Source organism: Vicia villosa, unplaced genomic scaffold (genome assembly GCF_029867415.1).
Source record: "Vicia villosa cultivar HV-30 ecotype Madison, WI unplaced genomic scaffold, Vvil1.0 ctg.000795F_1_1_3, whole genome shotgun sequence".
Taxonomy (NCBI): domain Eukaryota; kingdom Viridiplantae; phylum Streptophyta; class Magnoliopsida; order Fabales; family Fabaceae; genus Vicia; species Vicia villosa.
In genome coordinates this window covers 67,635-139,723 of record NW_026705353.1, presented here as the reverse complement: position 1 = coordinate 139,723, position 72,089 = coordinate 67,635, and the positions used below count along the sequence as shown (strand labels likewise).

General features: G+C 38.3%; 1 protein-coding gene and 1 non-coding gene across 2 annotated transcripts; one reads left to right on the top strand and one right to left on the bottom strand.

Annotated features, from left to right (window-relative positions):
- Window positions 1-36,557: 36,557 nt before the first annotated feature.
- Window positions 36,558-42,904, bottom strand: LOC131631263 (uncharacterized). The gene is made up of 5 exons (XM_058902057.1): window positions 42,714-42,904; window positions 38,361-38,454; window positions 37,226-37,613; window positions 37,017-37,114; window positions 36,558-36,914 (listed from the first exon to the last, which is right to left on the bottom strand). The coding sequence occupies exons 1-5, from the start codon at window positions 42,902-42,904 to the stop codon at window positions 36,558-36,560; spliced, it is 1,128 nt and encodes a 375-aa protein (XP_058758040.1).
- A 16,994-nt stretch (window positions 42,905-59,898) lies between these two features.
- On the top strand, window positions 59,899-60,005 carry LOC131631264 (small nucleolar RNA R71). Its single transcript, XR_009292642.1, has one exon. It is a non-coding gene; the product is annotated as a small nucleolar RNA R71 (small nucleolar RNA).
- Window positions 60,006-72,089: the final 12,084 nt, after the last annotated feature.

Below are 72,089 nucleotides of genomic sequence, written 5' to 3'. Positions count from 1 at the left end.
ATATTTTTTGAATTTCGCCTTAAGGAAATCGATTTCCCCAGGAGTGAAATCGATTTCATGCTGTCCAGAATGTGATTTTGTTGAAGATTGCTGAAGGGAAATCGATTTACCCAATAGGGAGATCGATTTCATCAGTCAAAAATTTGAAAAATGCCTTGTTTATTGCATGTCTTGGCTTGGTACCTACAAAACAAAAGCCTACAAAGAAACAAAGCAATGTTTTTGGTATTTGGGTTAGAATAATATGCATACAAGATAAACAATCATTGGTGCTTGATGGTCCCTCTTATTGATGAGGTGAGTGCAACACCACAAACAAAACTTCCAAGTGAAGCTCTTGATTAATGATTGGGATATGAATGATACAGGATCTTAGGGTCAAAAATTGGGGTATGACACTCTCGATGAAAAGGAATGGCTACGCCCGACTGATTATGTAGCAGTGAAATTGGTGAGACTAGAGTCATGGGAAGACTTAGCTCATTTTAAACAGAGTCGCCACCGCGCTTTATTGTTTCCAAAAAGGAATGGGTGAAAGAGCGAATAAAACCCACAAAAGTTTTTAATATCAAAACTAATAAACTTATCAGAGTTCTGGCTACGGAGGGTTTGTTATACAAGGGGGAGGTTTTAAGCACCCCTTATATCCATGGTACTCTATGGGAACCTCTTTGTTTTATGTTATTATCTTTTGTTTATAAATACCCTTTTTTGTAAAAATCCTATGTGAAAAACTTTTTTGAAATAGAGGGTGGGGATGGGAACAGAAGTTTTTGAAAGTGAGCTCGATAAGATATCGCATCTTAGGCCTACATACCCCTAAAGTGAAATAGGGAAGTCATAGCTTTTGTAGTTCCCCTTAAAAGGAAAAATAAAAGGGGGCCAAAGTGGCCAAAATCTTTTTGGGTGTGAGCTTTAAAATACTCACAAGTTTTTTTAAAAGAGGGTTAAGCTTTAATATACTTAACAAGTTTAAAAGAAGATTAGGCTTTAAAATACCTAATAAGTTTAAAAGGTTAAGATTTAAAATACTTAACAATTTAAAAAAAAAAAATCAAAGAAGGACCAAGCTTTAAAATACAAAGTCAATGGGTTAGGAGAAGTTTCACCAGGAATAATTCATCTCTTAACACCAAGGTTTAAAAATAAAATCAATGGATCAAGAATAGTTTCACCGGAAATAATTCTATTCTTAATACCAAGGTTTCAAAACAAAAGGGTTTGGTTAAGCTTTAACAATACTAAACCATAAACAAGTGAAAAGCTTTAAAATACTTTGCACAAACATAAAAGAGATTGGAAAATAAATTAAGTACCTTGACAATTTATCCATTATGATTCCCATCCTTTGGATAAAACATCAAGCTTAAACAATTAACAATAAATACCTCATGTATGTACAAGAACAAACAAGTGAGTATTAACAAGCAAGATGGATGTATCTAAACCCTTGGATTCAAATCATGTATGAATGATGAATGATTAATGTGATGATTAAATATTGGGTTAGATAAACAAAATATAATAATAAGTACAAATCACATGGATATAATGTCAACAAGTATATGTACAAGACAAGGTTTAACATTTAAGTACAAAGCATGGATTAAAATCAACAAGTATGTACAAGCACAAATAAACATGGATAAACAAAGATCAACATGTTGCAAATTTTTTGGTTAGGGTTTTAAACCTAAAGATTTTCAAATTAGGGTTTTAGAAATTAGGGTTTTGAAACATACATCTAGACCTAATTAATTTTAATTGTTAAATACCAATTTCTTTAAGAGAAATTGTCTAAGGGTACATAGATAAGTGAAAGACACTCTAACCTAACCCTAAACAAGTATTTACGAAAATATACAAAGTCACTTTAGAAAAGTATTTAAAGGGAAACATATTTTTGTTGATTTTTCATATATTAAAAGACTTGTTTTTTGATTAATTTTAAAATGATGATAAAATCAATATTTTGTGATTTTTTTAACATGGTATGAAAATACTCAAAGTAAATAAAACACTCAAAAAAGAAGGGATTAAAAATAATAATTTTTCTATTTTTAAATGATTTTTGAAGTTTAGTTAAAACCAAAATAAACAAGAAATAAAAAAATTAGGGAATGTGGTCACAAGGGTTTGAACCCACGCCTTTGGACTTAGTGCATAAAACCTGGACCAGCTCTGCTAGGCATGTGTGGTGACATAACAATGCAAACAGTTCAACAAATATCAAACTTAGTTAACATAGAAAAAATACCAAAATAAAACAAAAGTCTGGGGAGAGGGGGATTCGAACCCCAGACTTTGAGCATACTTTTCACACAAACGTGCTTAACCAACTGGGCTGGATATGATGTAGTCATAAGTAAATGGCTACCATTCATTATATTTTAAAATGCGTCCCAAATGGAATTCAAAATTCCCACCAAAACTTCATCTTTTTCGTGAAGATGAACACCATGAACAACAATGGAGATTTTCCAACTTGGTCAAATCTCATTTATTTTTAACAAAGTAAAACAGTAATTTGATCAAAATTTCACAACAAATACAACCACATGATTAACATAAACTAAAACATGATCAAACTTGAGAATTTATGGGATTAAGCTATGAACCCTAAAAATGAATTTTAAAATTAAACTCTTAGTTCAAACAATCAATGTCCAGAACCTTAGGGCTATCAATCAACACATGGATTGAGCTCTTTTTGAGAGAGCTTGAAGTTGAGTCACATACCGCTGAAAATGGAGGTCTAAAGAGTGATTGAGAGGACTTGGGAATGTATCAAGGACTCAGAAAGCTTCAGCAACCCACCAGGAAGCTATTGCAATGCTTAGATTTGCTTGAAAGTCCCTGCAACTCAAAATTCGATTTCACCTTAATCCTGAAAAAGTTATGGTGAGTTACCTATGGAAATGATGTTCCAGATGCAAAATAGAAGTTTAGATAGCTTCTATATGATGTTTAGAAGCTATCTAAACCAGAAAGCCTCAAAACGCACGAGTGGAATTGGTTTTTGCAAGTTTGAGTTCAAAGGTTCTTTAATGGAGTTTTGAAATGGTGATTTCTGGTTCAAGGCTTTTGGTTGGTTTTTGGGTGTTATGGAAATTTTCTTTATGTGATATAGAAGCTATGTGAAAGGTTATTTGAGTGGCTAAATGTTTGGTTTGAGTTTTGGCTGGTAATGAGCTTAAAGAAAGCTTTAATGGAGGTTAAAAAGTGATTTTTGGTTTGGAAGTGTTTGGAAGGCTAAGGAAGGTATAGAAACCTTCTAAATGATCTTTAGAAGTTGTCTAAACCATTAGTTGACACCCAGAACTCTTAGAACGAGAATTCACTATAAAAGTGAAAAGATGGAAAAATGGAGAATTCCAAGTGAGGTATGACTTGGAGAATTATGGTGTAATTGATGCAATGTGCAATACCCTCTATTTATAGACAAGAATTAGGGTTTTTGGATGGCAAAAGTTCATAGTTTTAAGTTCACATGTGACTTGTGTACCATCTTGCTTGTTTGTGAAGAAATGAGAAAGTTATGGTTTCAATGGTGAGGTACAAAGCTTTAAGCATGCTTGCAAAGTTTTGATTTGATCTTAGAGGCCTGTTTGTGATTTTTATCTTGCTTTTGAGGCAGAAGAGACATTGTAATGGCTCAAGGAGTGGACTTTGTGCATAAAGCTAACTTTACTATAATGGAAGGTTTAACTTTGTGCCATTAATGGAATGATCAATTAGATAATGGCTTAAACACTTGGATTATAGCTCAAAAGCAAGTGTAATCTTCTGGTTATGGTGCTTTGAACAAGTTATATGAGCTGCAAGAAAGGAATGTTTCAAATTTGAACAAGTTTGGTTCATAACTTCTTCACTTTCTTCATGTTCATCTTCATTTTCAAGTGTTCATGGTGGCATGTTGACAAAATCATATCTCCTTGCTCAAGCCATGAAATTTCATGCTACTTAACTCTTTGGAAAGCCCTTGCTACATACTTCAAATGAGTAGTTACAATTTTCCTCAAACTCATTTTGGATCATTGAGAAAAATGACCATAAAGTTAAGAAAAAAGCCAAGTAAAACACTTGAAAATTTTTCCAAGTCTTTGAAAATTATCTTCTTAATTCCATATCTCTCAAAATAATCACTTTTTAAAAAAAGTTCCAATGTGATAAGTTGTTTGTTTTTCCAAGATCTACAACTTTAATGTTGGGAGATTTTTGAATGTGTAAGAAAAATTTGGAGATCCATGAATTAGGTCAAAATGCACTTAAAAACCCTAGTTTGACTTTTTGTTGACTTTTTTATTCTTGATGAATTCTTTGAATTTTCTTTGACCAAATGTCTTCAATATCCATATTATGATGATTTGGATCCTTAAAAGTCCATAGTTTACTATTTTTCTCAAAAGTCAAAGGTTGACTTGCACATTTGACTTTTTCCAAATGAACTGCAGTTTTGTGATTTCTGAATGAATCAAGATCTCCTTTTCAAATGAATGATATGGATGGGATATAATGTTGATTTTGATGCCCTTAAATCATATTTTGAGTCTTGGAACCATCTCCTGATTAAAAGCCAACCTTCCATAAAAATTAGGTCAAAAACCCTAATTGGAGCTCCTAATGAACTTGAAGGTGGTTGATCTTGCATTGACCTATCCTTGGGTTTTGATTTTGATTTAAGAACTCTTTGATTCATAGAAGAATGTTTAATTTCTTTGTGGGCCTCAAAACCCTAGTTTGCTCAATTTATTCTTGATAAGTCTCTTGTCTTAGGATACAAGCAACAAACAACAATTTTTTTGTATTTTTGGTTAGCACATGATAAATGCATGATGATTATGATGACAATGATGATACTACTGTTTAAGCTATAGTGGGATCTCAATGGTCAAAAATTGGGGTGCAACAGATGCCCCTATTTAAGTTCCTGATACCTGAGGAGGGGAAGATGGAGTCTTCGTCTCAGCACGGTAGGAGGGACTTAAATATAACAAATAGCACAATTTTGGACTCTGAGAGCCCACATGCATGATATGAAAACAACATATTTTTTTGATTTTTATATGGAATAAACAAACAACATCCTTCCTTTAAAATGGGAGAAGGAGACAGATCTACTACGGACATAGGGTGAACAGTTCCTGACACTTGGAAAATGAGCGACGCAACAACTTTGGTAAACTCAAGATTTTTATAGAACAAGATTTAATCTTCTCCACAGTGTCATACCCTAATTTTTGACCCCCCTGAGATGACATATCTTCAGGATTTTCATCAAGTCAAAGCAAGTACCAAAAGCAGCCTGACATTCAATCGAGGGTATTCAAAGACAAGAAAACTCAGGCAAAGGATCAATCAATAGAGGGATTAGTCTCTAATACAATCATAAGACTCAAAAGCCTCATTATTACACCTATGATTGATTAAGACACCCAGTCATCTAAGCACAGGATTACTCAGATCAACAGACTAGGGTTTGGAGCCTATCAAGGACTAAAATCAGGGATCACTTTTGGGAAACCCTAAAAAGCCCCAGGGAACCATTCAAAGACATCAATCATCTTCAAATAACTCATATGACAAGATCCACAAGACATTACATCTCAGTTCAAAGTCTACAGTCATCATTGTCCTCTGGTCGACAATTAGGGTTTTTGACCTAATTCACCAAGATAGTTGACTTTTAATCAGGGCATGAATCCAAAACTCAAGACATGATTCAAAAATCTCTACTACCTCAATATAATCCATTTACATCATTCATTTGAGGAGAAGATCTTGTTTCTACACAAAAGCCCAAAAATTCACTTTGTCAGGGAAAAGTCAACTGTGAAAGATCATCATTGACTTTTAAGGTTTTTGGTCAAAAAATGACTTTCAAAGATCAATATCATCAATATATGGATATTAAAGTCATTTGACCAAAGAAATTCAAAGAAATTCATCAAGGAGCAAAAAGTCGGGAATTAGGGTTTTTGAGGGCATAGTGAGAACTCAAAATTTCACCTACACAACTCAAAAAACTTCCAACATGAAAGTTGTAGATCTTGCAAAATAAAACAACATCTTACAAAGGAACTTTTTTCAAAAAGATCAACCATTTATGAAGTTTTGGAAATTTTGAAGTTTAGGTCATAAACACTTAGAAATTTTTCTAAGTGTTTTAACCTAGTTTTCATCCAACTTTGGGCTCATTTTTCACAAATTTCCCAAATGATTCTGAAGAAGACATAAACTAATGATTTAAAGTAGATGTTTAGGGCTTTCCAAATTGTGTTCAACCTTCTCCAAATTCAATTTGAGCTAAGAGTTATGCTTGTTCAAAGTTGGCCTCATGAAGTAAAATTATAGGTCATGGACACTTTTGGACTTTGCAAATTTTGTGCAAATAACCTCTCTTATGGATGCTACACGACCCATAACACATCTGAAACCATGCCATGCATTCATTTTCACCATGCCATAATAATTGAAGAAGATTCTAAAAAACAAGAACATGTGATTATGTAATGATTACATTTGTGAATTTATGGCAAATTGATGAATCACCCAAGGAATCTTCTCACCAACCAATTAGAGCTCATTTCTGGCTCAGAATTGTCCCCTAAGATTAAACAAAATCGAGGGCTAGGGGATTGATCAAATGGAATCAAAATTCTCATCATTGCATAAGAGATACTTGCAAACTTCCTTCATGGCTAAGAAAGCAAATCAACTTCACTAAGGAAGCTCACTCCTCTGCAGCTATACTGATCCATTTGCCTATAAATACAGATGCATTCCTCATTCAAAAACACACCAAAGCAACCATATTCCTTGCTTTCTCTTTCTCTTCTCATGTTCATTGTTTTTCAAAGTTCTTTGGCAAGAAGAATCGATTTCTTCAAACCAGAGCTCATATTTGGGAAGTGAACATTCTAACATCTCAAGGGAGGTCATTTGAGGTGATCCAAGCACCTGGATCACTTCTGTAAGTGGAGGAACACCATTGTTGCTCTCACTTTGGAGCATTTGCAGTTGGAGGTCCATGGAGTAATTCAGGAGGTTCTGAGCCAAGCCAATCATCCAGGCACACTCCTCAGGTCATAGTGAAGCTAACCAGATGGCTGCAGCTCATCTGTAACTCAAGAATCAACACCCTCCATGTTCACTTGAAGCTGAAATCGAGGGAGGTCCATAGAACAATTCAGAAGGATTCAGGCTGTAATAAGCATTCAGTTAGCATCATTGAGTCTCAGGGAAGCTATTGAGATCATTTATTCAAGCCCAGGTGCTCTCCATCATCCTCACGACCTCCATTTTCAGAGGTAAGTTTCTGAACTCCACCTCTTTAATTTAAGTACTCTTAGTGGTAAAGCTCGATTCTATCTTGTTCAGCATCATCAGAGGATTGAAAACCCTCTATCATCATTCATTTATTCATCTTGTGCATCATTTAATTTTAAAATTAGGGTTTATGTGTTCTTCGTGTTCATAATGAAATTCGTTAGTAACACTTAGAATAAATGAATTCTGAGCCCATAATCATGTTCCTTGTCCAAAAACGAGTGAGATTGATGTTTACATCATGCCATTTAGTTGAGAAACCAGAGAGTTAGGAATTTGAAAATCTGAAGCTCGAGGAAGAAGATGAACATGGCGCGCGTAAAATTTGAATTTCCTGGCTTATCTGAAAATATAATATATTGAGGGTATATAGTTAACAAGCTGCGCGCGCAGCTCAGTTGGTTAAGTTTTGAAATGTGATCATGAAGGGCGTGGGTTCGAACCTCTCTAGGGCCAAACCAATTTTTTAGCATCCATTTTTATTCTTTTTTTTATACAAACTTCACACAATTAATAAACTTATCAAATTAAATCATTTTCACTTCATTTTTCACACACTTGCTATTTAATATACCTACTTTGTGAATAATCAAAAAAATCATAAAAAATATTATTTATTTCATGTATTTTAATTAGGTTTAAAATAGTATGTTTTAAATGTTTTCTTAAATACTTTAAAATATATATATTCATTTTGTTTAAACCTAATTACTTTGTGAAGAATTTTATGATAAAACCCTAATTATTTAGGTCTTAATTGGGTATAGATTTCATCTTTGCCTTAATTAAGTTGACTTTTGTCAATATTCAAAATTGTTTTCAATCTCTGATTAAACGGATGATTAGGGTTTTCAAACAACAAAACCTTGCATCATTCCAAATCATTTTTTTCAAATTGCTTTTACACCAGTACTGTAAAGTACTGGGCCTCTAATAGAGTGTAAGTCCCAAAAACCTTCTCTTCTTAGCTTGTTTTCAAAACTGTATTTTCAAAATCTTCTTTCTGTTTTCAAAACATTCTTCTGGTATTTGAAGGGCATTATTCCCGGTGAAACTCTTCAGATACCTATGTGACCTTTGTCCATCTTCACTTCTTCTGTTTTCAAAAACCATTAACTGTTTATCATATATATATTCAACTGTTATCAACAAAACAACAAAAATTACTGTTGAGGCTCTGTACATACTTCTTCAATGGCCTCCACTCCATCCAGGTTAGGCTTTACAAGCTTTCAATTTACAGTCTTTATTTAAATTACTGTCAAACATAAAGTGTGCATATATATTTAGTTTAGAACTACGTTTGAGTATAAACCTTAGGACAGTTAAACTATATATATATATATATGATAGGAATGTGACCTAGGATTGAGAATGTCTTCCCGGTGAAGGCTCTTTCCTAATTAGAGATCTGTAGTTCAAACCCCCAAGATGAATTATTCCCGGTGAAACATCTTGGCAAAAACCTTAGAATCCAAATAAATAGGACACATCCACCCAAAGAGGAATTATTCCCGGTGAAACCTCTTACCCATTTGCTTAGAGCCAAAATAAGTTCAAAACTACATAGCTTTCTCTTGTGCTATAACAAGGACCCTCGATTAGCCTCCTCTTGGGCTTTGTACAAGGACCCACAGGCTTCTTAAAAGCATTTACAGCTTCCTCTTGAGCTTGTATACAAGGACCCATCAGGTTTCTTATAAACATAGGAACAGGTCTTTAGTCACCTTTTAGCCTACCCTAGTGAGTTTCTTCCAATTTAAACCAGACTTTAAACAAGCTAAGTTTTGTCTCAATTTTGCATTGAGTACACCTTTTGGAATGAGAGACATGGACAGTCTCTGTCACCCTTATCTTCATCAATCTTCCTTAGCAGAGTCTAGGATCCATGCTTTGGGTCATCCTCAGCATTGAGTCAGCCTCCATCTTGAGCTTTAAACAAGAAGTCTCCATTAGATAATCTTTCTGCCATTCATTTCCAACAAAACCCCTGGAAAGGGTTAGCCTCCAAAGTCAATTAAAATCAACCTCCATTTCAAAATCCCTGGAAAGGGTTAGCTTCCACACATTCTTTCATTTTCAATAAAATCCCTGGAAAGGGTTAGCCTCCAAAGTCAATTATTAAATGTCAAATAAATAAAGATTCATTTCTCTTAGGAGATAATTACCCCAAAAGAGTCAAAACCCCTGGAAAGGGTCAGCCTCCAAAAAAACATGATAAAGTCAGTCTTTTACCAAACAATTTCTCCAGCTGAGTCAAAATCCCTGGAAAGGGTTAGCTTCCAAAGAAAAACAATCTTTCAATAAATAAAATCTCCTCAGTAGAGTCAAAACCAACAAAAACAGTTAGCCTCAACCTTGGGCTTCATACAAGGCACCAAACAATAAAACTCCCCTGTCAAGAGTCAGCCTCAACCTTGGGCATTGTACAAGGCAGATAATAGAGTCTCCCCAGTGAGTTCTTTATCACTCAGTAGCCACAACCTTGGGCTTTGTACAAGGCAGATAAACCATACTTTCATGTGTCAAAGATTCCTAACACATAGGATCTTTTCCCTATAGAGTCATCCATACTCAGTTTATTCAAGAGTCCGCCACAACCTTGGGCTTTGTACAAGGCAGAAAATAATATTTACCCTAGCTAGAGTCAGCCACAACCTTGGGCTTTGTACAAGGCACACAAAATAGAGTCATTCATAGTCTTAAAAAATTCAATTATCCTCAACAGTTAGCCACAACCTTGGGCTTTGTACAAGGCACACAAATAGAGTCTCCCTAAGTAGAGTCAGCCTCAATTCTGGGCTTTGTACAGAACACAAAAATACCCTGTAATTAATCCCCAGTGGAGTCATCTCCCAGAGTCAATAACAATTAATTAATCAATCAAAAAGCCTCAAGCTTGGGCCTCATACAAGCCAGCTAAAGTCAAATCTTTCATACAGTAGATAGACATAGCTTATCTCTATAGAGAGATATTTTTACTACTCTACCACATTCAAACAAACAAACATTTCAATTTCAATTTCAATCAAAGTCTCCCATTTAGGACTCTGAAAGACATGCTCTGGCACATCCCCAGACTTGTACACTTTCCCTAATTTGGACGAGCATCTTTCTTTCATTTTAGAGGCACAATGGCTGTCATACTTGATCAACCAAGTAGACTCCCCTCTTGAATGAAATGAATCCAGTTATTCTGTCACTTTTAAATGTTTGTGGTAGAATAGTACAAATACCTCTCTGTAGAGATGATTTCATGTCTCTTTACTGTAAACAGAGATTTAATTCCAAGCTTCAACCTTGAGCTTCAAGCAAGGCACCAAAAACAATTAATTTCCCTAGTTAGTTCCCCGAACTACATTAAGCTCTGACTTCCACTAGGGATATGTAGGCATGAGGTTCACAAGGAACCTCAGCGAGCTAATAAAATACCAAAAATAGTCTGTCTGTCTGTCTGTCTTTCTTTAAATCAAATCAATTCCTTCTCCTAACACAAAGGAGAAACTTTCCCAATCATTAGCAGCAAACACAATCACAAATGACACAGAGAAGGTTCCTGTAGAGTACTACAGATATGTAGGGTGTTTAAACACTTCCCTATATATAACCGACCCCCCGGACTCCAGAATTTCTAGTCTAGGTGAAATCCCCCCACTTAGCAAACTCCTAGGGTTTAGTTGAGATCTTTTTTCCCCTTTCCTACTCGTAGGACAAATAAGAAAGTTCGTGTGATATCGTAGGAAGAAGTGAAATAAAATTCATCCCACCACGGGCGCATTCTCCTTCCAAATTTCGCGTGAAGGGTCTAGCGTGCCGTCCTCCCAAGTGAAACGGGGAGGTAAAGAAAACGACACCACACACAGGCTGCATTCTCATGCTGGGGAAGGAAATCAATGGGCTTTCTTAATGAACTGTCTCATACGATGGGGAGAATCACCATTCATAAATAACTTCAACATGAACTGTCTCGACGCTGGAGAGACTAACCATTCATAACTTCAACATGAATTGTCTCGACGCTGGAGAGACTAACCATTTATAACTTCAACATGAGCTGTCTCGACGCTGGAGAGACTAACCATTCATAAATAACTTTACGTTCTTCGATAGATTGTTTTCATCATCTATCGTGAATCTTCTACCGTGAACTGTCTTCTTACCAAGAGACTAATCGTTCACACAAATAGGTTCTTCAACAGACTGTCTTCATCATCTTGAGAAGGCCAACCATCTATTGTGAAACTTCTATCATTCCCAAACTTCTTTGCTAGAAATATTTTCTTGCTCCGTAGAGACTGTCATCTTCTTTCAAGAAGGAAATTGGGGACACACAAGCTGCCCAAATAAAGAGACCATTACTTGTCGTCAAGTAATAACTGCAATAGTAATTGCTGGGGATATAAATCCTACTTTCTGGGGAACCACAAACAGATTCATGTTTGAAAACATCAAGTCTTCAACCGTGCAAAATAAATACACTATGAGAATCCAGGATTCGCTGATCCAAATAATCGTATCTGCTGGAGACAAAGTTCAATCCAAGGCGGATTTGGAATGAAACACCAAACAAGATACTTCCCATCGAGGAATAGGCTCAAAAATGGGGGATCCATCCTATCTACAGACAGGTGAATAAGTTGAAACAAAATCTTCCTACGAGGAACAAACTCTCTAGGGAAACATAAAAATTATGGGTCTTTATGCCTAAAGCTGACGCTTAAACGGAAGAAGTAAAGACATTGCTTGGGGAATAATAAGCTTATCATATCAACAAGATGCAAATAATGTGAATGAATATATGATGCATGAATGCATGAGTGCATAAGTAAGTGTTATGTTCATACTGACAAAACAAACATATAATAAGATAACCACATTAGGGAATGACAACATCGGGGTATATACTCGCTTGATTGTCGATAACATCTTCTGTTGGGGTGCAGTTCCTGCTGGGGAAGAGAATACTCTTCAAATAAATCTTCAATATCAAAGGATTCATTCTGAGAAGAAAACCCGTTGAAAAGGGAAACATATTTCGAGATAACTTGTGTCAAGACCTTGCTGCTCTGTGGGATAAAATTTGCCGGCGCTTTCGCTTCTTGTTTCGAGAACCAACTCTCTAGGGGATTTTAGGTCAACTTTTACCTCTGTATTCAAGATTTTTAAGAAAATGTTCTATCCCTTTTTATTTTGAAAAACAACTTTTGACTTTGTTTCAAATCCGTTAATTAAAAAACAAAATCTTGCAAGATAGAATAAAAAATAAGAATTCCAAGAAATGAGATAAGGCTCAAATTTTCATTAATGGAATAGTAGTCTGCGAACGGCAAGACTCCATGGATTACAAAGTTTGAAAATGGTAACTTTTTCAGAAAAAGGGTACATTGAAATACAATGATCACTAGTCTCCCTATCAACTTTGAATATGACGCGTACACTGACGTCGGTTGAGAGTCTTCATAAAATCATCAGGATGGTAAGGTGATACCGGATGTGGTTACTTGCCATATTCCCTAATTTTTGCATGAATTACCTTTGCAGGTTTTCAATTCATCGGGATGTTTTCCTTTTTTATTGTCTCTAAATTTTTCTTGGACCGCCCTTTCGGGTTTTCAGTCCACCGAGACGCTCATTTTTGCCTAAGTCGCCCTTTCAGTTTTCAACTATGCGAGCTTCTTTCTTTTTCTTTCTTTAGGCGAAGTATTTCTTGACCATATCGGTATTCCCGGGACGTGGGAATTCTTCACCATCCATAGTTTTAAGATTCAAAGCACCACCTGAGAAGGTTCTTTTGACAATGTATGGGCCATCATAATTGGGAGTCCATTTTCCCCTGGGATGTGGTTGAAGAGGTAATATTTTCTTGAGCACGAGATCGCCTTCCTTGAATCTTCGAGGTCTGACTTTCTTGTCAAAAGCTCTCTTCATTCTTTCTTAGTAAAGTTGACCATGGCATAATGCGGTCATTCTTTTCCTTTCAATAAGATTTAGCCGATCGTATCTAGCTTGGCACCATTCAGCTTCTGATAACTTAGCTTCCATTAGGATCCTTAAGGAGGGAATCTTAACCTCTATCGGGAGTACGACTTCCATGCCATATACCAAGGAGAAAGTTGTTTCCCCGGTCAAAGTGCGAACTGTAGTACGGTACCCATGCAGAGCAAGAGGGAGCATTTCATGCCAATCTTTGTAAGTCACAACCATTCTTTGGACAATCTTTTTGATATTCTTGTTAGCTGATTCCACCGCTCCATTCATCTTAGGACGGTAGGGAGAGGAATTGTGATGCTCAATTTTGAACTCACCACAAAACTCTTTCATCATTTTGTTGTTTAGATTGAAACCATTATCAGTAATGATTATGTTAGGTATGCCGTAGGGACAGATGAGATTGTTCTTGATAAATATTACTACCACTTGTCGAGTAACATTGGCGTAAGAGGCAGCTTCAACCCATTTGGTGAAGTAATCATTGGCGACCAGGATGAAACGATGTCCATTTGAAGCCTTAAGTTCAATCATTCCAATCATATCAATTCCCCACATAGAGAAAGGCCATGGAGAGGAGATAACGTTGAGAAGCGTCGGAGGCACGTGGATCTTATAAGCATAGATCTGGTATTTGTGGTACTTCTTCACATATCTGTAACAGTCAGATTCCATTGTCATCCAATCATAACCTACTCTCAGTATCTTTCTTGTCATTGCATGTCCGTTGGCATGAGTACCAAAAGATCCTTCATAAACTTCTCGCATTAATTGATTTGCTTCATGTCTATCCCCACATCTGAGAAAAACCATATCAAAATTCCTTTTGTAGATCACATCTCCAGTTAGGAAGAAATTACCAGACAATCTTCTCAAAGTTCTTTTGTCTTTGCTAGATGCCCCGGGTGGGTACTCTTGTTTCTGTAAGAAGATTTTGATGTCATAAAACCACGACTTGTCATCTGTGACAACTTCAGCAGTGAATACATGAGTCGGCCTGTCCAGGCGCACGATTGTAATTTGAGGAGATTCATTTGGAAACTTCACTTGATACATGGAAGCTAGAGTAGCCAATGCACCTGCCATTTAATTTTCCTCACAAAGTATGTGTTGGAATTCAACTTTGTTGAAGAAGGTTAGCAGTCTTCGGGCATAATCTATGTAAGGAATTAAACCAGGATGACGGGTTTCCCATTCTCATTTGATCTGATTAAAGATTATAGTGGAATCTCCATATACATCCAGAACCTTGATTCTAAGATCAATGGCTTCTTCTAGTCCCATGATACATGCTTCGCACTCTGGCATATTGTTGGTGCAATCGAACATCAGTTTTGTAGTGAACAGTACATGAGAACCTTGTGGAATAACAATGATTGCCCCAATTCCTCTACCATAAGCATTAACAGCTCCATCAAAGATCAAACCCCATCGGGATTCGGGATCAGGTCCTTCTCCATGTAAAGGTTCCTCATAATCTTTTAATTTTAAATATATGATCTCTTCGTCCGGGAAATCATCTTGTAAATATTGATCATCATCAATAGGTTGGGAGGCCAAGTGATCAGCTAAAACACTTCCTTTGATGGCTTTTTGGGCACGATATTGGATGTCGTACACCAATAATAACATCTGCTAGCGGCCAATTCCTCCAGTCAACGCAGGCTTTTCAAAAACACATTTGATTGGATCCATTTTGGATATGAGATATGTAGTATGAGTCAACATGTACTGGCTTAGCCGGCAAGCAGCCCATACAAGAAGGCAACAAGTTTTCTCGAGCATTGAATATCTTGTTTCATAGTCGGTATACTTTTTGCTCAAGTAATAACTGGCATACTCTTTTCGACCAAAGTCGTCTTGCTGACCCAGGACACATCCCATAGAATCCTCAAGTACGGTCAAATACATGATCAAAGGTCTTCCTTCCACTGGAGGGCTTAAGATTGGAGGTTCCAGCAGGTATTCTTTGATATCCTCAAAAGCTTTTTGAAATTCTTCTGTCCATTTACATTATTGGTCCTTGCAGAGAAGCTTAAAGATCGGTCCACAAGTTGCGCTCATGTGAGATATAAATCTGGAGATGTAATTCAATCGTCCAAGAAATCCTCTGACTTGTTTTTCTATTTTTGGAGGAGGCATTTCTTGAATGGCTTTGACTTTGTCGGGGTCAACCTCAATACCTTTTTGGCTGACGATAAAACCTAGCATCTTTCTAGAGCGGACACCAAATGTGCACTTACTTGGATTCAGACGCAGCTTGTATTTTCTCAAATGTTGGAACAACTTCAGTAGGTGCCCCACATGTTCTTCTTCTGATGCAGACTTGGCAATCATGTCATCCACATAAACTTCAATTTCTTTGTGAATCATGTCATGGAAGAGAGTCGTCATGGCTCTTTGATAAGTTTCTCCAGCATTCTTTAGACCAAATGGCATTAAGCGGTAACAAAACGTGCCCCAGGGTGTGATAAAAGCTGTTTTCTCCATATCTTCAGGTGCCATCATGATTTGATTGTAACCTGAAAATCTATCCATAAATGAGAAGACTTTAAACTTAGTAGTGCTATCTACCAGCATGTCAATATGGGGTAGCGGGAAATCATCTTTTGGACTTGCTCTGTTTAAATCTCTCTAATCAACACACATTCTGACTTTTCCATCCTTCTTGGGAACGGGAAGTATGTTGGCCAACCATTAAGGATATTCTGATGTGACGAGGAAACCAGCGTTGATTTGCTTTTGTACCTTTTCTTTGATCTTGTCTGCCATATCTGGGTGAGTTCTTCTCAACTTTTGCTTAACAGGCGGACATTCTGGCTTTAACGGTAATCTGTGCTCTACAATAGTGGTATCCAACCCAGGCATATCTTGATAGCTCCAAGCAAAGACATCCACATATTCTCTCAACAAATCAACCATTTCCTCTTTGACGCTTGTTTCTAACAATGCCCCAATTTGCACTTCTCTTTTCTCTTCTTCAGTACCTAAATTGATTACTTCCAAAGGCTCTTTGTGTGGCTCAATGATCTTCTCCTCGTGCTCAAGTAGACGGGTGATCTCTTCAGGGATCTCTTCACTACTCTCTTCTTCAGCTTCGTACACAGGGTATTCAAAGTTTGGAGAGGGCCTATGATCATTGTTTTCAGCGGATTTATCAAGAGATAATCTGCACATGATTTATGTTTTGCTTTTTAGGAACAAATAAAAGAAAAGGTGTATGTGCAAATTTGAAAAACAATTTTGATTAATTTTATGGGTTTTTTAGATGTTACCATTTTCAGAAAAGATAAACGATAAACAAAAGGGAAGCAAAAATTGCTTTTTATTAATGATTTGAAACAAAGCCCTACATAAGCTCACTTTTGTCTTGGGAAGAACAAAAGGAATTATTTTTAACAGTCCGACACATTACTTTTTCGCCTTGGGCAGAGCGAAAGGTTTTTTTAAAAGACAGAAAATTACTTAGACTCGTGAACAACAGAAGAGATGCTAACGGAAGTCCAGTTGGAATTGTCCTCTCCACGTGTCATGAAGCTTGAACATTCTGGAACATCTTCAATGATAGCAGCTATGTCTTGTTTATCTGGGTTGATGTAGCCAACACTCTGAAAATGTCTCATGCAGAGTCTTGTTGCAGCTTCCATACTTAGATTCTTTTCCTTTTAACTTCTGGGATGTGAATCCTAGACCACTTTTGTTCTTGTTGGTGGGAAGTTCAATAACTTGCCCCCAGCCTTCATAAGATCCTTGGGAAACCACTTGTTGGGCATCTTTCCAGGATGAAATAGATGCACCAGCTTTCTTTCCATATTCAGGATTAACGATTTCCAAAGCCTGGAATTGAGCTTCAAATTCTTCAATATTGGGGATAGAAGAAAACTGATTCACGAACATAGTTTGTTTCCATAAACAGTTTTTAATTTGTCTCTCACATCAAACTTTAGCATCTGGTGGAGAGTGGAGGTAACAGCTCCAGCACTATGGATCCAGGGTCTTCCCAACAAACAGCTTTAAGCGGGGTAGATGTCCATTATCTGAAAAGTAATTTCAAAATCACGAGGTCCGATGCGGATAGTAAGATCAATCTCTCCAATCACAGTGCGCTTTGAACCATCAAAACCTTTCACAACAATCCCATTCAGCCTTATGGTTGCCCCTTGATAGGACAGTCTTTCTAAGGTGCTTATGGGCATGACATTCAAGGATGAACCAGTATCAACTAGCACCTATGTCAGGGTATCTTCTCCACATTTTATGGAGATGTATAGGGCATGATTGTGCTCCAGTCCTTCCAGTGGAAGTTCTTCTTTACTAAAGCTCAATACATTGTTGACGGTGATGTTGGAAACAACATTATCAAATTGCTTAAGGGTTGCATCTTTTTCAATGTAGGCTTGCTTCATATTTTTCATTAGTGCATTCCGGTGAGCTTTTGAGGGTACCAATAAGGCCAACAGGGATATCATTGATTGTGTCTGAAGGAGTTGGTCAACCACCTTGTAGTCACTCTTCTTGATTAGGTTCATAAATTCTTACGTATCATCATCTTTAGTTTCAAAGACGGTTTTAGGGATAACAGGCTCTTCCCTAGGCACATCCTTTTGAGGAGGAACTTGTACAGCAAGATTACTTCTTGGCTTAGGAGGAATTGGTGCAAAAAACGACTGCTTCAAGTCATACGGCTTACATCAGCAATGTTCACAACAGTCGACTCAGGTCCAGAATTAACTTCTTCTCCCCCTGTTATGATGGTAGCACCATATCTCCAGGGAACAGTAGTACTTGAGTTGTAAGGAAATGGCTTTGGCATTTGAATTGTGAGAGGATGATTGGTAAAATAGCAAGTGTACTATTTTGCCTCTGTAGTAATAAAGGGAAAATTCCCCGAATATCAATCTCAAGGACTGCGTGATATTATAGAGTTAGTAGGAATTCAATTAAACAAAAAGCCTTGGGGGTTTTGGTTTTTATGATTACGAATTAAATTACAAATAAACTTAAAAAGGTTGATTTGGCTAAATATGAGTAACATGCCAGGGTAGGTTTGTGCATTAACATGTAACAATTCTGAACCCTTATTTCTCTAAGAAAATTCAACTTATCAATTACTGGTTCTTAAGGGTATTTGCTCCTAAGTCCTTAGTCGGCAAACCTTTGAAAATTGAAATCCTAATCCAAAAGTCCTTTGAAATTAGTGATAAAATCAAGTATTATTATAATCAAGAACAGTCCGGTTACTATAGGGTATCCCTAGTCCTAGGTGATATCTACTATAGTATAAAGGTAAAAAAACCCTAACAATGGAGGTCAATTCTAATTGTCAGTCATAAATCAATCCAGTTGGTCCGACGAGGAAAGCGTTAAAAACCTTATACCATTAAATTGAACATGAAAGAGAAATATGTTATTGAAATTCGGAATTCAAAATCATCACAAATGTTAATCAGGGACATCCCCTAGCATTGGGGGGTTTAGCTACTCATATCATCCAAAGAAGTTACAAAGATATCAAATAAAGACATTACAATAGAGATGATGAACTTTGATCTTCAATGGCTTCCGCTCATGAGAGTTCTCTGTTCTTCTCCAATTGCATAGGCTTCTTTTCTCAATCCTCCAATTCTTCGTGTGGCAAAAAGATCCCTAATTCATCTTGAAAACTCTCCTAAATAGTGCAGACTAACTTAAGATGGTTGGAAATCCCAAAAATACCCTTGCAGGCCATCCACTGAACAAAATAGAAAAGTTACTGAAATCAGCGTCATCACCCAACACGGGCCGTGTTGTGCAACACGGGCACCCGTGTTGGCTCCCTGTAATATTTTTTTTATTGTTTGGTCCCAGGCTATGCAACACGGGCCGTGTTGTGCAACACGGGCACCGGTGTTGCTTCACTATTTTTCCATTCTCTCAAACTTCACTCCCATCTCTCTTCCTGACACGGCCCGTGTTGAGCAACACGACCACCCGTGTCAGACCTCCTGAAACATGCTTTCTGAACTTCCTCGAAACTCCGAGTTTTGCACTGATTTATCCCGATTTATCCATATGAGCCTGAAAACATTAAAACATACAACCAAAGCATAAAATGACGAATAATGAAATAAAACACTAAATAACATAGCTTAAAAATACTTAAAAGCAACGGTAAATATATGTGTGAAAACCACTGATCAAACTCTCCCAAACTTAAATCATTGCTTGCCCTCAAGCGACAATTACAAACGTTAATGACCTTCAAAGCACACAGTGTTCATACGTGAGATACCCGTCTGTATTGATCAAGAAACAGTTGGTTCGGCATTCACATGACGCGACGAGTTTCTGTTACCACATTAAACCTCAAGCTCCCGTTTCGGATACCTCTCCAACTATGCTTTGCACTTAAGTCTCTTTCCGATTTTCCTCCTCTTTCATTCGGAAAATCATATTAAGGCACTGCATTTCTTATAATAATCATCACCTACATGAGACAAATCAAGGCTTCTTATTTTCTTTTCCTGGCACCAAACTAGCAGCATTTGCTACTTTTAATTACCGATGAAATTTTCAAACTTTGCAGTTATATATTGTCCTTTTAGACGACGTTTGGGGATCAATCTCCTTTTGGATGAATAACTTGGTGAGGGTTACCCAACTTAGCGAGCCGATTGCCTTTTACCGCCTTTTCATCATTTGGTGCCAACTTCATATCTCTTTTTTTTTCTCAACCAGTCATCATGCAAGTGAATCTGAATTATGACAGACTGTATCAATAAACTACTCGAGAAGTACTTCTCAGGAGACAAGTACTATGGTGCAAATCTACACGTTGGACTCGTATTTCTTTTAGGGAACCAAGGGTGTTTAAACAAACCTCTTCTTGTCACATTATTTCGAACTTTCTGTCCTCAGAAAATACTCGCTTCATCTCTATATACTATTCCCGATCGCTCTTTAAGATCAAAACTCTTCAAAAAAAATGAAAATTTCAGTCAAAATTTGGGCAGAATTCACTTTATGGTTTCACATCATACCAATAACATAAAAATATAAAATGCAAAGAGAAGAGCCTCCCCCAAACTTGAACTAAACATTGGCCTCAATGTTTCAGAACGAGCTCGAGAGAGGTCACTCACAGAGGGTATTGCACTCCAATGATCACTTCCGAGCTTTCACTAGAGATGTCCTCTTTTATTTCCTGAAAATAAAATAAACAAACAGAGAAATTAATTATTAAAACCGTGGGTTGCCTCCCACGAAGCGCTTCGTTTAACGTCGCATGGCTCGACGGTTCATTACCCTTTATTATGGAGGGTATTTCCTTTTCCACACCTTGTTGCTTGTCACGTCCGCAACCACGAACTCACAAAGATGAAAATCATGGATAACTTTTCTCTTCAATTTACTTCCCACATTCTCCTTACTGACTTCCTTCGCCTTCTTAGGACTTTTGACAGCTACATAAGTTGGTTCCACCCGAGAGGCTATGCTTCAAACTTTTTCTTGGAGATGTTTAGGACTTTTGTCTTCTCCCTCACTTTTGATCATACCAACAGAAGCTTGATCATGTACACCTGCACTTTGTTTCTTGACTTCTAACATCTTCAAGGTCACTTCTTCATCAAATGATTTCACTGTTAGTGTTCCTTTCTCAATGTCAAAGTTGCAATGACTTGTTAACAAAAAGGGTCTCCCAAGAAGGATAGGAGTTTCTTCATCTTCAACAATGTCCATGATGTGGAAGTCAACAGGGAATACAAACTTATCAACCTCCACCAGTACATCTTCAGCTACCCCATATGATTTCTTGATGGTGTGATCAGCGAACTTTAATTTTGTCTCACTTTCGCTTATCTTTCCCAATTCAAGCTTTTTGAAGATAGATAGTGGCATTAAACTCACACTAGCACCAGAATCAATGAGTACCTTTTTAAACATTCTGTCCTTGATGGTGCATGGTATCGCCACTGCTCCAGGATCTTTCTTCTTGATGGGGATCTTCCTTGCTGGCGAGACTATACCATACTTTTCAGTTGCAATTTCTGGTTCTCCTCCCACGGGTCTCTTTTTAGCAATCACCTCTTTCATAAATTTCTTATACAACGACATGTGCTCAAGTGCTTCAAAAAAGGGGAGATTAACTTCTAACTTTTTAAACAAGGCAGCAAACTTCTCGAAGTCTTTCTCTTTTGAATCTTTCTTTGTCACTCTGGAGGGGAAAGGTAGCTTGATCACCGATTTAGTATCTTTCTTATTTTTTTTCTTCAAGTGGCTTAACCGATGGTACCACAACTTTGGGCTCTTTTGGATTCTCTCTTATTTCCAAATCTACCTCAATGACCAAGTTCTCATCTATTTCCTCTTCTTTTTCAAAATTTGCACCTTTCTGACTTCTTGTTGTGACAACATTTATTTTCTCTTGGTCTTTCGGATTTTTCACAGTTGAGCTCGGAAAGGTACCTTGTACCTGTAGAGTGAGATGTTGTGCTATTTTTCCCACTTGAACTTCTAGATTTTTAATTGAGGCGGTGGTGTTTCTGTGGTAGTGTCTTGTTTCTTCTTGAAACTGAGAGCACTGCCCAGCCAATCTTTCAATTGCCACTTCCCACTGTGCCTTCTGGGTGCCTTGTTGTTGTTGATCTTTTCAAGCAAAATTTGGATGATTCTTCCACCCTGGATTATAGGTATTAGAATACGGATTGTTTTGCCTCAGAAATTTGATTTCTTCAATCTGCTCGGGAGTAGCAACACAGTATACAGCTTGGTGAGGGCCATTACAAATTTCACAGCTGACAGGTTGAGCTTGTTGAACTTGAGCCACCGGTTGTGTACCTATATTCATATCCTTCAATTAATTTTCAACTTCTGCAGCTATCACATCTTCAACCCGAATTTTAGAAGTCTCTAACTTCAGATTAATTATTCCCTCAGGTTTGTTTGTACACCTGTCATACAACTCTAGATGCTCATTTGCAGCTATCGCTTCAATGATCTTCTTAATACCAGTGGCTGTTGAAAAATTAGTTGAGCCACCGGTTGCAGTATCGATCAACTGCTTTGTCTTTATTTTGAGCCCATTAACATATACTTGCATCTGTTCTGTATGATCCATGTTATGAGTTGGGCATGCTACGAGGATCCTCTTAAATTTTTTTTACGCATCTCCCAAAGGTTCACCCTCCTTCTGCTTAAAGTTCAGAATTTCATACCTTTTTCGTAGAAAGACTGACGCTGGAAAATACTCATTCAGGAAGGCCTTTTCCATCTCTTCCCACGATGTGATACTTTCCGCTGGGAGGGAATAGAACCACTCTTCTGCCTCTTCGGCTAAGGTGAAAGGAAACATCCTTAGCTTCTTGGCTTCTTCAGTATGACCATCAATTTTCAGAGTGGTGCTCATGGTCAAGAATCTCTGCAAGTGCTTGTTTGCATCTTTATTAACCTTTCCGACGAAAGGCTTTCTTTCGAGCTGAGTGACGGTGCTTGGATGCAATTGAAAATTAGGAACATTCACCGGTTGGTTGACAATTGTTAGTCTCCCACCCGGTGTATTCGCAACACCATAGTCTCCGAGGAGCCTTTCTTGAGGTTCCCCCATAACTGTCTCTGTCTCTGACTCTGTATCTGATTTTGACCCTGTATTTGAATGATCAGAATGGTCTGAAGCTTCTTCCTCTTTTTCTGGTTCTGGAATTAAGGGTTCTATGGTTGACTCTGCCAGTCTTGCTTGTTTAGCTTTTCTAAGCCTAGCGTGCAAAGATCTTTCAGGTTTTGCGTTAAAAGATAAATCAGCTGAGGACTTTCCTCGCATACAAAGATTAGAGCAAATTAGTTGAAATTAAACAAAATAACAAAAATAAAGCTGAAAATGAAATTTTAGTTGCCGAGCAACAAAATTTTAATTGAACTAAAAAAAACTCTATACTATGGAAGTCCCCGGCAACGGCGCCAAAAACTTGATCGGTAAAGGGAAAATTCCATGAATATCGATCTCAAGGACTGCGTGATATTATAGAGTTAGTAGGAATTTAATTAAACAAAAAGCCTTGGGGGTTTTGGTTTTTATGATTACAAATTAAATTACAAATAAACTTAAAAAGGTTGATTTGGCTAAATATGAGTAACATGCCAGGGTAGGTGTGTGCATTAACATGTAACAATTCTGAACCCTTATTTCACTAACAAAATTCAACTTATCAATTACCGGTTCTTAAGGGTATTTGCTCCTAAGTCCTTAGTGGGCAAACCTTTGAACATTGAAATCCTAATCCCAAAGTCCTTCGAAATTAGTGATCAAATCAAGTATTATTATAATCAAGAACAATCCGGTTACTATAGGGTATCCCTAGTCCTAGGTGATATCTACTATAGTATAAAGGTATAAAAACCCTAACAATGGAGGTCAATCCTAATTGTCAATCATAAACCAATCCAGTTGGTCCGACGAGGAAAGCGTTAAAAACCTTATACCATTAAATTGAACATGAAAGAGAAATATGTTATTGAAATTCGGAATTCAAAATCATCACAAATGTTAATCAGGGACACCCCCCTAGCAATGGGGGGTTTAGCTACTCATATCATCCAAAGAAATTACAAAGATATCAAATAAAGACATTACAATAGAGATGATGAACTTTGATCTTCAATGGCTTCCGCTCATGAGAGTTCTCTGTTCTTCTCCAATTACATAGGCTTCTTTTCTCAATCCTCCAATTCTCCGTGTGGCAAAAAGATCTCTAATTCATCTTGAAAACTCTCCTAAATAGTGCAGACTCACTTAAGTTTGTTGGAAATCCAAAAAACACCCTTGCAGGCCATCCACTGAACAAAATAGAAAAGTCATTGAAATCAGCGTCATCACCCAACACGGGCCGTGTTGTGAAACACGGGCACCCGTGTTGGCTCCCTGTAATATTTGTTTTTATTGTTTGGTCCCAGGCTGTGCAACACGGGACGTGTTGTGCAACACGGGCACCCGTGTTGCTTCACTGTTTTTCCATTCTCTCAAACTTCACTCCCATCTCTCTTCCTGACACGGCCCGTGTTGAGCAACACGGCCACCCGTGTCAGGCCTCCTGAAACATGCTTTCGGAACTTCCTCGAAACTCCGAGTTTTGCACTGATTTATCCCGATTTATCCATATGAGCCTGAAAATATTAAAACATACAACCAAAGCATAAAATGACGAATAATGAAATAAAACACTAAATAACATAACTTAAAAATACTTAAAAACAACGGTAAATATATGTGTGAAAACCACTGATCAGAGGAATAGCAGCCATGTTTTATCTATCATAAGATATCTCCACAACTTAGGGGACCGGAAACTCAGTAGTCACCATATTAATTTCATCATCTCTTTCATAAGTAATGTGGAGAGTCCTCTCATCTAACATCTTCTGAATTTTTCTTCTGACTTGACGACAGCCTCGGGGATTTACAGAATAAACTCTAGAGACATTATGATCATGTTGAAAGAAGTACAACCGGCATAGCCTTATGTGCATTAGGACCAACGGTTCTCCGATAAAACGAATATCCCATACTTTGTACCTCCCAGGGAATCCATGCACCATGTTAATAGAATGAGTTTCTTCACTTCTTTTCCTTCTTGATATACTGATGATTCCTCTATCCAGCAGCTTCTGAAGATCATTGATCACAGTTTCACACCCTTGAATGGAGTCTGAACAAACTGAACAAGCACTATAATTGTGAGGAGGAAAACAGTTAAGACCACAGAAGATTGTGTTGATTCACGAACATCATGTAGGTATTCATAACCGGATTGAGTCTAGATTGCATTAACAATCCCGTGGTTAGGCAGTGGATTATTTTGAACATTAGGAATGACATCCTTGAAGGTGAGCTGTTGCACCCCAAAATTTGCCCATTTATTTATTCCCCAATTGGCCCTCATATCACATTCATGTACATACCTCATATAGGCCGTTCATTCATTACATTCATATATATCATGGTTACTATTCAGAATTGATAAGAAATGAGCTTATGCTGAAGAAATTCTTGGTCAAAAAAGAGAAGATCCGAGGTCCGATTATATGACTTCATTCCCATTGAAGTCCTCCTGAAATTAGGGTTTCACAATCTTCAACTCAAGGCATTGATTGGAGAATATATGCTTGAAATTCATCTAGTCTTCCCAAATCGAGGTTTTGACCAAAGTCAATGCAGTTGACTTTTTGGTCAACATTTAATCCGAAGATGAATTTTGAGTATGAAAATACAGTTGCCTTGAAGAAATATTTAGTGGATTTGTGTTGATTGAAAACTGATTGAGAATTGGATCGGAAACTGGTTAATCGGGAAGTTCATCCGGAACAGAGAAAATCAGGAAAAATTGACTTTTGGCGAAAGTCAAAGTCAATTGCCTTATTTTAAGCATTTGGTGGAGAATCGGTCAAAGAAATAATTAAAACAAAAAATATTCAAAAATTGCCAAATTTGGAAAGTTAGTTGAAATGGGAAATGACCAAAAGTGGAAGTTTCTACACTTAGAAAACTTCTTGAAAGATTGGGAAATGGTTGATCATCTCACTTTAGGACCAATTGACACGTGTTTCTAGGCCTCATTTCAAAACAAGCTCAACACCAAAATTATTCCTCTCATGGCATAAGACAACTTTGTAGTTGTGAGTTTTTCATTTTCAAGTCTAGATGGAAAGATACAAATCTATGAAGTTTGGAAATTATAACTTGTGCAAGTCATATTGTTGGGCAGGACTTCTCGTTAGCGCATGCATTGTATCAAACACATGGCGCACCATCTTTGAGACAGTATTCAGAAGACTACAAGCACCACTTTGGTCCAAGTTTGGTATAAATCTATTCTCCTCTATGCCTTCTACATAATGAGCAAAGGATCACTGATTTCGGGTGTATGGTTTGGAAGATATGATGCCTCAAAGTCATGACCTTGCTAAGACACGTATTGCCAAGAACCTTGGCCAGAGGCTAAGTTGCGCGTGTGTATTCCGTCAAACAGGTGGTGGGCAATTTCCAAGTTCAATTTTAGAGAGTTATATGCATCCCCGGGATTCAACTCCAACGTAAAACTCCTCTCCTCTATGCCTTCTATCTAACAAGGCCAAGATTATGAAGTTTGGTTATGTATGGAGCCGGATGCAAAGCCTCAAAGTACTTCCCTCGCAAGTTCACGCATTGCCAAGGACAAGGGCTAGAATCCCAGGGCATGCGTGTGCATTCCATAGAACACGTGGTGGGCTACTTTCAAACCAATTTTTTAGGAGTCTCAAGCACCTCTTGAATTCTAATGCAACACAAAACCCTTCATCTCCATGTCCTCTTTCCATTGAGAAAAGGAATATGTTATTTGGTAGCTTGGTCATCAAGTTATGGAGTCTCAAAGTCGTGCTCTTTAACATCGCGTTGGCTGGCACAACACAGGTCACGCATACGCAGGCGTAACGCAACAGTACGCACCTAAGTTCCAAGGCATATTGCATGAGTTCCAATCGTCTTCTCAAAACAATGGCAACGTGAATCTCGGTCTATGCCACGCCCTCTTTAATTTGAGCATAAGTTTGGAATGGATGATGGATCATAACGGGAAACACGAGTACTTGAAATGGGTAAGTTGACCATTCGCTGCAAGGGGAAACATGAAGCCAAAGCATGCACACGAAACAAGTACTTTGCCTTCCCATGGCTATGCATAAGCCTGGACCACAAAGGAGCATGAGTGAAACTTACAAAATGAGACAACACTTGCTCCTTTAGCATAAAAAAAAACTATCAGCTACTGCATATTCCATGATACAACCCAAGCAACCTCATGCACCACTATATAAACTAACACCACCTCACTCTCATGAGACTCTTTCACTTTTCTTTTTCCAGTTTCAAACACACATTTCACTCTTCGTTTTTTCTGAGATTCACTCTCTTCTTCTCCTCTCATCTCTCTCTCACGACTCTCCTCTCTCCACTTTCTTCCCTTATAAGAAGTTTGTTACACATTGTAACAAACTCTTAACCAACCTTCAACCTTCATCAAGCTTCAACCTCCACACTCCATTATTCATCACTCTCTAATCACCACCAACCTTCAGCATCACGGTTCTGAATCATCCCTAACAGATCCATAACCACCTTGCTAAACAATCGTCGCCTTCATCCATAGCCTACAACCTTCATTCTCAATCATCATCAACAACTTTTTATCCTCTCCACCATCATTATGCTGCTCTAGATCGGATCATCATCATCTTTGCAAGTGAAGCTTCGAGGATACGAATTTTATCTCTCAGCCAGAGTTTAAGTCTTCTTGGAGCTGAGCATCGTTTCATCCAAGGCTTAAAAAAGACCGGTAGATTATTCCGGTTCCATCGATCCAAGACTCGCTTTAGGTAAGTTTCTAAGTCCCTCTCAACATTGAAGTGACCTGTGTTAGGAGCATATGCATATAGTGAATCCATAAGATGAAGCTTTGTTATCTTCTTGAAATTAGTTTCAGTTTGTGTGAATATTTGTTGTTTTTGCGAATGCTGTTTTCGATTTGCTCGAGCCTGTTAGTATCTGAACGTTTGGATCGTATATTTGATGTTCTATGAACGAATGCGAATGTATTAGTATGCTCAGTATTAGTTTTGGTGAAGTTTATGAGGTTAGGGTTTTAGAAGTGTGGTTCTGTTCAAAATATAGAAGAAGATTCGGTAAAAACGGAGACCGGATCCGTGCTCTGTGGGAAATTCCGAGTGGGATAGTGGTCTTGGTTACGTTTTCTGGGCATATGATGGTGGTTCGACGGCGGTGATTAGCCAGGAAGATGACCGGAGATTAGCTCCGGCCTCTGTGTATCTTTCATGAAGCGTATACGTGGCTGAGCCTTATTGGCTTTTATTTTCTAACTGGTATGCTGTTTTGTCTTTTTCAAATGATTGAGTTGGTGTGTGTCGATACGTGATTGGGCTAGGGTATCATTTTGTCATTTTGTGACTTAATTAGTGTTGACCCATTGATAATATTCTTGTTCTTTTTTGTCACGTTACATAAACAAAATGATGGTAAAAAAATAAGTAATATGCTGAATAAAAATGAAATAGGGATGATTCCATGAACTTGGGCCTCGTTTAGATTGGGCCTAGCCACTATCTGGAATTGCACTCCCTCATCACTAATGCAACGCGCCTGTTTGGTTATTGGGCTCAGGTTTTTTTTCTGTTCCACACCCCACAGTAATGAGCCCATGCGCCGTGTAACACAAATCCAGTTCATATTTTGTTTACTAATTCACCCCCTGCTGACTAAAAAAAAGAAAATAAAAATAGTTCCTTTCCTTTTATTCTCTTGCTTGATATTTGAATTTTGCTCAAACAAAAAATGACAAAAAAATAGTTTTTCTTGACTAACTAGATTTTTAGGAATGATTGTTTAATTGTTTGGAATTTTAATTGAGGATTTCATTGAATTTCGATTGGTTCACATAATACATAGTTTTAGTTTTCTTTCGTTTTAAATTCTTGGAAATAGTATTAGGCTTGATAAAAAATACCAATTGCTTGTGAATATTTCATTTTTAGTTAGATTTTATTTCTTTTATTTTGTGAATATTTTCATATTTTGAGAAATGTCTAAAATACCCCTAGTTGTTAAAGTTGACTTTAGTCAACTTAAACAACTTTCTTCTTAGTTAATTCCCTTTAGATGTTAGGTTAGTCCTTAATTAGGAATTAGACTTGTAGATTAGAATAACTTAGATTAGGATATTAGACTTAGTTCTCCTTATTCATTCTTTTTTCTTTTCAACATTAAAACACTAATAAATAGAGATGCGAATCACACCTTACTAAAAGTGGGAGAGAAATGAGTGAGATTTATTCCCTAATCTGTTTCTCAATCACTTAGTGGGAGAGAAATGAGTGGGATTCATTCCCTAATCTGTTTCTTGATCACTATATAATGGGAGAGAAATGAGTGGGATTCATTCCCTAATCTGTTTCTCGATCATTATACAATTTTATGTGATTCAAACCGCAAAGTAAATCCCTTAAAAAATACCCAACCAAAAACATTCAAAACACTTAATAAAGGCTTGAATTAAAACAAAGTGATGAAGTGGTGCGAAACCTTGTATTGGTTTTGTTCATTATGTAGTTACATAAAAAACACAAACCCAAGTTCATTCTACTGCTTAAGAACATGTTAAGTCAAGTCCAGAATTAGGCGTATAAGTCTCCAAAGGTCGAGCATTGTAGATTGTGACCTTAACCTCTGTTCAACTAAAAAACACAAAACAAATGGAAACTATTGAGCTGAACTACGGTAGCTCTGATTCCTGGTAAGGGATACGTAGGCATTGGGTCGCGGGGCCTAAGGGAGCACACTTGTAAATAATCCTTCTTTTCCCCGTATTTCTTTTGCATACATTCGCATTTAGGTTTAGACATAGATACACCCTTTAGATAGAAATAAACATAGGTGGATACCATCGAGTACGATGGGCGCGAGGGGTCCTAGCACCTTCCCCTTGCGTAACCGACTCCCATACCCTATTCTCTGGTCGAAAGACCTTGTCCTTATTCTGAGTTAGGTTTTCTGATATTCCCGTCCCTTATGGGATAAATATATTAGTGGCGAATCTGATCCATTTTTCGTAGTAGCGACAGCTGGCGACTCTGCTGGGGACGTTAGACCTATGCGGGTCCGTACTTAGCTAGTCGATCCTAGCCTTTGTTTGTTTCGCTTTATTGGATGTTTCTTTGTTTATTTATATGTTTGCATCATTTGTATATATGCTCGCATATCATGTTTATTTCTTGCTTGCATATCATGTTTACTTTCCGCATGCATCTGGACTATATTATGGGTCCCCGTGGGGACCACATATTTTCTTTGTTTGCAGGTTGGGTGGGATGTTCTATGAGGTATAAGGCCCAATACCCATGATATCTGTGAACCATAGGAACACTAGGATAGAGTGGGAGCATGGTTTGTCTCGAGGTGTACGTCTCGGGATGGATTATGTGACTACGAGCAGAGTAGTGGTTTCAAACGGAGGTATTATCGTCACCTGCATCCACGCTGTGACGGTGCTTACCTTCGGGAGGACCATATACTGCGTTCCATGACCTTACCCCGACCTAGATTCACCTTTGAGTGGGGAGGGATATACATGACAGGTACCGTTGGTGACTATTCAGTTTTGTTGGTGACTATAGTTCCTTTGGCTGTGTGGTACCTATGTCGGACCTTTGATCTCATGACATCTGACCTATATCAGTTATTCAGGGGATTGTACAGTGTTTATTAAGATTATATGGGCCTTGATCCCATGCTTTTGCATTGCATAACATCGTTGCTTCATCCATTTCATTTATGGGGGATCTTAAAGTCTGTTTCAAAAAAAGGAAAAGAATAGAAAAACAAAAAACGAAAAAGAAAAAGGAAAAAGAAAAGAGATTCTATACAAAACAAAGCCTTGATTCCCCAAAAAAAATGGGAGAAAAGAAAATGAAAGTGTGAAAAGACTTTAGGATTCTCCATAAATGAAACATGCATTCATAATATCATGCATTTCATGGTTCTCTCAGAAGCTTATGGGGGCCCTTTCTACTCAAGTTCTGGTTTCAGCAACAATGCAAATGACTTCTTACCACGTGCTTGAAAGTTAACAATGGAACAACTCCGTGAGGTTTAAGACTGAGATGAAAATAGAAATGGGGAGTAATGTGAATCAATGTATGAAGGTTATTCAACTTTTTCTCTTAGACAAAGAGAATTGAGACATGTTCTTCTGAGGCCAAACGCAAATGTTAATCCCACTATAAGAGAAGGCCTTATGAATCAGAAGGGCCGAAATACTGTTGAGATTCCTATTACTATTAAGGAGGAAATTGAAGTCTTCAAGTTTCCGATCATTGAAATGAAAAAGACTCCACCTCTTGAAGACAAGGTTGAAAGCCATAAAAGGTCGTGACTCCATTGATTTAGGCACTGTTGGATTTTGCCTAGGGCCTGATATCAAGAGCTACAAAAGTCATTTATTCTCACTCCAGATGGTGTGGACATGCAAGTCAAAATGGAAATCATCACTTGTACATGTGTGGAAATTGCTTGGGGCTCCCACCCGAGGGATAAGCAAGACATATTCTTATCTTGAGCATTGCACCATTTGCATTGCTCGAATCCCTAAAGCATTACAAATTCTTGTGCAACTTCGTCAAAATCTTTTGCCATATGGTAATCAAGAGCGTTCTGCAAAGGAATTTCTCATTCTCAAGCTGTTGCTTCATATCATATGTCACCTCTTCCCGGAATTTTTTTCTCAGTGGCCTTTGCTCGTCAACGGAGACAAAAAGAATATGGGAAACATAACGATGTAACTCAAGTGCCTCGTGCCCAATTACTTCCCTACTGGTTAGAATCTCAGTTGGTTAAGATTTGTGTTGTGGGTATTCCTTACCACATGTAGCTCTCTTGAGTTTGATGATCATACTAGCTTCTTCCATATATAATGGTGATTACTGTTCTAGCATCTATATTTGGGGCTCCCGACCGAGGGATAAGCAAGACATTGTCTATCTTGAGCATTGCATCATTTGCATTGCTCGAATCCCTAAAATAAGGCAAAAATCTCACAACTCTTGTACGCCTTTGTTGGAATATTCTTCTGGGAAGTAATCTAAAGTGCGTGGAAGGAACATATAATAATGCTAAGTGGCTACCGTGCTGGGGCACCTAGCCATTAGATTGAAGGTGGTAGGACATTCAAAGGCAAAATTCAAGTCCTCATTGATTCCAGAACAATCACATCCTCTCCAAGTGGTTTTATGCACAAGTTGAAGTCTCAATGAGGTATTAAAGCTGCAGAAAGCATTCAAAAGAAATGAGTCCATACGGAGTCAAGTCTCCTCAACAACGGCATTCATTTTGTTCTTTATTGCATTCTCATTTGTAATATTTCATTGTTTGTTTAAGCATTGCTAGCATGTAAAAAATTGTTAATTTTTGAATGAAAATCATAATACATTGTTTATGTTTGTCTTGAAGTAATCCATTCGTTTTCACTCATAAAATGTTTTTGGCATTACAATACCAACTTTACTTATCTCTTGCTTAGGCAAAGAGTAGAGGGAGAATGATGAAAAAAAATGCAAAATCCCTAATTGTGTGCTTTTGAATAAAACCCTACGGAGGATGTACAAGCATTGTTTCAAATCCCCAAACACCGGAGATATAAGGGAGATAGACCCTCGTTAACCCCTTTGAGCCTTGAAGTAGGAGTTTCTTTTCTGATCAGAAAAAACCCTTAATCTTAACCCTGGGGCAGGGTAGTGTTCATTTAACTTGATCAAGTGTTCAAAACTCATAAAGGGTATGTATCTAAGGATACAACAATGGTTATCCTTCAAAAGACTGAGGAAAGTTAAAACCGCGATGGTTATCCTTCACCTACCAAGAGGACAAAAGATGACGATACCACAATGGTAATCCTTCATCAATCATGGAATGAGGCAGTCATAATCACTTCCAACGAATCAAAGACAACACGAGGTCACATGACTTGTTCAAAAAAAAAAGAGCAAAAAAAAAGAGGAAAAAAATGAAAAGAAAAGAAAAAAGGATGAAAGAAAAATATAGCAGTAAAAAGAAAAATGTTGGTGAAAGTAAACAAGAACAAAGTCGTGTGATAATGAATCAGAAGAATAAAAGGTGAGCGATTGCCATGTTCGAAAAACCTCATTGATTCCTCAATCATTTCAAAAATTCCTTGTGAGGGATGAGCACTCATGTGGAGTTTATTGAACTTAGGAGCGGAGAACATCATGAAGGGGGTGGGTACCAAATAATTTTGAGCCTAAAAATCCTCTGTTTTCTGAAAACCATGAACACGGCCAAGTTACATCCCTCAAAAGTCCTAATTGAAGTAGGGTTTATTTCGAAAGCGCACTCCAATGAGATAGCGTTTTGCTGACTCCCAATGAAGTGTAACACATATCTACGTTGGTATTGTATGCCCGCTTTACATATCATTCACAAGAGGTGGCCACCTCATTGCATAAAAAGTTTTTAAACTTCAAGACTAGCATAGGCTTTGCATTAGAATTATCATTCTTATAATCAACATTATTTTGCATACAAAACATTTGCTTAAACATCAAGGAAGTTTCCATGATGAGAATCCATGAAGAGCTTGATCATACCAAAGTAAAAGAGACTTGAGAACTCCGTAGAGTAAAAAGCAATCATTTCAGATATTGATTATCAAAGCAAGTTGTTTGAATGCTCCGTTGAGCGTATGCAGTTTGATGCCCTCGTTGTTTGATTGTCAAGGTGTAACACCCCAAATCTACCCGGTAATTATTATAAAAAAATCAGAGTATAAATTTCAAACAAGTTCATTTGAGGTATCACATATTTGTCATCTAAAAAAACATTTACGACTTACTTTCCTTCATATAGATACATAGCACAGAAATATAAAACGACAATTAAATCATTACTCAAAAATCACTTTGTTTCAAGTTAAAGCAATTAACTCGCAGCGGAATAACAAACTTCATAATCATTCAAATAATATCGTAGCATCTTTGCGCGGTAACTTTAAGTTACAGTTTAAATCAAAACTAAATAAAATTCAGCAATTAAAACAATAATAAAAACAATCGTTTTATCCCCCCGAGTGCTACGTATCAGAGCGATAACCGACTCAACTCACGACAGCTAATCCTTCACTCACTAGCATTACCTACAGGTTACCAGTATAAAGGCAACGACGAAAACAAGCAAAGGGTGAGATATCAAAAAATATAAATAAAGTCATGATAAAAAGTATATTACGGTTCAGGTCATACTATATATCTCACGTCTCAATTTCAATCACAAACAATTCAAAGTATCAAAATCACATAATCACGCACAACGTCGCAATAAAGCAAATGATTGAGACACGACTAATGCATCATGCATGTGGTACCCAGGGCTTCAGCCCCCAACGCCAATGGCCAGATAATTGAGGCATCAAAAACAGGCATAGGCCTTCGTCGGTGTTTTGCCAATCCAGGCCGTCGCTAAAACATGCAAATTATGAGACACAGATTAAATGCAACAAATCAAAAACGTCGCAACACAACATCGCGAGGCATACGCCTATATCACAAACACGTCGCCAAACATCGTGACGAAGGCATTCGCCTACATCGCCAAAATATATCAATAGTTATTGAAAAAAACAATCATCACCTTAAATCCTGCACTTCGCAATAATTCACAAAAACTCATCGCAACATCCCAATATATCACACGACAAATCAACAACGATAATTCACCACAGATAATTCACGCAAACATCGTCATACTTCACCAAAACTCACAAAAATACGTCACGTTGCAACATTACCAAAAACACTGCAATAAATTATCAATTAGCGGATTATACCCAGAACACTCGTAATATTATTCTACTCTGTTATATATTTCTGTCTGCTATTCATTTTATTCCGTTATTGTTATAACACTAGAATGTGGTCCTGCTAATTACTTGTTTCTGTCAAAATTACTAATATTACTAATTTACACTATCTTTAGTCATTTGATTTATTGTTACAAAAATATTTTCTGCTAATAAACCAAACTGCAACTTAATCCACTTTTATTAAATTAGTGAACTGTCATTGATATACTATTCGTGACTATCTCCGCTAATATACTAAAACTGCTATTTTCTTGTACTTATATAGTCTCTACTACCAATATATTACATTTGTTTCTGTATACCCCAATTAAAATTAAGTGATCACCCTATTTCCTATGTTACAAAATAAGATTTAGTACCATCTAAGTAAGATTTGTTTACCAACTAAATTACTAAATAAACACTTTTGATGGTGAATATCTAGATATGAGATATGCTGATATCATGTTACAAATTGAATGTAAAATATGTGAGACTTGTATTCAAATGAACATGTGAATGATAATGTTAGTGTGGGACCATATAGAAAGAAAAGTTGAGAACTAGTTCTAGTATTTACAATTTTGTAGATACAAAAATAACAAATTATCATTAGCTAGTATTTGAAGTCCTGATGCATGTGACGTCAAACAAGACGTCCGTCCCTACACTATATGCAACGTCCCAAAAATATGTGGGGTCCTTCCCCACTTCACCATACTAAGGGACGCAGGTCCCAGTCCTGAGGCCCCCCGTCTCTAAAATTTTGTTTTCACTTTCACACTAATTTCTTTTTATTCTGATACCAGTTTTCAACTCAGAAACAATTTCAATCCCAGGAAATTTATCATCGCAATGTCACCAAACCAATTCATAATACCAGATATACCAATTCATCATCATCGAATATAAATTCAATTCATTCCAACTTACAGAAAACACAAAATCAACAAATAATCACAGAGCAACCAATCTTCATAAACGGTTCACAGAAAACTTCACACAATAACAATACCGACACCAAAATCATACAAACACACAGAGACAATTATTAATTCCCTAAACCCCACATACGATTCATCATATCCCCATTTATAGAGCAAGAACCTCACCCTTACCTTTGGATCGAAGGTTGCTCTAAATCGTCCCGACCGAAAATCCCCAAATATTCTTCTGCTCGACAAACCCCACGTGCACTGGTTTCTCCTACCTTCTTCCTCTATGTTCTATTTCTTCAAAAATTTGTGTTATGATAATGAGTGTTCTAACCTAAGGTATACCTCACTAATTCCACTTTGGGCCAACTAATTCACACGGGCAACACAACATTCAGCCCAATTAATTTTATTTTATTAAAAACTTCCGATTTACTCGTTAACTCTTATTTTACAGTCTAATTTTATTTATTCAGAAAATTCCTAAAATAATACCCGACACTCTAATAATATTTCTTATACTAAAAATATTAAAAATCTCGATTAATTGTCGATCCTCTATCCCAAACTAATACCGGCTAAATCGTCCCAAAATACGAAAATTTCACGAAATACTCCAAACGTCTAAATTAAGCGAATACTCGAATTTCCGGGCGTTACAACTCTCCCCCACTTAAAAGATTTTCGTCCTCGAAAATTCATCCGATACCACCATCCTTAACTTCGTTCTAGTTTCCAACTCTCTGATTACCAAGTTGTACTTGACAACACTCTAACTACCTTTCCTTCGAAACGATCAAACTCAATAAGGTTTAAATCTAACGTACTAATCATTCAATGCAATCAGGAACAACGAAACAACTAGCAGCACCAATAATCAACGATAGTAATTAAAAGTATTACTAATGAAATACGCACCTCCGGCATTCCTGTCCTCATTAGTTGTCTGAACTCCAGCTAAAGCGAACACTTTTTCACTGCCTGGTTCCCTTTTTGGTTTCTGACACTGGCTACTAATATGCCCTTCTTCACCACAGTTGAAACAGATAACTTCTTTATGCCTACAATCAGTAGTTACGTGTCCTATACCACAACGGAAACATCTTTTCTCCCCAGCAGTACACACATCACTCTTGTGACCAGGTTCTCCACATTTGAAACAAACCACGCTAGCAAGAGCTCCTCCCCCACTAGTTTTCTTGCCATTAGCCACTTCTGCTTTTCCCTTTTTTAACTAGAGCATCATAGGGTGTGCTAGGTTCTGCTTGCCTCTCCTATCCTTGAATAGTTTGTAATGTGCATTATGATCTTCTTCATAAATCCTGCAACTATCAACCTGATTAGGAAAGATACGAATCTTCTGATACCCAACAGCTTTCTTAATCTCAGAGCGCAATCCGTTCTCAAACTTGATGGACTTCGAAAACTCAGCACCTGCTCCCTCACAATACGGGTAGAACTTAGCCAACTAAGTGAACTTTGCAGCATACTCTGTCACTGACATATTCCCCTGTTTTAGCTCAAGGAACTCAATCTCCTTCTTACCCCGAACATCTTCAGGATAATACTTCCTCATAAACTCTCTACGGAAAACAATCCAAGTGATCTCTTCACCAGTAACTTCTAATCTCTGACGAGTCTCTAACCACCAGTCATCAGCTTCGACTGCCAGCATATGAGTTCCATACCAAACCTTCTGCGCCTGAGTGCAGTCCATCACACGGAATATCCTCTCAATCTCCTTCAACCACTCCAATGCGCCATCAGGTTCATGCTTGCCTTTGAAGACCGGCGGATTCTCTCTCTGAAAGGTTGCTAAACTGCGAGATCCTGCATTCTCATCAGCATTTGGCTGATTTGCCAAAGCCTGCGCCATAGCCTCCAATGCAGCAGCAATCGCAGCATCGTTTCTACATACCATCTCAACTAAGCACTACAACACAAACAACAGTCAGATAAAGTAATTAACAATACTCGATTGTTAACTAACTACGACTCGACAACTGCCGGACGGATCGACCTGCTCTGATACCACTAATGTAACACCCCAAATCTACCTGGTAATTATTATAAAAAATCAGAGCATAAATTTCAAACAAGTTCATTTGAGGTATCACATATTCGTCATCTAAAAAAAATATTTACGGCTTACTTGCCTTCATATAGATACATAGCACAGAAATTTAAAACGACAATTAAATCATTACTCAAAAATCACTTTGTTTCAAGTTAAAGCAATTAACTCGCAGCGGAATAACAAACTTCATAATCATTCAAATAATATCGTAGCATATTTGCACGGTAACTTTAAGTTACAATTTAAATCAAAACTAAATAAAATTCCGCAATTAAAACAATAATAAAAACAATCGTTTTATCCCCCCGAGTGCTACGTATCAGAGCGACAACCGACTCAACTCGCGACAGCTAATCCTTCACTCACTAGCATTACCTGCACGTTACCAGTATAAAGTCAACGGCGAAAACAAGCAAAGGGTGAGATATCAAACAATATAAATAAAGTCATGATAAAAAGTATATTACGGTTCAGGTCATACTATATATCTCACGTCTCAATTTCAATCACAAACAATTCAAAGTATCAAAATCACATAATCACGCACAACGTCGTAATAAAGCAAATGAATGAGACACGACTAATGCATCATGCATGTGGCACCCAGGGCTTCAGCCCCCATCGCCAATTGCCAGATAACCGAGGCATCAAAAACAGGCATACGCCTTCGTCGTTGTTTTGCCAATCTAGGCCGTCGCTAAAACATGCAAATTATGAGACACAGATGAAATGCAACAAATCAAAAACATTGCAACACAACATCGCGAGGCATACGCCTATATCACAAACACGTCGCCAAACATCGTCACAAAGGCTTTCGCCTACATCGCCAAAATATATCAATATTTATTGAAAAAAACAATCATCACCTTAAATCCTGCACTTCGCAATAATTCACAAAAACTCATCGCAACATCCCAATATATCACACGACAAATCAACAACGCTAATTCACCGCAGATAATTCACGCAAACATCGTCATACTTCACAAAAACTCACAAAAATACGTCACGTTGCAACATTACCAAAAACACTGCAATGAATTATCAATTAGCGGGTTATACCCAGAACACTCGTAATATTATTCTACTCTGTTATATATTTCTGTCTGCTATTCATTTTATTCCGTTATTGTTATAACACTAGAATGTGGTCCTGCTAATTACTTGTTTATGTAAAAATTACTAATATTACTAATTTACACTATCTTTAGTCATTTGATTTATTGTTACAAAAATATTTTCTGCTAATAAGCCAAACTGCAATTGAATCCACTTTTATTAAATTAGTGAACTATCATTGATATACTGTTCATGACTATCTCCGCTAATATACTAAAACTTCTTTTTTCTTGTACTAATATAGTCTCTACTACCAATATACTACATTTGTTTATGTATACAGCTACCCAATTAAAATTAAGTGATCACCCTATTTCCTATGTGGGGCGCCTACCCCACCATTAATTTGATTTAGTACCAACTAAGTAAGATTTGTTTTCCAACTAAATTACTAAATAAACACTTTTGACGGTGAATATCTAGATATGAGAAATGATGATATCATGTTACAAATTGAATGCAAAATATGTGAGACTTATTCAAATGAACTTGTGAATGATAATGTTAGTGTGGGACCATATAGAAAGAAAAGTTGAGAACTAGTTCTAGTATTTACAATTTTGTAGATACAAAAATAACCAATTATCATAAGCTAGTATTTGAAGTCATGATGCATGTGACGTCAAACAAGACGTGCGTCCCTACACTATGTGCAACGTCCCAAAAATATCTGGGGTCCTTCCCCACATCACCATACTAAGGGATGCACGTCCCAGTCCTGAGCCCTGCCGTCCCTAAAATTTTGTTTTCACTTTCAGACTAATTTCTTTTTATTCTGATACCAGTTTTCAACTGATCGCGACTTTACGTGTCTATAAATCTGATGACTGCAAGTGCACAGTCGTGTCGTGTAATTTTAAAAGATATCGAATCCACAGGGACTATGAATCGATCTACTGTTATCTAAGGTTACTATGTAAAGCTAAGGCTACTAATATTTTTTCTGATTGTTTCTAAGGGAAAGTGATTGTGAATTCTAAGAAATATAATAATAGACGGATATTAGTATGTATTTCGTTTAACTTAGGTGATCCGAAGGTCCATTGGCTAATGCATTAATTCGATTAAAAATCTTTATTAATTCTATTGATTAAAAGTCCTCCTCTCAAACTATCGCTCTGTTGACTTAGACTACTCTCCTAACTCGTAATGTACGCTCTCGCCATCCCATTGGATTTAGAAAAGCTTTTTGGAAACAACATAGTTAATAAAATGCTTGTTTTATGAAGTCGTTATCTACTTAAATCTCCTAATCTCAAACTCTCGCTCTGTTGACTCGGATCATGCTAATATCCCTAACGTACGCTTTCGCCATCCCGTGTCGGGTTTAAAAACACTTTTTGAAAATAAATAAGTTCTAATTAGTTTTAATACGCTTTCACCATCCTTAAAACTAATGTCCTATGTCTACTATCTAGTTAAAGATCTCAAACTTTCGCTCTGTTGATTTTAACTTTTGACCGTCTTAAGACCTCAAACTTTCGCTCTATTGATTTTAAGACTCGCTAATTAAATTAGACATACAAACCAAAAACAAGTGATATTTAATAAAACATAATTAAGTCAATTTATTTCGGATCCCACGGTTAACTTACTTTACATACCGATATCTTAATTAATTAGCAAGACATATTAATACGGTTAAACATGCATAAATTAATTTGGTTCATAATAAAAGCCATGTTAAATGGCATACAATATATCATGCAATAATAATAATAATTAAAGCGGTAAATAATAAACCTGAATTAAATAAATCTGAAATAAATTGAATCTTGAAGTACTCGAACTTCCACCACAGGTTGGCTGGATCGTTCTTCGGAAATTATTTGGCAGGAATTAAAACAAGGAAGGTAAAAAATAAATCTAACGTAAGGCTAGATCTATAAAAGGTTCACAATAATTTCCGGTGTAGAAATTGTTGTGAGAAAATGAAAGCAGTTAAATGAAAGGCAGGAAAATAAATGCTTGAAGAATAAATTCGGCAGCACTTCGTTAGCAGGAATTCAGACCCTTTACACTGAAGTATCAGCCTCCTTTTATAGGGGAGGCTTTGTAGTTACGATGCGTGAAAAGAGGGAGTTCTTGACTTGGAATTGGAGACGTGCGTCTCCACTTTTTGGGGAAGACTTGTTGAACGACTTGAGACGTGCGTCTCAAGTGGAGAGGATCTAGGGGGTAGTTGGAGACGGGCGTCTCCTCTTGGTGACGTGGCAGAGAGACGTTGGAGACGTTCGTCTCCACGTGCTGGAACAAGTTGGGCCACGCGCAAATGGTTCCTTCGTGGGCTGGACTTGCACTTTGCACAATTGGGTCTTCTTTGCACCCCTTTCTTACTTCAGCACCCTTTTTTTCATCTTTTAGGCATAAATAGCAATGAATTTGGCTCCATTTCTTTCCTTTTCACAAATAGTCTCAATATGAGCGTTAAACCTGAAACATCGCAAATACCCGCATAATATCACAATAAAACAATACAATTAAAGAAAAATGCTAATAATACTTATGGATTTTAAGCTAAATATACGATATAAATTCGTGTTATCAAATTCCCCCAGACTTGAACCTTTGCTTGTCCTCAAGCAAATAGTAAGATAAAAATCATAGGACAGTGAAATGAACTACATTTCCACCACGTCGTTCGGGTTATACTCAGCTACAAAGTGTTTTCGTCTGAAACTTATGAGGTAGATCCTAGCAATAGACTTACAGTAGCAACACTAGACAACTCCCAGCGTGCATACCAATCCGAATCATGCCATCATAGCTTTACCTTGACTCATCATCTTGTTTTACCCGTTTCATTCACGCGCAATCACATTAAGCCCATTATCTTGACACGCACATAGCAGAGTAGCCGGTTAGTGACTATGATCCTTTTAATGGATTTCTAGCACATTTACGTGGTATACTCCTTAGTGCTCATTTGTGGTTTGTGGGGAATCGGACCATAGTCCTTCCTACCAAGTTCAGTACCAGGTAACTTCTGAACCAATCAACAATGAGTTTTAGTTTTTTAGTATTTGAGATTTGTGACCGTTAGGTTAAATAATCGTGTGAGGATCACCTTACTTAGTAGGTACATTTCTATTGGAAGTTAAGCATATAATTATAATTATATGGATCATACACTTATATTCATCGACTCTCTGCGTAGTTGGTGTCCAAGACGGTGCCGACTGCTAGAATAAACTAATAAGGGTTACTTCAAAATTAAAGTCAATGGTTTCGGTATAAAGGGTATTCAAATCGATTACACACACTCGGGGGTTTTAGAGTGTCGGGACGATAAGGGTATTGTCTCGAATCTTTCAATGTATAAGGTAAGTAGCTTCGTACTTCTCGAACGTGCGAGGTTTTGCGTTTATCATTTTGGTGGAAAAAATTTTGTTATGGCTCAAGAAAATGGAAAAAATTATAATAGCCACGGAAATATACATATAAGACTTAAAATTCCATAAATATGCTTTATTGAATTTGAAAAAAAACGTTACAAGGAAAGGAAATAAAAGAAATGATACTAAAGCGAGTAATACGACTCCCCCAGACTTAAATGATGCAGTGTCCTCAATGCATGTGAACTACTCCTCGTTGTTGCGGTTGCGGGAACTGCTTGCTCCTCTTGTACGAACACGTCGACGTCTATTAGTAGGAGAGCCATTTGCATGAATGTTAAGATCATTCAAGTGTGTATCAATTTCAGTGTATTGGCCTTCGGTCCTAATAGCGTAGTCACGGTGCTCTTGTTGCATTTCTCGAATCAGCCCTAATGTTTCGTTTTGATTTGTCTGCATAGCTTGAAAAAGTTGGTCTTGTCGTTGAATTGCAGCATACATGGCTTCGAGAGTAATAGGCGGAGGATTATTTTGAGGAGGTTGGTTGAAATCAGCATCTGCTTGGTTGAACTCTTGTTCCATATCATCCACCGGCTCATTAGGATGTTCAGGTTGGTTTTCTTGAGGAACTTCATTAATAAGCCTCCAACGCTGAATATAACGGATGTTGATTTGCTCGGGGCATGGCATGATGACAGTTGGAATCAGAACTTTGTTGACGACCAGAGTGAAACGGCCATCGGGACGTGGTGAAACCAAGTGTGAGTCACGGCAGTAAGTGAGATCGAGGGATTGAGCAGGCATCATGAGATGGGAAAGGGAGATGAGGTCATCGGCAAGACCTAAGGCACAGGCCAAGGTGGTAATAATACCGCAAAACAGGAAGGGGTTTGTAGCGGGAGCGTTGATGCAGCCTTGGATGTGTTGGAGCATAAATGGTGCGGCATTGACGCAGATATTATTTAGCGCACAATATAGGAAAAATAATTCATTTTGGTTTACCTTGTGGTTGTTGGATCTCGCAAAAATAGTGTTACCCAAAACACGTTGAAAATAACGTATAGCGGGATTTTGAATATGAGAAGCGTGAAGAGTCCTCCAACCGGTAGCATTTTCGCCAGTCAGATTAAACCATAGTTCAAAAGCGAGTTGCTCCCAAGGTCGGCCATGGAGTTCTTGAAAGATTGTGCGGTGAGCATTTGGTGCATTGTTAAAATGCAAATACGTAGCAACTTCTTCTTGATCCAAATTAAAGTCACGGTTAAACATCCGAAATTGGATGTTACCGGTTAAAAGTGGTTGATCAGAAGGAGTGTCGTAGTGGAAAGAGCTTAAGAACTCTAAGACGAGCGGCTCATAAGTGGGTACGGGTTCGGTACAGAGATGGTGTAGGCTAGATTTTGTGAGTAGACGGGTGACACCATCGATCAGACCCAAAGTTTCTAGATATTCAGTGTTCACGAATTTCGTGGGGACAACTGAACATTCGTAGAAGGCAAGATATTTGGTTCGTTGAGCATTGTCGTCTTCCTCTCGAAAGATAATATGTGAATGGTTGGGAGGAGGTCTCTCAGGGCGTACACTTCGGATGACGGAACGCGGAGGCATGATGTGTTTGGAAGGAGATAGTGTGGAGAGTAGAAGAATAGAAAATGGTTTGGAGGTTGTGAAGAAAAAGAATGGTGGTGGTATGGTTTTATAGTGAGGTTTGAAAGTGGTGGAGTAAATATAGAATTGAAAGGAATTTATGGCGGTGTTTGAAGTTTAAATGGAATGAAGGAATGGGAAATGATGTAGAGTTAAAGAGGTGGTGATGGAGGATGAATGTGGTTTATGGTGTTTAAATGGAAGAAATAAAGGGAAGAAGGAAGAATATTGAATGATGAATTTTGAAATTCAAAATTCAAAATTCAAAGATGGAGAAATGATGGTCTGCGTGGTCAACAAAGCAGAGCAGTTGCTGCCCTTAGGAGACGCGCGTCTCAGGCAAGTAGTCTGCTGGGGAACAGACCGTGGAGACGGACGTCTCCTGTCCCTTGCATGCAGAGATGTGGTCCCACAGAGGTGGAGACACGCGTCTCCTAGCCTAGGGAGGAATTCTTGTCTCGCATGCACATTTGTGGACAAGTTCTGACAGGTACATTAAAGTAATGATAAACAGTTCAGAACAGTGTCAACGTTTAATACTATAAACAGCAAAATACCAGACTGAATGTGTTATATGCATTCTTAAATATATAGCAATCAGACAGCAGAATAGTATAACACAGTAGCAGTAGTGAATAAAAATAATGCATTTCGAATTAAAACTGGTACTGAGTGTTGATAGAAACAGAATGTGTAGTGCAGAAAATGAAATTCTAAACTAGGAATTGGAAATTGCTAAAACTAGAAATAAAAATCTAATATCCTAAAAGTCAACATCTAGCCACGTCTATTGTTGTGCACATTAGAATAAATGTGCTTGAAGACTTCGTCGAATTGGGCATTGACAGTGTCGATGAAATCGAAAAAGTGCATTTGTAGAGTGTGTAACTCGTTGCGCATATGTTGAACTTCATGTTGTAGTGCATCTATTGCTTGGCCTTGTGTGTTCGGATTATGAGCATGCTCGATCCTAGGAGGAGCGTTTCTTGGGGCCACTGATTCAGCGGATGCAGCAGGTTGTTGTTGTTCAGGCTCGACATCAATCATATCTTCAGAATGATCTTCTTGTGAACCAGTAGGAGTCTCAGTCTCATACTCAGGAATGGGTTCATCTTCAGGTAGAGGCTCATATTCAGGCACATGATCATCTTCAGGCATAGGTTCATATTCAAGCTCGGGATCATCTTCGGGCATAGGTCCATACTCATAGTATCCAGAAGGAGTGTCAGGTTCAGAGTCTTGTTCTGCTACGTACATGTCATCATCTAAATGTTCATAGGCTTGTGGGGTTTCTGGAGATGACTCTCTTTCAAGAATCTGATCATAGTAAAGCCAATTAGCAGGGTTGTGCACACTCGTCCTTGGATTCGGTAAGGTGAACTGATCTAGTACTTTTTTATCAATAAGTAAATCTAACTGATCAGGACCAAGGTTTCCAATGATACCTCGATTAAAGGAGAAGCGAATGTTCATAGAGTTGTAGGAACCAAAAGGTGTCAATCTAAGCAGTGGTGTTCTCAGACCTATAGCATTTGCAATCATAGTGACGAATCCGCCGATCAGGATAGGTGAAACTTCGTCTTGCATGATGCGCTCGAAGTTTGCTAGCATAAATGTAATAGCGTTGACCGGACGATTCTGAGAGGTGCAAAACATGATGAATAACTCTTCTCTGGAAACTTCAGTGACATTTTCGGGTTTACCGAAGATGTAGTGAGCGATAATCTTATGCAGGTATCTGAAGGCAGGGTTATGAATGTTCTCGGATTGAAACCCGAACTCCTCAGGGTTATCGTTACCAGTAATCTTACCCCCGAATTTTTCCAACTCCCAGTAAGCAAGACTTTCCTCGGCAACAGTGGTGTAAGCATCCGATCCATGAGGGATTTCTAACATAGCAGCAAAATCACGGACACAAAACTGATATTCTAATCCAAAGAGTCGAAAAAGGATAATTCCTTTCCTCAATCCTTGTCCACAGTTAGGCAGGTAAGTCAAAGAGCTCAAGAATTCCAGAGTGAACTTTCGGTAGGTATTAAACTTGCGGAACAGGTGAGAACCGGTCCAACCGATTTGGTTCGGCAAATACATGACGCTTTCTTCGATACCTAATCTTATCATGGTCGGGTGGTGAGGATAGCGAGTCAAGTCCATTTGCCTCTCAGCTAGCTTAGTATATCTCGCTTCTTGTCCTCTACAACGGAAAACAACTTCCATATTGTCGACTTCTTGCATCTTGATGAGTTAGTAACTAAATAAGTCTATAAGTCGAAAAGTATGAAAATTAGTTAGAAATAGGCTAGTGTTGGTAAAAAGGAAAATTAAAAATTAAAAGATGTAACAAATTATAATAATAATTATAATTATAAAAAGGAGAGATTTTTATAATTATGATTTAAAAAAAAGCGGTTATAATTATAATAATTATTATAAGAGGTAGAAAAGGCATAAAAACTAAAAAAAAGAAAATTAAAATAATAACAAAATAAAATAAATTTTTTTAAATAAATAGATAAGAATAGGAAAAATAAAAATGGGGGTTGTCTCCCACCAAGCGCTTTGTTTTATGTCGTAAGCTCGACGGTTTAAGTGAAAATCATTTTTCCGAATGAGCGGGCAGCTCGTCAAGTTTTAGAATCTGAATGTTTTCATCGTGTTCGAGATGATGGTAATACTTAAGACATTGCCCATTTACGACAAAAGGTTCGACAGTTTCTCCTTTAATTTCTATCGCTCCGCTCGGAAGTATGTTAGTAATTTCGAATGGACCAGACCATCTAGATCGTAACTTTCCAGGAAACAATTTCAGTCTAGAATTAAATAATAGTACTTTATCGCCTATGCTAAAATTTTTCCTAGATATACGCTTGTCGTGCCATTTTTTCGTTCTTTCTTTATAGATTTTAGCGTTTTTGTAAGCGTCTTGTCTAAGTTCGTCTGATTCGTTTATGTCTAGAATTCTTTTCTCACCAGCAGTAGTGTAATTAAAATTTAAATTCTTAATGGCCCCATAGGCTTTATGTTCTAATTCTACCGGAAGGTGACATGATTTTCCATAAACGAGTTTGAATGGGGTGGTTCCAATTGGAGTTTTGAAAGCTGTTCTATAAGCCCATAAAGCTTCATTTAACTTGGATGACCAATCCTTTCTAGATATAGCAACAGTTTTCTCCAATATTTGCTTTATTTCCCGGTTAGAGACTTCCATTTGTCCGCTTGTTTGTGGATGGTATGGTGTAGTTATTCGATGATTCACTCCATATTTTCGAAGGAGTTTTTCAAGGATTCTTGAAATGAAATGGGATCCACCATCGCTAATTACCAGTCTTGGTACAATGAACCTAGGAAAGATAACGTTTTTAAAGAGTTTCATCACTACTCGTGTGTCGTTTGTAGGAGAAGCGATAGCTTCTATCCATTTTGAAACGTAATCGACAGCTACGAGGATATATTTATTTCCGAATGATGATGGAAACAGACCCATAAAGTCTATGCCCTAGACGTCAAATATTTCTACTTCTAGGATGCCTTTTTGAGGCATTTCGTCACGTCTCGAGATATTTCCAATTTGTTGGCATCTATCACAGTTTAATACGGCAAAGTAAACGTCCTTCCATAGGTTAGGCCAATAGAGTCCAGATTGGAGGATTTTGGCGCAGGTTCTAGATGTGCTATGGTGTCCTCCACAAGGGGCTGAATGGCAATGTGTTATTATACTTCCTATTTCTTCCTCAGGTACACAACGTCTAAAGATTCCATCGGGGCCTCTTTTGAAAAGGAGGGGGTCGTTCCAATAGTAGTGTTTGAGGTCATGGAAGAATTTCTTCTTCTGTTGGTAGCTTAGATCAGGGGGGAGTACACCAGCGGCTAAGTAATTTACGAAATCTGCATACCAAGGTGTGGCAGAGCGGGCTAAAGCTACTTCTACGAAGTTGTTGGATTCAATGGTTGGATGGTGTGGTTCTATTTCGTTAGCTTCCAACTGAGCGATGAGTCTTTCGTAAGGGAAATCATCATCGATTGGTACTTGTTCGGGTTTCAGATTTTCGGTCGAGAGAGATGATCTGCTACGATATTTTTGGTTCCCTTTTTATCTTTAATTTCTAAATCGAATTCTTGTAATAAAAGGATCCATTTAACAATCTAGGCTTGGCGTCTTTCTTAGTTAGAAGGTACCTTGTAACGACCGTTTTTCTTTAATTATTTATTTATGTGAATTAATTGTGCATTATGTGTTAATTATATGTTTAATTGATTTTATGTTGTTTTATTTGGGGATTATAAGTAATAATATAAGATAGTAAGTGTGGTTGATAATTGGGCCTAAGTTGGTATTAGTAAGTGAGGGGTGTTAGTTAGAGCCCATTAGTAATTTAAGATAGTAAGGGTTTAACTAAAACAAGGGTTTTAGAGGAAATAGAAATTAGAAGTTCATTTTGGGGTTTTTGGTGAAAGAAGAAAAGAGTAGAGTGAAGAGAAAGAGGAGAATCTCAAGGTTGAAGATAGAGTTGGCTTCAATCCAAAACCTAAGGTAAGGGTGGGATTCTTTCATGCTAAAGGGATGTATGATGATGTTTTGGGTGGGGTTTTGATTATATGTTGTTATCCATGATTGTGTAGAAATTGAATAGAGATTGTTAGAGTTTATAATTGACTTCTATGAAATTTTGAATATAAGCATGATTGAAGATGTTATGATGTTAGAAGACCCATAATAGGTGTTATAATTGAGTCTATAACATGTATTCTACTGACATTCGTGATGCTTGGTGTTTTCCAACTTGATTGGGTTGAGTTTAGGGGTTTTGGGATGGGTATGGTATGCTGTTTTCTGTGTTTTGGGGGTTTCTGAAATCGCCAGTTCGCGCCGCGAACCTCTGTTGGCGCCGCGAACCTCTTGGCAGAAACTTGGGAAAAACTGGATCTTCTCAGTTCGCGCCGCGACCCCTGGTTGGCGCCACGAACTGCTTGGCAGAAAGTTAGGGATTTTTGGATTCGCTCAGTTCACGCCGCGAACCCTGTTGGCGCCGCGAACCCTGTTTTGCATAACTTTTCCTAAACTTTGAAATGATGTAACTTTTGAACCGTAACTCCTTTTTAAGTGCCGTTTGAACCTATGTGAAGCTATAATTGAGACCTTTCTAATGAATATGATTTAGGAATGCTTATAAACCTTTTTAAATCCTTCTTTAAATGTATTTGTTTGATGTTATGATTTGTGTGGTGAAGTGGTGTGTTGTTGTATGATGATGCAACGTAGCGGCGTGATTGGGAAGTGGTGAATTACTATAAAAGTAATGATGTTTAGTCGGTATTTGTGATGTATTTGTGAATGTCCTGTTTGTATGGATGTTGCATTTAGTGAGTCACATCCATTGCATAAAGAGACAGTGGCCTTAATGGTAAAAAGTGACGGTGGCCTTAATGGCAATTAGCGACGGTGTGCCCAATGGCAAATTTTGAGACGTGGGAGTTTACTCCAAATGGTACCACATGCATTTGCATAAGTTGAGTCACATGTGAATTGCATTCGAGTCTTATTTGATTATGATGTGGTGACTTGATGATGAGATGTTTGTTGACTTGATGATGACATTGTTGCCGTTTCTTAAGTTGATTATGTGATGTGAAATCGTTGTATTGAGTATTGGGATGAGAGGTGGTGACTAATGTATGATCTTTTCTCTTGCTTAGAATATTATCATACGTTTCTTTATAATGAATGATATCTCACCCCTTATGTTTGAATGTTACCCTCCGTTGGTAACGTGCAGGTAACGACGTGGAGTAGCCGTGTACCTTATAGCTCGAGTCGGTGTGTCAATGCTCTGATATGTAGCACTCGGGGGGAATGTTTGCGATACTTGCTTGTGTCTTGTTTTATGTTAATTATCTTTTCTTGAACTTTGATGTTGTGTCTTGTGGAGACGTTTTGGACACATTGTGCCATGTTGGCAAGGATATATGTTGATCTAGATATTATGTTGTTATTTGAATTCCCCTGCAATATGATGAAGTTGTTTGGATTTATATGTTCGATGAATTATGAGTGTTATGTATCCATGTACTTTTAGCATGAATTGTAGTTTTGTTTAAGTCGAATATGTGATGCCTCAAATTAGTTGCTTGTTTCGATGTTTTATACTCTGATTTCTATTAGTAATTGAGGGGTAGATTTGGGGTGTTACAATAGTGGTATCAGAGCAGGTTGGTCTTGTCCGGCCATGTGTCGTGTCGTTGTGTGGTCTAACAACGTTGTATTGTTGTTTTGTGCTGATTGAATTTGTGTTGTAGTGAAGAGTTGAGATGGCGGGAAGGAATGATGCTGCAATAGATGCTGCTTTGGAAGCAATGGCTCAAGCTTTGGAGAACCAACCGAATGGTGGGGAGAGTGATGCTTCTCGGAGTTTGGCTACCTTCCAAAGAGAGAACCCTCCTGTGTTTAAAGGAACTTATGATCCTGATGGCGCTTTGACATGGCTTAAGGAGATTGAAAGGATTTTCCGTGTCATGGATTGCACTCCTGAACAGAAGGTTCGGTATGGGACTCATATGCTAGCAGTTGAGGCGGATGATTGGTGGCTAGAGACTCGTAGGAGATTGGAAGCGAGTGGTGAAGAGATCTCTTGGATTGTGTTTCGCATGGAGTTCTTAAGGAAGTACTTTCCTGAAGATGTCCGTGGCAAGAAGGAAATTGAATTCCTTGAGTTGAGTCAAGGGAACAAGTCTGTTGTGGAGTATGCTGCTAAGTTTGGTGAGTTGGCAAAGTTTTACCAACACTATGATGGGCCGAATGGTGAGTTTTCCAAGTGCATTAAGTTTGAGAATGGGTTGCGTCCAGAGATTAAGAAGGCGATTAGTTACCAGAAGATTCGCATCTTTGCTGATTTGGTTGATTGTTGTCGGATCTATTAAGAGGACAACAATGCTCATTATCGTGTGATAAGTGAGAAGAGGGGAAAGGGTTATCAAGGTCGTGGTAAGCCTTATGAAGCTTCGAGTGGAAAGGGTAAGCAGAGAGTTACTGATGGCAAGAGAACTAGTGGGGGAGATGTATCTGCTAGTGTTACGTGCTTCAAGTGTGGCAAGGTTGGCCATAAGAGCACTGTGTGTACAGCTGGTGCCATGAGGTGTTACCGTTGTGGAGATATTGGACATACGTCACCTGCTTGCAAGCATAAGCAGATGGTGTGTTTCAACTGTGGTGAAGAAGGCCATATTGGAAGCAAGTGTCAGAAGCCCAAGAAGGAGCAATCTAGTGGAAAGGTGTTTGCCTTGTCGGGAACTCAGACCACTAGTAAGGATTCACTCATCAGAGGTACTTGTTTCATTAATAGCATTCCTTTAATTACTATTATTGATACCGGTGCTTCTCATTGCTTTATATCTGCTGATTGTGTTAATCGATTGGGTTTTGTGTTGTCTGCTATGAACGGGGAGATGGTTGTCGATACTCCGGCTAAGGGTTTGGTGACCACTTCTCTTGTGTGTTTGAAGTGTCCAATGTGGATTTTTGACAAAGACTTCCTTGTTGATTTTGTGTGCTTGCCATTGAGAGGTTTGGATGTTATCTTAGGGATGAACTGGTTAGAGCATAACCGTGTTCACATCAACTGCTATGATAAGTTTGTGAGGTTTTCTTCTCCTAAAGAGGAAGGTGTTGAGTTGTTGTCCGCTAGACAGTTTCGTTTGTTAGTAAGAGAGGATGTTCAAGTGTTTGCCTTGGTTGCATCGATGTCTATTGAGAACCAAGCGATCATAGAAGAATTGAAGGTGGTGTGCGATTTTCCTGAAGTTTTCCCTGATGAAATTCCTGATGTACCGCCTGAGAGAGAAGTTGAGTTCTCTATTGATCCTGTACCTGGTACTAGACCTGTGTCTATGGCACCGTATAGGATGTCTGCATCTGAATTGTCTGAATTGAAGAAGCAGTTGGAATAATTGCTTGAGGAGAGGTTTGCGAGACCTAGTATGTCGCCGTGGGGAGCTCCAGTGTTGTTGGTTAAGAAGAAAGATGGAAGTATGAGACTTTGTATTGATTATCGTCAGTTGAATAAAGTGACAATCAAGAACAAGTATCCACTTCCAAGAATTGATGACTTGATGGATCAATTGGTTGGTACCCGTGTGTTTAGCAAGATCGATTTGAGGTCGGGTTACCATCAGATTAAAGTGAAAGATGAGGACATGCAGAAGACGGCTTTCAGAACACGTTATGGACATTATGAGTATTCCGTGATGCCCTTTGGTGTTACTAATGCACCTGGAGTATTTATGGAGTACATGAATCGTATTTTTCATGAATATCTAGATCGTTTTGTGGTGGTGTTCATTGATGACATTTTGATTTACTCTAAATCAGAATCAGATCATGCTGAGCATTTGAAGTTGGCATTGCAAGTCTTGAAAGAGAAAAAGTTGTATGCTAAGTTATCCAAGTGTGAGTTCTGGCTGAAGGAAGTTAGTTTTCTGGGGCATGTCATTTCTGGTGATGGCATTGTCGTGGATCCGTCTAAAGTTGATGCCGTGTTGAGATGGGATACTCCTAAGTCGGCTACCGAGATTCAAAGCTTTTTGGGACTAGCTGGATATTATAGAAGGTTCATTGAAGGTTTCTCTAAGTTAGCCCTTCCGTTGACTAAGTTGACTTGTAAGGGTAAGGCTTTCGTGTGGGATGTTTCTTGTGAAGATAGTTTTACCGAGTTGAAGAAAAGGTTGACGTCGGCACCGATTTTGATATTGCTTAATCCGGAAGAATCGTTTGTGGTTTATTGTGATGCTTCTAAGATGGGTTTAGGAGGTGTGCTCATGCAAAATGGTAAAGTTGTTGCTTATGCATCGAGACAGTTGAGAGTTCATGAGAAGAACTATCCTTCGCATGATTTGGAACTTGCTGCTGTAGTGTTCGTGTTGAAGATTTGGAGACATTATCTTTATGGTTCTAGATTTGAAGTCTTTAGCGACCATAACAGTTTGAAGTATCTGTTTGATCAGAAGGAATTGAATATGAGACAACAAAGGTGGTTAGAACTGTTGAAAGATTATGATTTCAGTTTGAATTATCATCCAGGAAAAGCTAATGTTGTTGCTGATGCCTTAAGTCGCAAGACTTTGCATATGTCGGCAATGATGGTTAAGGAGTTGGAATTAATTGAGCAATTTCGAGATATGAGTTTGGTATGTGAAGTGACCCCTACGAGTGTTCGATTGGGTATGTTGAAGATTAACAATGATTTTCTGGATAGTGTCAGAGAAGCCCAGAAGTTGGATGTGAAATTGGTTGATTCGATGATTAGAGTCGATCAAGCTGAGGATGGTGATTTCAAGTTAGATGCGCACGGTGTGTTGAGGTTCCGTGATCGGATTTGTATACCTGATGATGTGGATTTGAAAAGATCTATTCTTGAGGAAGGTCATAGGAGTAATCTGAGTATTCATCCCGGAGCTACGAAGATGTACCAAGATTTGAAGAATTTGTTTTGGTGGCCTGGAATGAAGCGTGACATAGCTCAATTTGTGTACGCATGTTTGACTTGTCAGAAGTTGAAGGTTGAACATCAGAAGCCTGCTGGATTAATGCAACCGTTGGAAGTCCCGGAATGGAAATGGGATAGTATTTCCATGGATTTTGTGACAAGTTTGCCGAATACCATGAGAGGACATTATTCGATTTGGGTGATCGTTGATAGGCTTACGAAGTCGGCTCATTTCATACCTATTAACATCACTTATCCGGTTTCGAAGTTGCCGGAAATCTATGTCCATGTGATTGTGAAGTTGCATGGTGTTCCTTTGTGTATTGTTTCGGATAGAGACCCGAGGTTCACTTCAGATTTTTGGAAGAGTTTGCAAGAGGCGTTGGGTTCTAAGTTGAGGTTGAGTTCGGCGTATCATCCTCAGACCGATGGTCAAACGGAGAGGACGATTCAATCTTTGGAGGATTTGTTGAGATCTTGTGTTCTTGAGCAGGGAGGTACGTGGGATACTTATCTTCCATTGATAGAGTTCACATACAACAATAGTTACCATTCGAGTATCGGTATGGCACCGTTTGAAGCGTTGTATGGTCGGAGGTGTAGGACTCCGTTGTGTTGGCATGAAACGGGTGAGAGTGTAGTACTTGGACCTGAGATTGTTCGAGAAACTACCGAGAAGGTTAAGTTGATCCGTGAGAAGATGAAGACTTCGCAAAGTAGGCAGAAGACTTACCATGATAAGAGGAGGAAAGATTTAGAATTCCAAGCTGGTGACCACGTATTCTTGAGAGTTAGGCCGGTTACCGGAGTAGGGAGAGCCTTGAAGTCGAAGAAGCTTACTCCTCGTTTTATTGGACCATATCAGATTTCAGAGAAGGTTGGTAATGTGGCGTATAGGGTGGCCTTACCGCCCAATCTTTCGAATTTGCATGATGTGTTTCACGTGTCGCAACTTCGGAAGTACATTCCTGATCCTTCGCATGTAATTCATATGGATGATGTACAAGTGCAGGATAATCTCACGGTGGAGACTATGCCGATAAGAATTGAGGATCGAGAAACGAAGGCGCTTAGAGGAAAAGAGATTGCTTTGGTGAAGGTGGTTTGGTCGGGAACTACCGGTGAAAGTATGACGTGGGAATTGGAGAGCAAAATGCGCGAGTCGTATCCTGAGTTATTCGATTGAGGTAATTTTCGAGGACGAAAATATTCTAAGTGGGGGAGAGTTGTAACGACCGTTTTTCTTTAATTATTTATTTATGTGAATTAATTGTGCATTATGTGTTAATTATATGTTTAATTGATTTTATGTTGTTTTATTTGGGGATTATTAGTAATAATATAAGATAGTAAGTGTGGTTGATAATTGGGCCTAAGTTGGTATTAGTAAGTGAGGGGTGTTAGTTAGAGCCCATTAGTAATTTAAGATAGTAAGGGTTTAACTAAAACAAGGGTTTTAGAGGAAATAGAAATTAGAAGTTCATTTTGGGGTTTTTGGTGAAAGAAGAAAAGAGTAGAGTGAAGAGAAAGAGGAGAATCTCAAGGTTGAAGATAGAGTTGGCTTCAATCCAAAACCTAAGGTAAGGGTGGGATTCTTTCATGCTAAAGGGATGTATGATGATTTTTTGGGTGGGGTTTTAATTATATGTTGTTATCCATGATTGTGTAGAAATTGAATAGAGATTGTTAGAGTTTATAATTGACTTCTATGAAATTGTGAATCTAAGCATGATTGAAGATGTTATGATGTTAGAAGACCCATAATAGGTGTTATAATTGAGTCTATAACATGTATTCTACTGAAATTCGTGATGCTTGGTGTTTTCCAACTTGATTGGGTTGAGTTTAGGGGTTTTGGGATGGGTTTGGTATGCTGTTTTCTGTGTTTTGGGGGTTTCTGAAATCGCCAGTTCGCGCCGCGAACCTCTGTTGGCGCCGCGAACCTCTTGGCAGAAACTTGGGAAAAACTGGATCTGCTCAGTTCGCGCCGCGACCCCTTGTTGGCGCCGCGAACTGCTTGGCAGAAAGTTAGGGATTTTTGGATTCGCTCAGTTCGCGCCACGAACCTTGTTGGCGCCGCGAACCCTGTTTTGCATAACTTTTCCTAAACTTTGAAATGATGTAACTTTTGAACCGTAACTCCTTTTTAAGTGCCGTTTGAACCTATGTGAAGCTATAATTGAGACCTTTCTAATGAATATGATTTAGGAAGGCTTATAAACCTTTTTAAATCCTTCTTTAAATGTATTTGTTTGATGTTATGATTTGTGTGGTGAAGTGGTGTGTTGTTGTATGATGATGCAACGTAGTGACGTGATTGGGAAGTGGTGAATTACTATAAAAGTAATGATGTTTAGTCGGTATTTGTGATGTATTTGTGAATGTCGTGTTTGTATGGATGTTGCATTTAGTGAGTCACATCCATTGCATAAAGAGACGGTGGCCTTAATGGTAAAAAGTGACGGTGGCCTTAATGGCAATTAGCGACGGTGTGCCCAATGGCAAATTTTGAGACGTGGGAGTTTTACTCCAAATGGTACCACATGCATTTGCATAAGTTGAGTCACATGTGAATTGCATTCGAGTCTTATTTGATTATGATGTGGTGACTTGATGATGAGATGTTTGTTGCAATTGTGTGGAATCTTACCTACGAATTGTATATATCGTCAAAGTTGAATTGATGACATTGTTGCCGTTTCTTAAGTTGATTATGTGATGTGAAATTGTTGTATTGAGTATTGGGATGAGAGGTGGTGACCAGTGTATGATCTTTTCTCTTGCTTAGAATATTATCATACGTTTCTTTATAATGAATGATATCTCACCCCTTATGTTTGAATGTTACCCTCCGTTGGTAACGTGCAGGTAACGACGTGGAGTAGCCGTGTACCTTATAGCTCGAGTTGGTGTGTCAATGCTCTGATACGTAGCACTCGGGGGGAATGTTTGCGATACTTGCTTGTGTCTTGTTTTATGTTGATTATCTTTTCTTGAACTTTGATGTTGTGTCCTGTGGAGACGTTTTGGACACATTGTGCCATGTTGGCAAGGACATATGTTGATCTAGATATTATGTTGTTATTTGAATTCCGCTGCAATATGATGAAGTTGTTTGGATTTATATGTTCGATGAATTATGAGTTTCCTCTGATATAAGTGTTATGTATCCATGTACTTTTAGCATGAATTGTAGTTTTGTTTAAGTCGAATATGTGATGCCTCAAATTAGTTGCTTGTTTCGATGTTTTATACTCTGATTTCTATTAGTAATTGAGGGGTAGATTTGGGGTGTTACATACCTAATAGTAGCGTGATTTGTGTATATGATGATTTTGGTTCTTACAAGGTAGGAACGGAATTTATCTATCGCGAATACGACAGCTAATAGTTCCTTTTCTGTCGGGGCGTAGTTCATTTGAGCTTCGTCTAGGGTTCTACTCGCATAGTATATGACATGGAGTTTCTTATCTTTTTCGTTGGCCTAGAACAACTCCTACAGCATAATCGCTTGCATCGCACATTATTTCGAAAGATTCACTCCAGTCGGGAGGTTGCATACTCGGCGCAGAGATTAATGCTTGTTTAAGTGTTTGAAATGCTTCAGCGCATTTGTCGTCAAAGATGAATTCGGCATCTTTCTTCAGTAATTCAGTTAAGGGCTTGGTTATTTTGGAGAAATCTTTAATAAAACGTCGGTAAAAACCGGCGTGTCCTAGAAAGCTTCTTATTTCTCTAACTGTTTTGGGAGATTGAAGGTTTTCAATGATTTCAATTTTCGCTTTATCCACTTTGATTCCTCTATCGGATACGATGTGTCCAAGTACGATTCCTCGTCGAACCATGAAATGGCATTTTTCCCAATTGAGTACAAGGTTAACGCTTACACATTGTTTGAGCACTAATTCAAGGTTCTCTAAGCGTGTTTCAAAACTTCCTCCACAGACAGAGAAGTCATCCATAAAGACTTCCATTATCCCATCCAGGAAATCGACAAATATTTCCATCATGCATCTCTGGAAGGTTGCGGGTGCATTGTAAAGTCCGAAAGGCATTCGTCTATAAGCGAACGTACCATAAGGACATGTAAATGTGGTCTTTTCTTGGTCGTCAGGGTGAATAGGAATTTGGAAGAATCCAGAGTATCCATCTAGATAACAGAAATATGAGTGTTTGGCCAAGCGTTCGGGCATTTAATCTATGAATGGTAAAGGGAAATGATCCTTGCGAGTGGCTTTGTTTAGCTTCCTATAGTCAATGCACATTCTCCATCCAGTTTGGGTACGTTGTGCTACATATTCGCCTTTTGCGTTAGTGATTACGGTAACTCCTCCTTTCTTAGGTACGACATGAACAGGACTAACCCATTTACTATCAGATAATGAATATATGATTCCGGCTTCTAATAGTTTTTGAATTTCCTTTTTAACAACATCGCTCATGATGGGATTGATTCGTCTCTGATGCTCCCTAGAGGTTTTGCAATCTTCTTCGAGCATAATTCGATGCATACAGAGGGAAGGACTTATTCCTTTCAGATCTGATATGTTATATCCTAGAGCGGTTGGGTATTTTCTTAGGATAGTGAGTAGTTTTTCAGTTTCGGTTCGTCCTAAATCGGCATTAACTATGACAGGTCGGTTAAGTTCTTTGTCTAGGAATTCGTACCTTAGGTCAGTAGGTAGTGTTTTAAATTCTATAGCAGGTTTCTTAGGTCCAGGTATAGGATCAGGAGTTAATTCTAGGCATTCACTTAGGTGGTTATCTTGATATTCCCCACGCCAGTTGTCATCTTCAAAAATAGGCGGTATAGGAATTCTTAGGATCTCGGTTTCCTTATGTGGTTCGGATTTTATTTCATCCACACATTCATCGATGATGTCAGTAGAGCAGCATGTGTCAACTATAGAAGGTGCTTTCAGGAATTGAGAAAGAATGAATTCATTCTTCTCTTCTCTGACTTCGAAGGTAAGCTTTCCTCGTTTAACGTCTATAATTGCACCAGCGGTTGCTAAGAATGGTCTTCCTAATATGATTGGGATGTTAGAATCTTCTTGGATATCCATTATGATGAAGTCAGTTGGGATGTAGAATTGGCCTACACGCACAGGGATATTTTCTAACATTCCTACAGGGTATTTAACTGAACGGTCAGCTAGTTGAAGAGACATTCTCGTTGTTTTAAGCTCACCCAGATTTAGTTTCTTACAGGTTGAAAGAGGCATCAAACTAACACTGGCTCCTAAGTCGCACAAGGCTTTTTCTATAATAGTCTTTCCTATTACACAGGGTATGGAAAAACTACCAGGATCTTTTAATTTGGGAGGCATGTTGTTTTGAATGATAACACTACATTCAGCGGTAAGCGTTACAGTTTCGTTATCCTCGAGTTTCTTTTTGTTTGATAGAATTTCTTTTAAGAATTTAGAGTACGAAGGCATTTGAGTTATAGCTTCTGTGAAAGGTATGGCTATGTTTAATTGTTTTAGAAGTTCTACAAATTTTTTAAATTGCGCTTCGGTTTTAGATTTAGCTAATCTCTGAGGGTAAGGAATTGGTGGCTTATAAGGTGGTGGTGGAACGTAAAGTTTTTCTTTTCCAGGTTCCACTTCGGTGTCGTTCTCGTTTGTTTTAGCAGTTTGATCATCAGTCGATGTCATTTTGGTTTCCTTTGGCTCTTGTTGTGACATGGGTGCGTTTTGAGTTCTAGGATCGATAGGTCCATCGTAGTTCGTTCCACTTTGCAGTGTAATCGCGTTTGCATGTCCCTTAGGATTAGGTTGTGGTTGAGCAGGAAACGTGCCAGCAGGGGCAGCAGTAGGTGCTTGTTGTTGAGCTACTTGTGAGATTTGTGTTTCTAACATGTTGTTATGTGTAGCTAAAGCATCTACTTTGTTTGATAATTGTTTTAGTTGCTCACTATTATGGATGTTTTGATTTAGGAAGTCTTTGTTGGTTTGTTGTTGGGAAGCTATAAAGATTTCCATCATGATTTCTAGATTTGACTTCCTAGGGGCGTTTTGAGCAGCTACAGGCGCTTTTTGATAGCCAGGTGGGACAGCAGGTGCTTGTCCAGGCGCGTACAACGCATTGTTGTTCTTATATGAAAAGTTCGGGTGGTTCTTCCATCCAGGGTTGTACGTGTTAGAATAAGGGTTTCCTTGAGCGTAGTTTACTTGATCAGATGGGATACCATTCAAGAGTTGACATTCGGCAGTGACGTGTCCAGTCAACCCACATATATCGCAGTTAGGTGCTACAGCAGCCGCGGTGGCTGAAGGAGTGATGGTTAAGTTTTCGATCTTTTGAGTTAAAGCGTCTACTTTAGCGTTAACGCGGTCTATACCACTTACTTCGTACATTCCTCCTTTGGTTTGGGTTTTCTCTAGAGTAGCTCGCTCTCCTACCCATTGATAATGGTTTTGTGCCATGTTCTCTATGAGGTTGTATGCTTCATCATGGGGTTTGTCCATTAATGCTCCGCCAGTAGCGGCATCTATAGTCATTTTAGTGTTATAAAGTAGACCACCATAGAAAGTATGGATGATCAGCCATGGTTCGAGTCCATGATGAGGGCATAGTCTAAGAATGTCCTTGTATCGTTCCCAAGCTTCGAAGAGTGATTCGTTATCTTTTTGGGTAAATCCGTTGATTTGACCTCTTAGCATAGCAGTTTTGCTAGGCGGAAAATATCTAGCTAAGAATACTCTCTTCAGTTTGTCCCATGTAGTTATGGAAATAGAGGGCAGGGATTGAAGCCACACTCTAGCTCTATCTCTAAAGGAGAAAGGAAAGAGGCGTAATTGAATAGCTTCGGAACTAACGTTGTTAGCTTTGACAGTGTCGGCATATTGCACGAACACGGATAAATGGAGGTTAGGATCGTCTGTAGGGCTTCCATAAAATTGGTTCTGTTGAACAGCTTGTACCAGCGAAGGTTTCAGTTCGAAATTGTTTGCCTCAATTGCAGGTGGTGCGATACTTGAGTGCGGTTCAGCGCGTGAAGGAGCGACATAGTCTCTAAGAGGACGAATAGCAGCCATCTCTAACTTCGGGGTAATTTGATTAATTTGATCAGTAAAGATCAATTCCTGATTAATCGGAATTGGTACTACTTCGGGAAGATTGCGAGCTCGACGGTTGACATTAATAAAACGTTTGATCTCGTTAATTCGTTGTATTAAATCTCCTCCTTGAGAACGAGTATTTGGCATACAATCGTTCAAAAAGAAAGGAAAGAATTGCCCTAGTCTCTATGGTGTAACAGTGAGTTACGATATCGACTTAAATAGTCCCCGGCAACGGTGCCAAAAACTTGATCGCGACTTTACGTGTCTATAAATCTGATGACTACAAGTGCATAGTCGTGTCGTGTAGTTTTAAAAGATATCGAATCCATAGGGTCTATGAATCGATCTACCGTTATCTAAGGTTACAATGTATAGCTAAGGCTATTAATATTTTTTCTGGTTGTTTCTAAGGGAATGTGATTGTGAATTCTAAGAAATATAATAATAGACGGATATCAGTATGTATTTCATTTAACTTAGGTGATCCGAAGGTCCATTGGCTAATGCATTAATTCGATTAAAATTCTTTATTAATTCTATTGATTAAAAGTCCTCCTCTCAAACTCTCGCTCTGTTGATTTAGACTACTCTCCAAACTCATAATGTACGCTCTCGCCATCCCATTAGATTTAGAAAAGCTTTTTGGAAACATCATAGTTAATAAAATGCTTGTTTTATGAAGTCGTTATCTACTTAAATCTCCTAATCTTAAACTCTCGCTCTGTTGACTCGGATCATGCTAATATCCCTAACGTACGCTTTCGCCATCCCGTGTCGGGTTTAAAAACACTTTTTGAAAATAAATAAGTTCTAATTAGTTTTAATACGATTTCGCCATCCTTAAAACTAATGTCCCATGTCTACTATCCAGTTAAAGATCTCAAACTTTTGCTCTATTGATTTTAACTTTTGACCGTCGTAAGACCTCAAACTTCCGCTCTATTGATTTTAAGACTCGCTAATTAAATTAGACATACAAACCAAAATCAAGTGATATTTAATAAAACATAATTAAGCCAATTTATTTCGGATCCCACGGTTAACTTACTTTACATACCGATATCTTAATTAATTAGCCAGACATATTAATACGGTTAAACATGCATAAATTAATTTGGTTCATATAAAAGGCATGTTAAATGGCATACAATATATCATGCAATAATAATAATAATTAAAGAGATAAATAATAAATCTGAATTAAATAAATCTGAAATAAATTGAATCTTGAAGTACTCGAACTTCCACCACAGGTTGGCTGGATCGTTCTTCGGAAATTATTTGGCAGGAATTAAAACAAGGAAGGTAAAAAATAAATCTAACGTAAGGCTAGATCTATAAAAGGTTCACAATAATTTCCGGTGTAGAAATTGTTGTGAGAAAATGAAAGCAGTTAAATGAAAGGCAGGAAAATAAATGCTTGAAGAATAAATTTGGCAGCACTTCGTTAGCAGGAATTCGGACCCTTTACACTGAAGTATCAGCCTCCTTTTATAGGGGAGGCTTTGCAGTTACGATGCGTGAAAAGAGGGAGTTCTTGACTTAGAATTGGAGACGTGCATCTCCACTTTTTGGGGAAGACTTGTTGAACGACTTGAGACGTGCGTCTCAAGTGGAGAGGATCTAGGGGGCAGTTGGAGACGGGCGTCTCCTTTTGTTGACGTGGCAGAGAGACGTTGGAGACGTGCGTCTCCATGTGCTAGAACGAGTTGGGCCACGCGCAAATGGTTCCTTCGTGGGCTGGACTTTCACTTTGCACAATTGGGTCTTCCTTGCACCCCTTTCTTACTTCAGCACCCTTTTTTTTTCATCTTTTAGGCCTAAATAGCAATGAATTTGGCTCCATTTCTTTCCTTTTCACAAATAGTCTCAATATGAGCGTAAAACCTGAAACATCGCAAATACCCGCATAATATCACAATAAAACAATACAATTAAAGAAAAATGCTAATAATACTTATGGATTTTAAGCTAAATATACTATATAAAATCGTGTTATCAATTCAACTCAGAAACAATTCCAATCCCAGGAAATTTATCATCGCAATGTCACCAAACCAATTCACAATACCAAATATACCAATTCATCATCATCGAATATAAATTCAATTCATTCCAACTCACAGACAATACAAAATCAACAAATAATCACAGAGCAACCAATCTTCATAAACGGTTCACAGAAAACTTCACACAATAACAATACCGACACTAAAATCATACAAACACACAGAGACAATTATTAATTCCCTAAACCCCACATACGATTCATCATTTCCCCATTTATAGAGCAAGAACCTAACCCTTACCTTTGGATCGAAGGTTGCTCTGAATCGTCCCGACCGAAAATCCCCAAATATTCTTCTGCTCGGCAAACCCCACGTGCACTGGTTTCTCCTAATTTCTTCCTCTACGTTCTATTTCTTCAAAAATTTGTGTTATGATAATGAGTGTTCTAACCTAAGGTATACCTCACTAATTCCACTTTGGGCCAACTAATTCACACGGGCAACACAACATTCAGCCCAATTAATTTTATTTTATTAAAAACTTCCGATTTACTCGTTAACTCTTATTTTACGGTCTAATTTTATTTATTAAGAAAATTCCTAAAATAATACCCGACACTCTAATAATATTTCTTATACTAAAATATTAAAAATCTCGATTAATTGTCGATCCGCTATCCCAAACTAATACCGGCTAAATCGTCCCAAAATACGAAAATTTCACGAAATACTCCAAACGTCTAAATTAAGCAAATACTCGAATTTTCGGGCGTTATACAAGGGACAAGTGCCTGAGAATTCCGTAAAGCCTGATCAGTTTGATACTCTCCATGATTGGCTACCCTGAGGGGAAAAGGTTGAATGCTTCATTGAGCAAATCAGTTGATACCTTATTTGATTGACTACCCTGAGGGGAGAAATCTGAATACTTTGTTGAGTAGATGCTTTTTGATTAAGTATCCTGAGGAAAGATCTGAAAACTCCAGTGAGTAGGATAAAGTTGCTCCGACAATTTGTTTGATCTTAAGGGAAGTAGAACTTGAGGGTTATGATAAGATGTACATAATCAGAGGTAGTCACGACGAGGAATCTCTCTCGTGAGTTCAACCAATCAAGGGGCAATCAAATCGAGGATTGACCTCACAAATCCAATTAATCTGGGTCAATCAAGTCGAGGAATCTCTCTCTTGATCTCATCCAACCAGGGGCAGTGATGTCGAGAGATCTCTCTCAAAATTCAATCAATCAGGGACAATCATGACGAGGAATCTCCCTTGTGAAGTCAATCAATCTGAGGCACTGATGTCAAGACAACTCTCTCAAAATTCAGTCAATCTGGGGCAGCTACATCGAGATTCGAAAAATCTCTTTAAGGATCTGTTGATCAAGAGAAAGAATATCTCAAATGTATGAATATGCTGAAGCAAAATTATCTTAAGTAATTGTGGTGTAAGGATCCTTTCGAGGCAAATATCTTCGTAAACCAAATCTCTTCGTAAGTCAGGCAGCCTGGGGCACAACCTTTTGGGAACCACCGTTCACTTGTAAAGTGCAGTTGACCATCACGGAGTTGATAAGTATCATAATGCTTTTCCCCAACAAGTTACTCTCTCCCCAAGCATAGGAGTTTATTTCTCCTAGAAAAGTCTCTCCTCAAGCATAGGAGTTTATTTCTCCTTGAAAAGTCTCTCCCCAAGCATAGGAGATTATTTCTCCTGAGAATTCATTCTCTCCCCAAGAATAGGAGTTTATTTCTCCTCGGAGTTGTTCCACTCATCCCATAAAGAATTCCTTATCCGGATTTCTCATCCCCAACATGGTGAATCGAGGGAATCTCCTCATGGCAAAAATTTTCCGAGCTATGGCACATGGTAAGAAGTCAGAAATTATTCTTCAAGTCAACAACGAAGAAGTATATCTTGCAAGTTAAAGTCCAATGTCTACTGGCCCCCCCACAGAGTTCTTAACACTAAGGGGATTCTCCTTGGTGTTTACCTCTCCCGAGGTCAGAGATGAAGTTCGATTTACAAGTCAGCGGAATATTCTCTAAAGGGCCCTCGTCATCTCTGCATATAGTAATCATTGCATTCACCTTGCATCTACAAAAAATGCGTAGCATTTCCATGAATATGGAGCATTACGCCATGAAAAAAATCAAACATGCATAAGCCAAGTTTATTTGTGCTCCAAAGTCACAAGGTAATATACATCCCCAGAAGAAGCCTCACTTTCTCTCTCTAGTGTGGATTGGGTACAGAGCCATTCTTCGTCAAGATCATTGTCTCTATGGCTATTTTCTGTTGGTTGAGCTCAATCGTTTGGATAACCCATACTTTGTGTGTGGCAATTCAAACGAGTGCCATTCTTGAAGAATTACACCCCGCCTTTTGGCCTGAGGGAACCATGTAGTTCTTATGTTCCCTAAGTAGCAAATTCTTCTTCAAAGTCCAGTGTTTACTGGCATCCTCTAATAGAGTCTGGTCGTCACCAATCCTCTTTTTGTACTTACTTTTTGTGAGTCCCCTTTACTTCCTTTTGCATAAGGGATATCTCTTGCTTCTTGCAATTTTTGCCTTGGTTATTTTCTCGTATGCTGCGTGCATATTAGAGTCTGAATGAGGGTGGGCATTCAACCCATCTCATTTTTCAATCATTTGAAACCCATACTTGGTGTGTGGCAAGTCGAATGATTGTCGCTCTTGAAGAGTTACACCCGCCTTTTAGCTTGAGGGATACATGTAACTTTTATGCTTCGCAAGCATCAACATCTCCATGACTGTTTAGTGGTTACTGTCATCTGATTGTCGAGTCTAGTCATTATTAGTCTTGTTGTGGTTATTTCCCGTATGTTGCATGCATATTAGAGTGTGAATGAGGATGGGCATTCAACCCATCTCATTTTTTCAATCATTTGGATAATCATACTTGGTGTGTGGCAAATCGAACGAATGCCACTCTTGAAGAGTACACCCCGCCTTTCGGCCTGAGGGAACCATGTAGTTCTTACGTTCCATATGTAACAATATCTTCTTCAATGTCCAGTGTTTACTGGCATCCTCTAGTAGAGTCTGGTCGTCACCAGTCCTCTCTTTGTACTTACCTTTTGTGAGTCCCCTTACTGCCTTTTGCATAAGGGATATCTCTTGCTTCTTGCAATTTTTGCCTTAGTTATTTTCCCGTATGTTGCATGCATGTTAGAGTGCGAATGAGGATGGGCATTCAACCCATCTCATTTTTCAATCATTTGGGTAATCATACTTGGTGTGTGGCAACTTGAATGAATGCCACTCTTGAAGAGTACACCCCGCCTTTTGGCCTGAGGGATCCATGTAATTCTTATGCTTCGCAAGCATCAACATCTCCGTGAATGTTCAGTGGTTACTGTCATCCGCGTGTCGATTCTAGTCGTTACTAGCCTTGCTTTGGTTATTTTCCCGTATGCCGCGTACATAATATAGTGCGAATGAGGGTGGGCGTTCAACCCATCTCATTTTTCCATCGTTTGGGTAATCATACTTGGTGTGTGGCAACTAGAATGAAAGCCATTCTTAAAGAGTACACCCCGCCTTTTGGCCTGAGGGATAATCCATGTAGTTCTTATGCTTCGCGAGCATTCGTGTTTTCTAGTGTTTACTGATGTCTTCTAGTCGAGTCTAGTGGTCACTAGTCTACGTGGTTATTTTCCTGTTTGCCGAGTGCAATTGAAGTGAGAGTAATGTCTGTTATCTCGATCATTTGGATAACCATACTTGGTGTGTGGCGGGTTGAATGATCGCCACTCTTGAAGAGTTACACCCCGCCTTTTGGCCTTTGGGATTCATGTACTTCTTGAACTCCGCAAGCACCAATGCCTTCTTGAAAGCCCGGTGTTTACTGGCACTCCCTGATTGGTTCTAGTTGTCACTAGCCTTTCTTTCAGTCAAGCCCAAATGTTATTGGCATCGCCTTCAAATTCAGTGTTCATCAACATTCCCAATAAGAGTCGAGTCGTTACTAGTCTTCTTCAATCAAGTCCAATGATTATTGGCATCTCTTTTAAAAGTCCCATGGTTATGGGTATCCTTTAAAAAGTCAGATCGTTATCGGTAAAAGTCCCGTGATTATGGGCACCTCTTGATTATTGGCGTACCTTTTCAGTTCTAGAGTCGCCCTTCGGCTGTCTCTCTTTTTGAAGCCTAAATGAGGTTAGCAAATTAGGATTATATTACCCTTTGGCTGGTTTCATCCTTTGTTGAGTCACCCTTCGGCTGTGTCTCTTTGTTCAAGTCTAACTGAGGTTAGCAATTTGGTAGATTCCCCTTCGGCTGGTTTCTTCCTTTGTTGAGTCATCCTTCGGCTATGTCTCTCTTTGAAGTCTAACTGAGGTTAGCAAATTAGGATCGGATTCCCCTTAGGCTGGTTCATCCTTTATCGAGTCACCCTTCGGCTATGTCTCTTTTTGAAGTCTAACTGAGGTTAGCAATTTGGTAGATTCCCCTTCGACTGGTTTCTTCCTTGGTTGAGTCATCCTTCGGCTATGTCTCTCGTTGAAGTCTAACTGAGGTTAGCAAATTAGGATCGGATTCCCCTTCGGCTGGTTTCATCCTTTATCGAGTCACCCTTCGGTTGTGTCTCTTTTTGAAGTCTAACTGAGGTTAGCAATTTGGTAAGATTCCCCTTCGGCTGGTTTCTTCTTTCTGGAGTCGTCACACAAGTACGTCATTTTGTTCAAGTCTAACTCAGGTTAGAAATCTGTTTAAGGTCCACCTTCAGCTGGTATCCTTTGATAATACTCAACACTCTTCGTTGTACCATAGAATGCAAATTTTGATGGTACTTTCGAGGTATTCAATCCACTCGCACCTCAAATGTTCGAAACCCAAGATGTTTGTACATTCAGGTCCAAGGAGATTGAATAGGGGCAGCTGTTGCACCCCAAAATTTGCCCATTCATTTATTCCCCAATTGGCCCTCATATCACATTCATGTACATACCTCATATAGGCCGTTCATTCATTACATTCATCCATATCATGGTTACTATTCAGAATTGATAAGAAAATAGCTTATGTTGAAGAAATTCTTGGTCAAAAAAGAGAAGATCCGAGGTCCGATTATATGACTTCATTTCCATTGAAGTCCTCCTGAAATTAGGGTTTCACAATCTTCAACTCAAGGCATTGATTGGAGAATATAGGCTTGAAATTCATCTAGTCTTCCCAAATCGAGGTTTTGACCAAAGTCAATGCAATTGACTTTTTGGTCAACATTTAATCAGAAGATGAAAAATTTGAGTATGAAAATACGGTTGCCTTGAAGAAATATTTAGTGGATTTGTGTTGATTGAAAACTGATTGAGAATTGGATCGGAAACTGGTTAATCGGGAAGTTCATCCGGAATAGAGAAAATCAGGAAAAACTGACTTTTGGCCAAAGTCAAAGTCAACTGCCTTATTTTGAGCATTTGGTGGAAAATCGGTCAAAGTAATAATTAAAACAAAAAATATTCAAAAATTGCCAAATTTGGAAAGTTAGTTGAAATGGGAAATGACCAAAAATGGAAGTTTCTACACTTAGAAAAATTCTTGAAAGATTGGGAAATGGTTGATCAGCTCACTTTAGGACCAGTCGACACGTGTTTCTAGGCCTCATTTCAAAACAAGCTCAACACCAAAATTATTCCTCTCATGGCATAGGACAACTTTGTAGTTGTGAGTTTTTCAATTTGAAGTCTAGATGGAAAGATACAAATCTATGATGTTTGGAAATTATAACTTGTGCAAGTCATATTGTTGAGCAGGACTTCTCGTCAGCGCATGCATTGTATCAAACACATGGCGCACCATCTTTGAGACAATATTTAGAAGACTACAAGCACCACTATGGTCAAAGTTTGGTATAAATCTATTCTCCTCTATGCCTTCTACATGATGAGCAAAGAATCACTGATTTTGGGTGTATGGTTTAGAAGATATAATGCCTCAAAGTCATGACCTTGCTAATACACATATTGCCAAGAACCTGGGCCAGAGGCTAAGTTGCGCGTGTGTATTCCGTCAAACAGGTGGTGGGAAATTTCCAAGTTCAATTTTAGAGAGTTATATGCATCCCCAGGATTCAACTCCAACGTAAAACTCCTCTCCTCTATGCCTTCTATCTAACAAGGCCAATATTATGAAGTTTGGTTATGTATGGAGCCGGATGCAAAGCCTCAAAGTATTCCCCTCGCAAGTTCACGCGTTGCAAAGGACAAGGGCTAGAATCCCAGGGCACGCGTGTGCATTCCATCGAACACGTGGTGGGCTACTTTCAAACCAATTTTTGAGGAGTCTCAAACACCTCTAGAATTCTAATGCAACACAAAACCCTTCATCTCCATGTCCTCTTTCCATTGAGAAAAGGAATATGTTATTTGGCAGCTTGCTCATGAAGTTATGGAGTCTCAAAGTCGTGCTCTTAAACATCGCGTTGGCTGGCACAACACAGGTCACGCATACGCAGGCGTAACGCAACAGTACACACCTAAGTTCCAAGGCATATTGCATGAGTTCCAATCGTCTTCTCAAAACAATGGCAACGTGAATCTCGGTCTATGCCACGCCCTCTTTAATTTGAGCATAAGTTTGGAATGGATGATGGATCATAACGGGAAATACGAGTACTTGAAATGGGTAAGTTGACCATTCGCTGCAAGGGGAAACACCAAGCCAAAGCATGCACATGAAACAAGTACTTTTCCTTCCCATGGCTATGCATAAGCCTGAACCACAAAGGAGCATGAGAGAAACTTACCAAATGAGACAACACTTGCTCCTTTAGCATAAAAAAATACTATCGGCTACTGCATATTCCATGATACAACCCATGCAACCTCATGCACCACTATATAAACTAACCCCATCTCACTCTCATGAGACTCTTTCACTTTTCTTTTTCCAGTTTCAAACACACACTTCACTCTTCGTTTTTTCTGAGATTCACTCTCTTCTTCTCCTCTCATCTCTCTCTCACGACTCTCCTCTCTCCACTTTCTTCCCTTATAAGAAGTTTGTTACACATTGTAACAAACTCTTAACCAACCTTCAACCTTCATCAAGCTTCAACCTCCACACTCCATTATTCATCACTCTCTAATCACCACCAACCTTCAGCATCACGGTTCTGAATCATCCCTAACAGATCCATAACCACCTTGCTCAACAATCGCCGCCTTCATCCATAGCCTACAACCTTCATTCTCAATCATCATCAACAACTTTTTATCCTCTCCACCATCATTATGCTGCTCTAGATCGGATCATCATCATCATCTTTGCAAGTGAAGCTTCGAGGATACGAATTTTATCTCTCAGCCAGAGTTTAAGTCTTCTTGGAGCTGAGCATCGTTTCATCCAAGGCTTAAAAAAGACCGGTAGATTTTTCCGGTTCCATCGATCCAAGACTCGCTTCAGGTAAGTTTCTAAGTCCCTCTCAGCATTGAAGTGACCTGTGTTAGGAGCATATGCATATAGTGAATCCATAAGATGAAGCTTTGTTATCTTCTTGAAATTAGTTTCAGTTGTGTGAATATTTGTTCTTTTTGTGAATGCTGTTTTCGATTTGCTCGAGCCTGTTAGTATCTGAACGTTTAGATCGTATATTTGATGTTCTATGAACGAATGCGAATGTATTAGTATGCTCAGTATTAGTTTTGGTGAAGTTTATGAGGTTAGGGTTTTAGAAGTGTGGTTCTGTTCAAAAGATAGAAGAAGATTCGGTAAAAACGGAGACCGGATCCGTGCTCTGTGGGAAATTCCGAGTGGGATAGTGGTCTTGGTTACGTTTTCTGGGCATATGATGGTGGTTCGACGGCGGTGATTAGCCAGGAAGATGACCGGAGATTAGCTCCGGCATCTGTGTATCTTTCATGAAGCGTATACGTGGCTGAGCCTCATTGGCTTTTATTTTCTAACTGGTACGCTGTTTTGTCTTTTTCAAATGATTGAGTTGGTGTGTGTCGATACGTGATTGGGCCAGGGTATCATTTTGTCATTTTGTGACTTAATTAGTGTTGACCCATTGATAATATTCTTATTCTTTTTTGTCACGTTACATAAACAAAATGATGGTAAAAAAATAAGTAATATGCTGAATAAAAATGAAATAAGGATGATTCCATGAACTTGGGGCTCGTTTAGATTGGGCTTAGCCACTATCTGGAATTGCACTCCCTCATCACTAATGCATCGCGCCTGTTTGGTTACTGGGCTCAGGTTTTTTTTCTGTTCCACACCACACAGTAAATGAGCCCATGCGCCATGTAACACAAATCCAGTTCATATTTTGTTTACTAGTTCACCCCCCTGCTGACTAAAAAAAAGCAAATAAAAATAGTTCCTTTCTTTTTATTCTCTTGCTTGATATTTGAATTTTGCTCAAACAAAAAATGACAAAATAATTGTTTTTCTTGACTAACTAGATTTTTAAGAATGATTGTTTAATTGTTTAGAATTTTAATTGAGGATTTCTTTGAATTTCGATTGGTTCACATAATACATAGTTTTAGTTTTCTTTCGTTTTAAATTCTTGGAAATAGTTTTAAGCTTGATAAAAAATACCAATTGCTTGTGAATATTTCATTTTTAGTTAGATTTTATTTCTTTTATTTTGTGAATATTTTCATATTTTGAGAAATGTCTAAAATACCCCTAGTTGTTAAAGTTGACTTTAGTCAACTTAAACAACTTTCTTCTTGGTTAATTCCCTTTAGATGTTAGGTTAGTCCTTAATTAGTAATTAGACTTGTAGATTAGAATAACTTAGATTAGGATATTAGACTTAGTTCTCCTTATTCATTCTTTTTTCTTTTCAACATTAAAACACTAATCTGTTTCTCGATCACTATATAATGGGAGAGAAATGAGTGGGATTCATTCCCTAATCTGTTTATCAATCATTATACAATTTTATGTCATTCAAATCGCAAAGTAAATCCCTTAAAAAATACCCAAACAAAAACATTCAAAACACTTAAAAAAGGCTTGAATTAAAACAAAGTGATGAAGTGGTGCGAAACCTTGTATTGGGTTTTGTTCATCATGTAGTTACATAAAAAACACAAACCCAAGTTCATTCTACTGCTTAAGAACATGTTAAGTCCAGTCCAGAATTAGGCGTATAAGTCTCCAAAGATCGAGCATCGTAGATTGTGACCTTAACCTCTGTTCAACTAAAAAACACAAAACAAATGGAAACTATTGAGCTGAACTACGGTAGCTCTGATACCTAGTAAGGGATACGTAGGCATTAGGTCGCGGGGCCTAAGCGAGCACACTTGTAAATAATTCCTTCTTTTCCCCGTATTTCTTTTGAATACATTCGCATTTAGGTTTATACATAGATACACCCTTTAGATAGAATTAAACATAGGTGGATACCATCGAGTACGATGGGCGCGAGGGGTGCTAGCACCTTCCCCTTGCGTAACCGACTCCCGTACCCTATTCTCTGGTCGAAAGACCTTGTCCTTATTCCGAGTTAGGTTTTTTGATATTCCTGTCCCTTATGGGATAAATATATTAGTGGCGACTCTGATCCATTTTTCTCGGTAGCGACATGAGCATATTGCTTCGGACCAGTTTCTGTACTTCACTCATGAGAGGGTAACAATTTTCCACGGTATGACCAGGAGCATTCTTGTGAAAAGCACAACGAG

Excerpts from the sequence above, each read along its gene's own strand:
- LOC131631263 (XM_058902057.1), bottom strand. The coding sequence starts at position 42,904 with ATGCCATGCCCCGAGCAAATCAACATCCGTTATATTCAGCGTTGGAGG. Across the intron at positions 38,455-42,713 it reads CCTATTACTCTCGAAGCCAT|CGACGGCCTAGATTGGCAAA; the intron begins GTATGCTGCAAT and ends TGCATGTTTTAG. Across the intron at positions 37,115-37,225 it reads TTATCCTGAAGATGTTCGGG|GTGCTGAGTTTTCGAAGTCC; the intron begins GTAAGAAGGAGA and ends GTGAGGGAGCAG.